Raw genomic sequence first — 72,089 nt, 5'->3', positions numbered from 1 at the left:
GCATCCCGATTGAATGCAGTGGATTCCATGCAGCGTGTTTGCATGGAGCGGATTCCATGCAGCATGGCCCAATGGTTCCCGATTGAATGCAGTGGTTGCAATGAAGCATGATTGAATGCAGTGGATTCCATGAAGCGTGGCCCTATGGTACCCGATTGAATGCACTGGTTGCAAGGAAGCATGATTGATTGCAGTGGATTCCATGCAGCATGGAGAAATTGAACCCTATTAAATGCAGGGGATTTTATGCAGCATGATTGAATGCAGTGGATTCCATGCAGCATGATTGAATGCAGTAGATTCCATGCAGTGAGACCCAATGCATCCCGATTGAATGCAGTGGATTCCATGCAGCGTCACTGAATGCAGTGGATTCGATGCAGCATGGTAAAATGCATCCTGATTGAACCCAGTGTATTCCATGCAGCGTGGCTTAATGGATCCCGATTGAATGCAGTGGATTCCATGCAGCGTGGCCCAATGGATCTCGAGAGAATGCAGTGGATTCAATGCAGTGTGGTGCAATGGATTTTGATTGAACGCAGTGGACTCCATGCATCGTGGCCCAATGGATCTTGATTGAACGCATTTTATTCCATGCAGTGAGGCCCAATGAATCCCAATTGAATGCAGTGGATTCCATGCAGCATGGTGCAATGGATGTCTATTGAATGCAGTGGTTTCCCTGCAATGTGGCACAATGGATCCCGATTGATGCAGTGGATTCCATGCAGTGTCATTGAATGCAGTGGATTCCATGCAGCATGGTAAAATGCATCCCGATTGATGCAGTGGATTCAATGCAGTGTCATTGAATGCAGTGGATTCCATGCAGCATGCTAAAATGCATCCCGATTGAACGCAGTGTATTCCATGCAGCGGGGTTAAATGGATCCCGATTGAATGCAGTGGATTCCATGCAGCATGGCCCAATGGATCTCGATTGAATGCAGTGGATTCCATGAAGTGTGGTGCAGTGGATTCTGATTGAATGCAGTGAATTCCATGCATCGTGGCACAATGGATCCCAATTGAATGCAGTGGATTCCATGCAGCGTGGCCCAATGGATCTCGATTGAATGCAGTGGATTCCATGCAGCGTGGCCCAATGGATCTCGATTGAATGCAGTGGATTCCATGCAGCATGATTGAATGCAGTGGATTCCAGGCAGTGAGGCCCAATGAATCCTGATTGAATGCAGTGGATATTATCCAGCATGGCCCAAAGCATCCCGATTGAATGCCGTGGATTCCATGCAGCGTGTGTGAATGCAGTGGATTCCATGCAGCATGGCCCAATGGTTCCCGATTGAATGCAGGGGTTGCAATGAAGCATGATTGAATGCAGTCGATTCCATGAAGCGTGGCCCTATGGTACCCGATTGAATGCACTGGTTGCAATGAAGCATGATTGAATGCAGTGGATTCCATGCAGCATGGAGAAGTTGAACCCTATTAAATGCAGGGGATTTTATGCAGCATGATTGAATGCAGTGGATTCCATGCAGCATGATTGAAGGCAGTAGATTCCATGCAGTGAGGCCCAATGCATTCCGATTAAATGCAGTGGATTTTATGCAGCGAGGCCCAGAGCATCCCGATTGAATGCAGTGGATTCCATGCAGCGTCACTGAATGCAGTGGATTCGATGCAGCATGTTTAAATGGATCCCGATTGAATGCAGTGGATTCGATGCAGCGTGGCCCAATGGATCTCGAGAGAATGCAGTGTATTCCATGCAGTGTGGTGCAATGGATTTTGATTGAACGCAGTGGATTCCATGCATCGTGGCGCAATGGATCCCAATTGAATGCAGTGAATTCTGTGCAGCGTGATTGAATGCAGTACATTCCATGCAGCGTGGTAAAATGCATCCCGATTAAATGCAGTGGATTCCATCCAGCTTGGCTAAATCGATCCCGATTGAATGCAGTGGATTCCATGCAGCGTGGCCCAATGGATCTTGATTGAACGCAGTGTATTCCATGCAGTGAGGCCCAATGAATCCCAATTGAATGCAGCGGATTCCATGCAGCATGGCGCAATGGATGTCGATTGAATGCAGTGGTTTCACTGCAATGTGGCACAATGGATCCCAATTGAATGCAGTGGATTCCATGCAGCATGGTGCAATGGATGTCGATTGAATGCAGTGGCATCCCTGCAATGTGGCACAATGGATCCCGATTGACTGCAGTGGATTCCATGCAGCGTCACTGAATGCAGTGGATTCCATGCAGCATGGTAAAATGCGTCCCGAGTGATGCAGTGGATTCCATGCAGTGTCATTGAATGCAGTGGATTCCATGCAGCATGGTAAAATGCATCCCGATTGATGCAGTGGATTCCATGCAGTGTCATTGAATGCAGTGGATTCCATGCAGCATGGTAAAATGCATCCCGATTAAACGCAGTGTATTCCATACAGCGGGGTTAAATGGATCCCGATTGAATGCAGTGGATTCCATGCAGCGTGGCCCAATGGATCTCGATTGAATGCAGTGGATTCCATGCAGTGTGGTGCAGTGTATTCTGATTGATTGCAGTGAATTCCATGCATCGTGGCACAATGGATCCCAATTGAATGCAGTGGATTCCATGCAGCGTGTTTGAATGCAGTGTATGCCATGCAGCGTGAAGAAATGGAACCCTATTGAATGCAGTGGATTTTATGCAGCATGATTGAATGCAGTGGATTCCATGCAGCATGATTGAATGCAGTGGATTCCAGGCAGCGAGGCCCAATGAATCCCGATTGAATGCAGTGGATATTATCCAGCATGGCCCAAAGCATCCCGATTGAATGCAGTGGATTCCATGCAGCGTGTTTGAATGGAGCGGATTCCATGCAGCATGGCCCAATGGTTCCCGATTGAATGCAGTGGTTGCAATGAAGCATGATTGAATGCAGTGGATTCCATGAAGCGTGGCCCTATGGTACCCGATTGAATGCACTGGTTGCAATGAAGCATGATTGAATGCAGTGGATTCCATGCAGCATGGAGAAGTTGAACCCTATTAAATGCAGGGGATTTTATGCAGCATGATTGAATGCAGTGGATTCCATGCAGCATGATTGAATGCAGTAGATTCCATGCAGTGAGGCCCAATGCATCCCGATTAAATGCAGTGGATTTTATGCAGTAAGGCCCAAAGTATCCCAATTGAATGCAGTGGTTCCATGCGGCATCACTGAATGCAGTGGATTCGATGCAGCATGGTAAAATGCATCCCGATTGAACGCAGTGCATTCCATGCAGCGGGGTTAAATGGATCCCGATTGAATGCAGTGGATTCCATGCAGCGTGGCCCAATGGATCCCAATTGAATGCAGTGGATTCCATGCAGCGTGGCCCAATGGATCTCGATTGAATGCAGTGGATTCCATGCAGTGTGGTGCAGTGGATTCTGATAGAATGCAGTGAATTCCATGCATCGTGGCACAATGGATCCCAATTGAATGCAGTGGATTCCATGCAGCGTGGCCCAATGGATCTCGATTGAATGCAGTGGATTCCATGCAGCGTGGCCCAATGGATCTCGATTGAATGCAGTGGATTCCATGCAGCGTGTGTGAATGCAGTATATGCCATGCAGCGTGACGAAATGGAACCCTATTGAATGCAGTGGATTTTATGCAGCATGATTGAATGCAGTGGATTCCATGCAGCATGATTGAATGCAGTGGATTCCAGGCAGTGAGGCCCAATGAATCCCGATTGAATGCAGTGGATATTATCCAGCATGGCCCAAAGCATCCCGATTGAATGCAGTGGATTCCATGCAGCGTGTTTGAATGCAGTGGATTCCATGCAGCATGGCCCAATGGTTCCCGATTGAATGCAGGGGTTGCAATGAAGCATGATTGAATGCAGTGGATTCCATGAAGCGTGGCCCTATGGTACCCGATTGAATGCACTGGTTGCAATGAAGCATGATTGAATGCAGTGGATTCCATGCAGCATGGAGAAGTTGAACCCTATTAAATGCAGGGGATTTTATGCAGCATGATTGAATGCAGTGGATTCCATGCAGCATGATTGAAGGCAGTAGATTCCATGCAGTGAGGCCCAATGCATCCCGATTAAATGCAGTGGATTTTATGCAGCGAGGCCCAAAGCATCCCGATTGAATGCAGTGGATTCCATGCAGCGTCACTGAATGCAGTGGATTTGATGCAGCATGGTTAAATGCATCCCGATTGAACGCAGTGTATTCCATGCAGCGTGGCTAAATGGATCCCGATTGAATGCAGTGGATTCGATGCAGCGTGGCCCAATGGATCTCGAGAGAATGCAGTGGATTCCATGAAGTGTGGTGCAATGGATTTTGATTGAACGCAGTGGATTCCATGCATCGTGGCGCAATGGATCCCAAATGAATGCAGTGAATTCCTTGCAGCGTGATTGAATGCAGTACATTCCATGCAGCGTGGTAAAATGCATCCCGATTAAATGCAGTGGATTCCATCCAACTTGGCTAAATGGATCCCGATTGAATGAAGTGGATTCCATGCAGCGTGGCCCAATGGATCTTGATTGAACGCAGTGTATTCCATGCAGTGAGGCCCAATGAATCCCAATTGAATGCAGCGGATTCCATGCAGCATGGCGCAATGGATGTCGATTGAATGGAGTGGTTTCACTGCAATGTGGCACAATGGATCCCAATTGAATGCAGTGGATTCCATGCAGCATGGTGCAATGGATGTCGATTGAATGCAGTGGCATCCCTGCAATGTGGCACAATGGATCCCGATTGACTGCAGTGGATTCCATGCAGCGTCACTGAATGCAGTGGATTCCATGCAGCATGGTAAAATGCGTCCCGAGTGATGCAGTGGATTCCATGCAGTGTCATTGAATGCAGTGGATTCCATGCAGCATGGTAAAATGCATCCCGATTGAACGCAGTGTATTCCATACAGCGGGGTTAAATGGATCCCGATTGAATGCAGTGGATTCCATGCAGCGTGGCCCAATGGATCTCGATTGAATGCAGTGGATTCCATGCAGTGTGGTGCAGTGTATTCTGATTGATTGCATTGAATTCCATGCATCGTAGCACAATGGATCCCAATTGAATGCAGTGGATTCCATGCAGCGTGTTTGAATGCAGTGTATGCCATGCATCGTGAAGAAATGGAACCCTATTGAATGCAGTGGATTTTATGCAGCATGATTGAATGCAGTGGATTCCATGCAGCATGATTGAATGCAGTGGATTCCAGGCAGCGAGGCCCAATGAATCCCGATTGAATGCAGTGGATATTATCCAGCATGGCCCAAAGCATCCCGATTGAATGCAGTGGATTTCATGCAGCGTGTTTGAATGCAGTGGATTCCATGCAGCATGGCCCAATGGTTCCCGATTGAATGCAGGGGTTGCAATGAAGCATGATTGAATGCAGTGGATTCCATGAAGCGTGGCCCTATGGTACCCGATTGAATGCACTGGTTGCAATGAAGCATGATTGAATGCAGTGGATTCCATGCAACATGGAGAAGTTGAACCCTATTAAATGCAGGGGATTTTATGCAGCATGATTGAATGCAGTGGATTCCATGCAGCATGATTGAATGCAGTAGATTCCATGCAGTGAGGCCCAATGCATCCCGATTAAATGCAGTGGATTTTATGCAGTAAGGCCCAAAGTATCTCAATTGAATGCAGTGGTTCCATGTGGCATCACTGAATGCAGTGGATTCGATGCAGCATGGTAAAATGCATCCCGATTGAACCCAGTGTATTCCATGCAGCGTGGCTTAATGGATCCCGATTGAATGCAGTGGATTCCATGCAGCGTGGTGCAATGGATTTTGATTGAACGCAGTGGATTCCATGCATTTTGGCGCATTGGATCCCAATTGAATGCAGTGAATTCCATGCAGCGTCATTGAATGCAGTACATTCCATGCAGCATGGTAAAATGCATCCCGGTTGAATGCAGTGGATTCCATCCAGCATGATTGAATGCAGTTGATTCCATGGAGCGTGGCCCAATGCATCCCGATTAAATGCAGTGGATTTTATGCAGCATGGCCCAAAGCATCCCGATTGAAGGTAGTGCATTCCATGCAGCATCACTTAATGCAGTGGATTCCATGCAGCATGGTAAAATGCATCCCGATTGATGCAGTGGTTTCCATGCATTATGATTGAATGCAGTGAAAACCACGGAGCATGGTAAAATGCATCCCGATTGAACGCAGTGCATTCCATGCAGCGGGGTTAAATGGATCCCGATTGAATGCAGTGGATTCCATGCAGCGTGGCCCAATGGATCCCAATTGAATGCAGTGGATTCCATGCAGCGTGTTTGAATGCAGTGTATGCCATACAGCGTGAAGAAATGGAACCCTATTGAATGCAGTGGATTTTATGCAGCATGATTGAATGCAGTGGATTCCATGCAGCATGATTGAATGCAGTGGATTCCAGGCAGCGAGGCCCAATGAATCCCGATTGAATGCAGTGGATATTATCCAGCATGGCCCAAAGCATCCCGATTGAATGCAGTGGATTCCATGCAGCGTGTTTGAATGCAGTGGATTCCATGCAGCATGGCCCTAAGGTTCCCGATTGAATGCAGTGGTTGCAATGAAGCATGATTGAATGCAGTGGATTCCATGAAGCGTGGCCCTATGGTACCCGATTGAATGCACTGGTTGCAATGAAGCATGATTGAATGCAGTGGATTCCATGCACTATGGAGAAATTGAACCCTATTAAATGCAGGGGATTTTATGCAGCATGATTGAATGCAGTGGATTCCATGCAGCATGATTGAATGCAGTAGATTCCATGCAGTGAGGCCCAATGCATCCCGATTAAATGAAGTGGATTTTATGCAGCGAGGCCAAAAGCATCCCGATTGAATGCAGTGGATTCCATGCAGCGTCACTGAATGCAGTGGATTCGATGCAGCATGGTTAAATGCATCCCGATTGAACGCAGTGTATTCCATGCAGCGTGGCTAAATGGATCCCGATTGAATGCAGTGGATTCCATGCAGTGTGGTGCAATGGATTTTGATTGAACGCAGTGGATTCCATGCATTGTTGCACAATGGATCCCAATTGAATGCAGTGAATTCCATGCAGCGTGATTGAATGCAGTACATTCCATGCAGCATGGTAAAATGCATCCCGATTAAATGCAGTGGATTCCATCCAGCTTGATTGAATGCAGTTGATTCCATGGAGCGTGGCCCAATGCATCCCGATTAAATGCAGTGGATTTTATGCAGCGAGGCCCAAAGCATCCCGATTGAATGCAGTGGATTCCATGCAGCGTCACTGAATGCAGTGGATTCGATGCAGCATGGTTAAATGCATCCCGATTGAACGAAGACTATTCCATGCAGCGTGGCTAAATGGATCCCGATTGAATGCAGTGGATTCGATGCAGCGTGGCCCAATGGATCTCGAGAGATTGCAGTGGATTCCATGCAGTGTGGTGCAATGGATTTTAATTGAACGCAGTCGATTCCATGCATCGTGGTGCAATGGATCCCAATTGAATGAAGTGAATTCCATGCAGCGTGATTGAATGCAGTATATTCCATGCAGCGTGGTAAAATGCATCCCGATTAAATGCAGTGGATTCCATCCAGCTTGATTGAATGCAGTTGATTCCATGGAGCGTGGCCCAATGCATCCCGATTAAATGCAGTGGATTTTATGCAGTATGGCCCAAAGCATCCCGATTGAAGGTAGTGCATTCCATGCAGCATCACTGAATGCAGTGGATTCCATGCAGCATGGTAAAATGCATCCCGATTGATGCAGTGGATTCCATGCAGCATGGCTAAATGGATCCCGAGTGAATGCAGTGGATTCCATGCAGTGTCATTGAATGCAGTGGATTCCATGCAGCATGGTAAAATGCATCCCGATTGATGCAGTGTATTCCATGCAGCGGGGTTAAATGGATCCCGATGGAATGCAGTGGAATCCATGCAGCGTGGCCCAATGGATCTCGATTGAATGCAGTGGAATCCATGCAGCGTGTTTGAATGCCGTGTATTCCATGCAGCGTGAAGAAATGGAACCCTATTGAATGCAGTGGATTCCATGCAGCATGATTGAATGCAGTGGATTCCAGGCAGCGAGGCCCAATGAATCCCGATTGAATGCAGTGGATATTATCCAGCATGGCCCAAAGCATCCCGATTGAATGCAGTGGATTCCATGCAGCGTGTTTGAATGCAGTGGATTCCATGCAGCATGGCCCAATGGTTCCCGATTGAATGCAGTGGTTGCAATGAAGCATGATTGAATGCAGTGGATTCCATGAAGCGTGGCCCTATGGTACCCGATTGAATGCACTGGTTGCAATGAAGCATGATTGAATGCAGTGGATTCCATGCAGCATGGAGAAATTGAACCCTATTAAATGCAGGGGATTTTATGCAGCATGATTGAATGCAGTGGATTCCATGCAGCATGATTGAAGGCAGTAGATTCCATGCAGTGAGGCCCAATGCATCCCGATTAAATGCAGTGGATTATATGCAGCGAGGCCCAAAGCATCCCGATTGAATGCAGTGGATTCCATGCAGCGTCACTGAATGCAGTGGATTCGATGCAGCATGGTTAAATGCATCCCGATTGAACGCAGTGTATTCCATGCAGCGTGGCTAAATGGATCCCAATTGAATGCAGTGGATTCGATGCAGTGTGGTGCAATGGATCTCGAGAGAATGCAGTGGATTCCATGCAGTGTGGTGCAATGGATTTTGATTGAACGCAGTGGATTCCATGCATCGTGGCGCAATGGATCCCAAATGAATGCAGTGAATTCCGTGCAGCGTGATTGAATGCAGTACATTCCATGCAGCGTGGTAAAATGCATCCCGATTAAATGCAGTGGATTCCATCCAGCTTGGCTAAATGGATCCTGATTGAATGCAGTGGATTCCATGCAGCGTGGCCCAATGGATCTTGATTGAACGCAGTGTATTCCATGCAGTGAGGCCCAATGAATCCCAATTGAATGCAGCGGATTCCATGCAGCATGGCGCAATGGATGTCGATTGAATGGAGTGGTTTCACTGCAATGTGGCACAATGGATCCCAATTGAATGCAGTGGATTCCATGCAGCATGGTGCAATGGATGTCGATTGAATGCAGTGGCATCCCTGCAATGTGGCACAATGGATCCCGATTGACTGCAGTGGATTCCATGCAGTGTCACTGAATGCAGTGGATTACATGCAGCATGGTAAAATGCATCCCGAGTGATGCCGTGGATTCCATGCAGTGTCATTGAATGCAGTGGATTCCATGCAGCATGGTAAAATGCATCCCGATTGATGCAGTGGATTCCATGCAGTGTCATTGAATGCAGTGGATTCCATGCAGCATGGTAAAATGCATCCCGATTGAACGCAGTGTATTCCATACAGCGGGGTTAAATGGATCCCGATTGAATGCAGTGGATTCCATGCAGCGTGGCCCAATGGATCTCGATTGAATGCAGTGGATTCCATGCAGTGTGGTGCAGTGTATTCTGATTGATTGCAGTGAATTCCATGCATCGTAGCACAATGGATCCCAATTGAATGCAGTGGATTCCATGCAGCGTGTTTGAATGCAGTGTATGCCATGCAGCGTGAAGAAATGGAACCCTATTGAATGCAGTGGATTTTATGCAGCATGATTGAATGCAGTGGATTCCATGCAGCATGATTGAATGCAGTGGATTCCAGGCAGCGAGGCCCAATGAATCCCGATTGAATGCAGTGGATATTATCCAGCATGGCCCAAAGCATCCCGATTGAATGCAGTGGATTCCATGCAGCGTGTTTGAATGCAGTGGATTCCATGCAGCATGGCCCTATGGTTCCCGATTGAATGCAGGGGTTGCAATGAAGCATGATTGAATGCAGTGGATTCCATGAAGCGTGGCCCTATGGTACCCGATTGAATGCACTGGTTGCAAGGAAGCATGATTGAATGCAGTGGATTCCATGCAGCATGGAGAAGTTGAACCCTATTAAATGCAGGGGATTTTATGCAGCATGATTGAATGCAGTGGATTCCATGCAGCATGATTGAATGCAGTAGATTCCATGCAGTGAGGCCCAATGCATCCCGATTAAATGCAGTGGATTTTATGCAGTAAGGCCCAAAGTATCCCAATTGAATGCAGTGGTTCCATGCGGCATCACTGAATGCAGTGGATTCGATGCAGCATGGTTAAATGCATCCCGATTGAACGCAGTGCATTCCATGCAGCGGGGTTAAATGGATCCCGATTGAATGCAGTGGATTCCATGCAGCGTGGCCCAATGGATCCCAATTGAATGCAGTGGATTCCATGCAGCGTGTTTGAATGCAGTGTATGCCATGCAGCGTGAAGAAATGGAACCCTATTGAATGCAGTGGATTTTATGCAGCATGATTGAATGCAGTGGATTCCATGAAGCGTGGCCCTATGGTACCCGATTGAATGCAGTGGTTGCAATGAAGCATGATTGAATGCAGTGGATTCCATGCAGCATGGAGAAATTGAACCCTATTAAATGCAGGGGATTTTATGCAGCATGATTGAATGCAGTGGATTCCATGCAGCATGATTGAATGCAGTAGATTCCATGCAGTGAGGCCCAATGCATCCCGATTAAATCAGTGGATTTTATGCAGTAAGGCCCAAAGTATCCCAATTGAATGCAGTGGTTCCATGCGGCATCACTGAATGCAGTGGATTCGATGCAGCATGGTAAAATGCATCCCGATTGAACGCATTGTATTCCATGCAGCGTGGCTTAATGGATCCCGATTGAATGCAGTGGATTCCATGCAGTGTGGTGCAATGGATTTTGATTGAACGCAGTGGATTCCATGCATTTTGGCGCATTGGATCCCAATTGAATGCAGTGAATTCCATGCAGCGTGATTGAATGCAGTACATTCAATGCAGCATGGTAAAATGCATCCCGGTTGAATGCAGTGGATTCCATCCAGCATGATTGAATGCAGTTGATTCCATGGAGCGTGGCCCAATGCATCCCGATTAAATGCAGTGGATTTTATGCAGCATGGCCCAAAGCATCCCGATTGAAGGTAGTGCATTCCATGCAGCATCACTGAATGCAGTGGATTCCATGCAGCATGGTAAAATGCATCCCTATTGATGCAGTGGTTTCCATGCATTATGATTGAATGCAGTGAAAACCACGGAGCATGGTAAAATGCATCCCGATTGAACGCAGTGCATTCCATGCAGCGGGGTTAAATGGATCCCGATTGAATGCAGTGGATTCCATGCAGCGTGGCCCAATGGATCCCAATTGAATGCAGTGGATTCCATGCAGCGTGTTTGAATGCAGTGTATGCCATGCAGCGTGAAGAAATGGAACCCTATTGAATGCAGTGGATTTTATGCAGCATGATTGAATGCAGTGGATTCCATGCAGCATGATTGAATGCAGTGGATTCCAGGCAGCGAGGCCCAATGAATCCCGATTGAATGCAGTGGATATTATCCAGCATGGCCCAAAGCATCCCGATTGAATGCAGTGGATTCCATGCAGCGTGTTTGAATGCAGTGGATTCCATGCAGCATGGCCCAATGGTTCCCGATTGAATGCAGTGGTTGCAATGAAGCATGATTGAATGCAGTGGATTCCATGAAGCGTGGCCCTATGGTACCCGATTGAATGCACTGGTTGCAATGAAGCATGATTGAATGCAGTGGATTCCATGCAGCATGGAGAAATTGAACCCTATTAAATGCAGGGGATTTTATGCAGCATGATTGAATGCAGTGGATTCCATGCAGCATGATTGAATGCAGTAGATTCCATGCAGTGAGGCCCAATGCATCCCGATTAAATGCAGTGGATTTTATGCAGCGAGGCCCAAAGCATCCCGATTGAATGCAGTGGATTCCATGCAGCGTCACTGAATGCAGTGGATTCGATGCAGCATGGTTAAATGCATCCCGATTGAACGCAGTGTATTCCATGCAGCGTGGCTAAATGGATCCCGATTGAATGCAGTGGATTCGATGCAGCGTGGCCCAATGGATCTCGATTGAATGCAGTGGATTCCATGCAGTGTGGTGCAGTGGATTCTGATTGAATGCAGTGAATTCCATGCATCGTGGCACAATGGATCTCAATTGAATGCAGCGGATTCCATGCAGCGTGGCCCAATGGATCTCGATTGAATGCAGTGGATTCCATGCAGCGTGGCCCAATGGATCTCGATTGAATGCAGTGGATTCCATGCAGCGTGTGTGAATGCAGTATATGCCATGCAGCGTGACGAAATGGAACCCTATTGAATGCAGTGGATTTTATGCAGCATGATTGAATGCAGTGGATTCCATGCAGCATGATTGAATGCAGTGGATTCCAGGCAGCGAGGCCCAATGAATCCCGATTGAATGCAGTGGATATTATCCAGCATGGCCCAAAGCATCCCGATTGAATGCAGTGGATTCCATGCAGCGTGTTTGAATGCAGTGGATTCCATGCAGCATGGCCCAATGGTTCCCGATTGAATGCAGGGGTTGCAATGAAGCATGATTGAATGCAGTGGATTCCATGAAGCGTGGCCCTATGGTACCCGATTGAATGCACTGGTTGCAATGAAGCATGATTGAATGCAGTGGATTCCATGCAGCATGGAGAAGTTGAACCCTATTAAATGCAGGGGATTTTATGCAGCATGATTGAATGCAGTGGATTCCATGCAGCATGATTGAAGGCAGTAGATTCCATGCAGTGAGGCCCAATGCATCCCGATTAAATGCAGTGGATTTTATGCAGCGAGGCCCAAAGCATCCCGATTGAATGCAGTGGATTCCATGCAGCGTCACTGAATGCAGTGGATTCGATGCAGCATGGTTAAATGCATCCCGATTGAACGCAGTGTATTCCATGCAGCGTGGCTAAATGGATCCCGATTGAATGCAGTGGATTCCATGCAGCGTGGCCCAATGGATCTCGAGAGAATGCAGTGGATTCCATGCAGTGTGGTGCAATGGATTTTGATTGAACGCAGTGGATTCCATGCATTGTGGCGCAATGGATCCCAAATGAATGCAGTGAATTCCGTGCAGCGTGATTGAATGCAGTACATTCCATGCAGCGTGGTAAAATGCATCCCGATTAAATGCAGTGGATTCCATCCAGCTTGGCTAAATGGATCCTGATTGAATGCAGTGGATTCCATGCAGCGTGGCCCAATGGATCTTGATTGAACGCAGTGTATTCCATGCAGTGAGGCCCAATGAATCCCAATTGAATGCAGCGGATTCCATGCAGCATGGCGCAATGGATGTCGATTGAATGCAGTGGTTTCACTGCAATGTGGCAAAATGGATCCCAATTGAATGCAGTGGATTCCATGCAGCATGGTGCAATGGATGTCGATTGAATGCAGTGGCATCCCTGCAATGTGGCACAATGGATCCCGATTGACTGCAGTGGATTCCATGCAGCGTCACTGAATGCAGTGGATTCCATGCAGCATGGTAAAATGCGTCCCGAGTGATGCAGTGGATTACATGCAGTGTCATTGAATGCAGTGGATTCCATGCAGCATGGTAAAATGCATCCCGATTGAACGCAGTGTATTCCATACAGGGGGGTTAAATGGATCCCGATTGAATGCAGTGGATTCCATGCAGCGTGGCCCAATGGATCTCGATTGAATGCAGTGGATTCCATGCAGTGTGGTGCAGTGTATTCTGATTGATTGCAGTGAATTCCATGCATCGTAGCACAATGGATCCCAATTGAATGCAGTGGATTCCATGCAGCGTGTTTGAATGCAGTGTATGCCATGCAGCGTGAAGAAATGGAACCCTATTGAATGCAGTGGATTTTATGCAGCATGATTGAATGCAGTGGATTCCATGCAGCATGATTGAATGCAGTGGATTCCAGGCAGCGAGGCCCAATGAATCCCGATTGAATGCAGTGGATATTATCCAGCATGGCCCAAAGCATCCCGATTGAATGCAGTGGATTTCATGCAGCGTGTTTGAATGCAGTGGATTCCATGCAGCATGGCCCAATGGTTCCCGATTGAATGCAGTGGTTGCAATGAAGCATGATTGAATGCAGTGGATTCCATGCATTATGATTGAATGCAGTGAAGACCACGGAGCATGGTAAAATGCACCCCGATTGAACGCAGTGCATTCCATGCAGCGGGGATAAATGAATCCCGGTTGAATGCAGTGGATTCCATGCAGCGTGGCCCAATGGATCTCGATTGAATGCAGTGGATTCCATGCAGCGTGTTTGAATGCAGTGTATGCCATGCAGCGTGAAGAAATGGAACCCTATTGAATGCAGTGGATTTTATGCAGCATGATTGAATGCAGTGGATTCCATGCAGCATGATTGAATGCAGTGGATTCCAGGCAGCGAGGCCCAATGAATCCCGATTGAATGCAGTGGATATTATCCAGCATGGCCCAAAGCATCCCGATTGAATGCAGTGGATTCCATGCAGCGTGTTTGAATGCAGTGGATTCCATGCAGCATGGCCCTATGGTTCCCGATTGAATGCAGGGGTTGCAATGAAGCATGATTGAATGCAGTGGATTCCATGAAGCGTGGCCCTATGGTACCCGATTGAATGCACTGGTTGCAAGGAAGCATGATTGAATGCAGTGGATTCCATGCAGCATGGAGAAATTGAACCCTATTAAATGCAGGGGATTTTATGCAGCATGATTGAATGCAGTGGATTCCATGCAGCATGATTGAATGCAGTAGATTCCATGCAGTGAGGCCCAATGCATCCCGATTAAATGAGGTGGATTTTATGCAGCGACGCCCAAAGTATCCTGATTGAATGCAGTGGTTCAATGCGGCATCACTGAATGAAGTGGATTCGATGCAGCATGGTAAAATGCATCCCGATTGAACCCAGTGTATTCCATGCAGCGTGGCTTAATGGATACCGATTGAATGCAGTGGATTCCATGCAGTGTGGTGCAATGGATTTTGATTGAACGCAGTGGATTCCATGCATTTTGGCGCAATGGATCCCAATTGAATGCAGTGAATTCCATGCAGCGTGATTGAATGCAGTACATTCCATGCAGCATGGTAAAATGCATCCTGGTTAAATGCAGTGGATTCCATCCAGCTTGATTGAATGCAGTTGATTCCATGGAGCGTGGCCCAATGCATCCCGATTAAATGCAGTGGATTTTATGCAGCATGGCCCAAAGCATCCCGATTGAAGGTAGTGCATTCCATGCAGCATCACTGAATGCAGTGGATTCCATGCAGCATGGTAAAATGCATCCCGATTGAACGCAGTGTATTCCATGAAGCATGGCTAAATGGATCCCGATTGAACGCAGTGGATTCCATGCAGCGTGGCCCAATGGATCTCGATTGAACGCAGTGTATTCCATGCAGTGAGGCCCAATGAATCCCAATTGAATGCAGTGGATTCCATGCAGCATGGCGCAATGGATGTCGATTGAATGAAGTGGTTTCCCTGCAATGTGGCACAATGGATCCCGATTGACTGCAGTGGATTCCATGCAGCGTCACTGAATGCAGTGCATTCCATGCAGCATGGTAAAATCCATCCCGATTGATGCAGTGGATTCCATGCATTATGATTGAATGCAGTGAAGACCACGGAGCATGGTAAAATGCACCCCGATTGAACGCAGTGCATTCCATGCAGCGGGGATAAATGAATCCCGGTTGAATGCAGTGGATTCCATGCAGCGTGGCCCAATGGATCTCGATTGAATGCAGTGGATTCCATGCAGCGTGTTTGAATGCAGTGTATGCCATGCAGCGTGAAGAAATGGAACCCTATTGAATGCAGTGGATTTTATGCAGCATGATTGAATGCAGTGGATTCCATGCAGCATGATTGAATGCAGTGGATTCCAGGCAGCGAGGCCCAATGAATCCCGATTGAATGCAGTGGATATTATCCAGCATGGCCCAAAGCATCCCGATTGAATGCAGTGGATTCCATGCAGCGTGTTTGAATGCAGTGGATTCCATGCAGCATGGCCCTATGGTTCCCGATTGAATGCAGGGGTTGCAATGAAGCATGATTGAATGCAGTGGATTCCATGAAGCGTGGCCCTATGGTACCCGATTGAATGCACTGGTTGCAAGGAAGCATGATTGATTGCAGTGGATTCCATGCAGCATGGAGAAATTGAACCCTATTAAATGCAGGGGATTTTATGCAGCATGATTGAATGCAGTGGATTCCATGCAGCATGATTGAATGCAGTAGATTCCATGCAGTGAGGCCCAATGCATCCCGATTAAATGCAGTGAATTTTATGCAGCGAGGCCCAGAGCATCCCGATTGAATGCAGTGGATTCCATGCAGCGTCACTGAATGCAGTGGATTCGATGCAGCATGGTTAAATGCATCCCGATTGAACGCAGTGTATTCCATGCAGCGTGGCTAAATGGATCCCGATTGAATGCAGTGGATTCGATGCAGCGTGGCCCAATGGATCTCGAGAGAATGCAGTGGATTCCATGCAGTGTGGTGCAATGGATTTTAATTGAACGCAGTGGATTCCATGCATCGTGGTGCAATGGATCCCAATTGAATGAAGTGAATACCATGCAGCGTGATTGAATGCAGTATATTCCATGCAGCGTGGTAAAATGCATCCCGATTAAATGCAGTGGATTCCATCCAGCTTGATTGAATGCAGTTGATTCCATGGAGCGTGGCCCAATGCATCCCGATTAAATGCAGTGGATTTTATGCAGCATGGCCCAAAGCATCCCGATTGAAGGTAGTGAATTCCATGCAGCATCACTGAATGCAGTGGATTCCATGCAGCATGGTAAAATGCATCCCGATTGAACGCAGTGCACTATATGCAGCATGGCGAAATGGATCCCGAGTGAATGCAGTGGATTCCATGCAGTGTCATTGAATGCAGTGGATTCCATGCAGCATGATAAAATGCATCCCGATTGATGCAGTGGATTCCATGCAGCGGGGTTAAATGGATCCCGATTGAATGCAGTGGATTCCATGAAGCGTGGCCCAATGGATCTCGATTGAATGCAGTGGATTCCATGCAGTGTGGTGCAGTGTATTCTGATTGATGGCAGTGAATTCCATGCATCGTGGCACATGGATCCCAATTGAATGCAGTGGATTCCATGCAGCATGGCCCAATGCCTCCCGATTAAATGCAGTGGATTTTATGCAGCATGGCCCAAAGCATCCCGATTGAAGGTAGTGCATTCCATGCAGTGTCATTGAATGCAGTGGATTCCATGCAGCATGGTAAAATGCATCCCGATTGAACGCAGTGTATTCCATGAATCATGGCTAAATGGATCCCGATTGAATGCAGTGGATTCCATGCAGCGTGGCCCAATGGATCTTGATTGAACGCAGTGTATTCCATGCAGTGAGGCCCAATGAATCCCAATTGAATGCAGCGGATTCCATGCAGCATGGCGCAATGGATGTCGATTGAATGCAGTGGTTTCACTGCAATGTGGCAGAATGGATCCCAATTGAATGCAGTGGATTCCATGCAGCATGGTGCAATGGATGTCGATTGAATGCAGTGGATTCCATGCAGCGTGGCCCAATGGATCTCGAGAGAATGCAGTGGATTCCATGCAGTGTGGTGCAATGGATTTTGATTGAACGCAGTGGATTCCATGCATTGTGGCGCAATGGATCCCAAATGAATGCAGTGAATTCCGTGCAGCGTGATTGAATGCAGTACATTCCATGCAGCGTGGTAAAATGCATCCCGATTAAATGCAGTGGATTCCATCCAGCTTGGCTAAATGGATCCTGATTGAATGCAGTGGATTCCATGCAGCGTGGCCCAATGGATCTTGATTGAACGCAGTGTATTCCATGCAGTGAGGCCCAATGAATCCCAATTGAATGCAGCGGATTCCATGCAGCATGGCGCAATGGATGTCGATTGAATGCAGTGGTTTCACTGCAATGTGGCAAAATGGATCCCAATTGAATGCAGTGGATTCCATGCAGCATGGTGCAATGGATGTCGATTGAATGCAGTGGCATCCCTGCAATGTGGCACAATGGATCCCGATTGACTGCAGTGGATTCCATGCAGCGTCACTGAATGCAGTGGATTCCATGCAGCATGGTAAAATGCGTCCCGAGTGATGCAGTGGATTCCATGCAGTGTCATTGAATGCAGTGGATTCCATGCAGCATGGTAAAATGCATCCCGATTGAACGCAGTGTATTCCATACAGGGGGGTTAAATGGATCCCGATTGAATGCAGTGGATTCCATGCAGCGTGGCCCAATGGATCTCGATTGAATGCAGTGGATTCCATGCAGTGTGGTGCAGTGTATTCTGATTGATTGCAGTGAATTCCATGCATCGTAGCACAATGGATCCCAATTGAATGCAGTGGATTCCATGCAGCGTGTTTGAATGCAGTGTATGCCATGCAGCGTGAAGAAATGGAACCCTATTGAATGCAGTGGATTTTATGCAGCATGATTGAATGCAGTGGATTCCATGCAGCATGATTGAATGCAGTGGATTCCAGGCAGCGAGGCCCAATGAATCCCGATTGAATGCAGTGGATATTATCCAGCATGGCCCAAAGCATCCCGATTGAATGCAGTGGATTTCATGCAGCGTGTTTGAATGCAGTGGATTCCATGCAGCATGGCCCAATGGTTCCCGATTGAATGCAGTGGTTGCAATGAAGCATGATTGAATGCAGTGGATTCCATGCATTATGATTGAATGCAGTGAAGACCACGGAGCATGGTAAAATGCACCCCGATTGAACGCAGTGCATTCCATGCAGCGGGGATAAATGAATCCCGGTTGAATGCAGTGGATTCCATGCAGCGTGGCCCAATGGATCTCGATTGAATGCAGTGGATTCCATGCAGCGTGTTTGAATGCAGTGTATGCCATGCAGCGTGAAGAAATGGAACCCTATTGAATGCAGTGGATTTTATGCAGCATGATTGAATGCAGTGGATTCCATGCAGCATGATTGAATGCAGTGGATTCCAGGCAGCGAGGCCCAATGAATCCCGATTGAATGCAGTGGATATTATCCAGCATGGCCCAAAGCATCCCGATTGAATGCAGTGGATTCCATGCAGCGTGTTTGAATGCAGTGGATTCCATGCAGCATGGCCCTATGGTTCCCGATTGAATGCAGGGGTTGCAATGAAGCATGATTGAATGCAGTGGATTCCATGAAGCGTGGCCCTATGGTACCCGATTGAATGCACTGGTTGCAAGGAAGCATGATTGATTGCAGTGGATTCCATGCAGCATGGAGAAATTGAACCCTATTAAATGCAGGGGATTTTATGCAGCATGATTGAATGCAGTGGATTCCATGCAGCATGATTGAATGCAGTAGATTCCATGCAGTGAGGCCCAATGCATCCCGATTAAATGCAGTGAATTTTATGCAGCGAGGCCCAGAGCATCCCGATTGAATGCAGTGGATTCCATGCAGCGTCACTGAATGCAGTGGATTCGATGCAGCATGGTTAAATGCATCCCGATTGAACGCAGTGTATTCCATGCAGCGTGGCTAAATGGATCCCGATTGAATGCAGTGGATTCGATGCAGCGTGGCCCAATGGATCTCGAGAGAATGCAGTGGATTCCATGCAGTGTGGTGCAATGGATTTTAATTGAACGCAGTGGATTCCATGCATCGTGGTGCAATGGATCCCAATTGAATGAAGTGAATACCATGCAGCGTGATTGAATGCAGTATATTCCATGCAGCGTGGTAAAATGCATCCCGATTAAATGCAGTGGATTCCATCCAGCTTGATTGAATGCAGTTGATTCCATGGAGCGTGGCCCAATGCATCCCGATTAAATGCAGTGGATTTTATGCAGCATGGCCCAAAGCATCCCGATTGAAGGTAGTGAATTCCATGCAGCATCACTGAATGCAGTGGATTCCATGCAGCATGGTAAAATGCATCCCGATTGAACGCAGTGCACTATATGCAGCATGGCGAAATGGATCCCGAGTGAATGCAGTGGATTCCATGCAGTGTCATTGAATGCAGTGGATTCCATGCAGCATGATAAAATGCATCCCGATTGATGCAGTGGATTCCATGCAGCGGGGTTAAATGGATCCCGATTGAATGCAGTGGATTCCATGAAGCGTGGCCCAATGGATCTCGATTGAATGCAGTGGATTCCATGCAGTGTGGTGCAGTGTATTCTGATTGATGGCAGTGAATTCCATGCATCGTGGCACATGGATCCCAATTGAATGCAGTGGATTCCATGCAGCATGGCCCAATGCCTCCCGATTAAATGCAGTGGATTTTATGCAGCATGGCCCAAAGCATCCCGATTGAAGGTAGTGCATTCCATGCAGTGTCATTGAATGCAGTGGATTCCATGCAGCATGGTAAAATGCATCCCGATTGAACGCAGTGTATTCCATGAATCATGGCTAAATGGATCCCGATTGAATGCAGTGGATTCCATGCAGCGTGGCCCAATGGATCTTGATTGAACGCAGTGTATTCCATGCAGTGAGGCCCAATGAATCCCAATTGAATGCAGCGGATTCCATGCAGCATGGCGCAATGGATGTCGATTGAATGCAGTGGTTTCACTGCAATGTGGCAGAATGGATCCCAATTGAATGCAGTGGATTCCATGCAGCATGGTGCAATGGATGTCGATTGAATGCAGTGGATTCCATGCAGCGTGTTTGAATGCAGTGTATGCCATGCAGCGTGAAGAAATGGAACCCTATTGAATGCAGTGGATTTTATGCAGCATGATTGAATGCAGTGGATTCCATGCAGCATGATTGAATGCAGTGGATTCCAGGCAGCGAGGCCCAATGAATCCCGATTGAATGCAGTGGATATTATCCAGCATGGCCCAAAGCATCCCGATTGAATGCAGTGGATTCCATGCAGCGTGTTTGAATGGAGCGGATTCCATGCAGCATGGCCCAATGGTTCCCGATTGAATGCAGTGGTTGCAATGAAGCATGATTGAATGCAGTGGATTCCATGAAGCGTGGCCCTATGGTACCCGATTGAATGCACTGGTTGCAAGGAAGCATGATTGATTGCAGTGGATTCCATGCAGCATGGAGAAATTGAACCCTATTAAATGCAGGGGATTTTATGCAGCATGATTGAATGCAGTGGATTCCATGCAGCATGATTGAATGCAGTAGATTCCATGCAGTGAGACCCAATGCATCCCGATTGAATGCAGTGGATTCCATGCAGCGTCACTGAATGCAGTGGATTCGATGCAGCATGGTAAAATGCATCCTGATTGAACCCAGTGTATTCCATGCAGCGTGGCTTAATGGATCCCGATTGAATGCAGTGGATTCCATGCAGCGTGGCCCAATGGATCTCGAGAGAATGCAGTGGATTCAATGCAGTGTGGTGCAATGGATTTTGATTGAACGCAGTGGACTCCATGCATCGTGGCCCAATGGATCTTGATTGAACGCATTTTATTCCATGCAGTGAGGCCCAATGAATCCCAATTGAATGCAGTGGATTCCATGCAGCATGGTGCAATGGATGTCTATTGAATGCAGTGGTTTCCCTGCAATGTGGCACAATGGATCCCGATTGATGCAGTGGATTCCATGCAGTGTCATTGAATGCAGTGGATTCCATGCAGCATGGTAAAATGCATCCCGATTGATGCAGTGGATTCAATGCAGTGTCATTGAATGCAGTGGATTCCATGCAGCATGCTAAAATGCATCCCGATTGAACGCAGTGTATTCCATGCAGCGGGGTTAAATGGATCCCGATTGAATGCAGTGGATTCCATGCAGCATGGCCCAATGGATCTCGATTGAATGCAGTGGATTCCATGAAGTGTGGTGCAGTGGATTCTGATTGAATGCAGTGAATTCCATGCATCGTGGCACAATGGATCCCAATTGAATGCAGTGGATTCCATGCAGCGTGGCCCAATGGATCTCGATTGAATGCAGTGGATTCCATGCAGCGTGGCCCAAAGGATCTCGATTGAATGCAGTGGATTCCATGCAGCATGATTGAATGCAGTGGATTCCAGGCAGTGAGGCCCAATGAATCCTGATTGAATGCAGTGGATATTATCCAGCATGGCCCAAAGCATCCCGATTGAATGCCGTGGATTCCATGCAGCGTGTGTGAATGCAGTGGATTCCATGCAGCATGGCCCAATGGTTCCCGATTGAATGCAGGGGTTGCAATGAAGCATGATTGAATGCAGTCGATTCCATGAAGCGTGGCCCTATGGTACCCGATTGAATGCACTGGTTGCAATGAAGCATGATTGAATGCAGTGGATTCCATGCAGCATGGAGAAGTTGAACCCTATTAAATGCAGGGGATTTTATGCAGCATGATTGAATGCAGTGGATTCCATGCAGCATGATTGAAGGCAGTAGATTCCATGCAGTGAGGCCCAATGCATTCCGATTAAATGCAGTGGATTTTATGCAGCGAGGCCCAGAGCATCCCGATTGAATGCAGTGGATTCCATGCAGCGTCACTGAATGCAGTGGATTCGATGCAGCATGTTTAAATGGATCCCGATTGAATGCAGTGGATTCGATGCAGCGTGGCCCAATGGATCTCGAGAGAATGCAGTGTATTCCATGCAGTGTGGTGCAATGGATTTTGATTGAACGCAGTGGATTCCATGCATCGTGGCGCAATGGATCCCAATTGAATGCAGTGAATTCTGTGCAGCGTGATTGAATGCAGTACATTCCATGCAGCGTGGTAAAATGCATCCCGATTAAATGCAGTGGATTCCATCCAGCTTGGCTAAATCGATCCCGATTGAATGCAGTGGATTCCATGCAGCGTGGCCCAATGGATCTTGATTGAACGCAGTGTATTCCATGCAGTGAGGCCCAATGAATCCCAATTGAATGCAGCGGATTCCATGCAGCATGGCGCAATGGATGTCGATTGAATGCAGTGGTTTCACTGCAATGTGGCACAATGGATCCCAATTGAATGCAGTGGATTCCATGCAGCATGGTGCAATGGATGTCGATTGAATGCAGTGGCATCCCTGCAATGTGGCACAATGGATCCCGATTGACTGCAGTGGATTCCATGCAGCGTCACTGAATGCAGTGGATTCCATGCAGCATGGTAAAATGCGTCCCGAGTGATGCAGTGGATTCCATGCAGTGTCATTGAATGCAGTGGATTCCATGCAGCATGGTAAAATGCATCCCGATTGATGCAGTGGATTCCATGCAGTGTCATTGAATGCAGTGGATTCCATGCAGCATGGTAAAATGCATCCCGATTAAACGCAGTGTATTCCATACAGCGGGGTTAAATGGATCCCGATTGAATGCAGTGGATTCCATGCAGCGTGGCCCAATGGATCTCGATTGAATGCAGTGGATTCCATGCAGTGTGGTGCAGTGTATTCTGATTGATTGCAGTGAATTCCATGCATCGTAGCACAATGGATCCCAATTGAATGCAGTGGATTCCATGCAGCGTGTTTGAATGCAGTGTATGCCATGCAGCGTGAAGAAATGGAACCCTATTGAATGCAGTGGATTTTATGCAGCATGATTGAATGCAGTGGATTCCATGCAGCATGATTGAATGCAGTGGATTCCAGGCAGCGAGGCCCAATGAATCCCGATTGAATGCAGTGGATATTATCCAGCATGGCCCAAAGCATCCCGATTGAATGCAGTGGATTCCATGCAGCGTGTTTGAATGGAGCGGATTCAATGCAGCATGGCCCAATGGTTCCCGATTGAATGCAGTGGTTGCAATGAAGCATGATTGAATGCAGTGGATTCCATGAAGCGTGGCCCTATGGTACCCGATTGAATGCACTGGTTGCAATGAAGCATGATTGAATGCAGTGGATTCCATGCAGCATGGAGAAGTTGAACCCTATTAAATGCAGGGGATTTTATGCAGCATGATTGAATGCAGTGGATTCCATGCAGCATGATTGAATGCAGTAGATTCCATGCAGTGAGGCCCAATGCATCCCGATTAAATGCAGTGGATTTTATGCAGTAAGGCCCAAAGTATCCCAATTGAATGCAGTGGTTCCATGCGGCATCACTGAATGCAGTGGATTCGATGCAGCATGGTAAAATGCATCCCGATTGAACGCAGTGCATTCCATGCAGCGGGGTTAAATGGATCCCGATTGAATGCAGTGGATTCCATGCAGCGTGGCCCAATGGATCCCAATTGAATGCAGTGGATTCCATGCAGCGTGGCCCAATGGATCTCGATTGAATGCAGTGGATTCCATGCAGTGTGGTGCAGTGGATTCTGATAGAATGCAGTGAATTCCATGCATCGTGGCACAATGGATCCCAATTGAATGCAGTGGATTCCATGCAGCGTGGCCCAATGGATCTCGATTGAATGCAGTGGATTCCATGCAGCGTGGCCCAATGGATCTCGATTGAATGCAGTGGATTCCATGCAGCGTGTGTGAATGCAGTATATGCCATGCAGCGTGACGAAATGGAACCCTATTGAATGCAGTGGATTTTATGCAGCATGATTGAATGCAGTGGATTCCATGCAGCATGATTGAATGCAGTGGATTCCAGGCAGTGAGGCCCAATGAATCCCGATTGAATGCAGTGGATATTATCCAGCATGGCCCAAAGCATCCCGATTGAATGCAGTGGATTCCATGCAGCGTGTTTGAATGCAGTGGATTCCATGCAGCATGGCCCAATGGTTCCCGATTGAATGCAGGGGTTGCAATGAAGCATGATTGAATGCAGTGGATTCCATGAAGCGTGGCCCTATGGTACCCGATTGAATGCACTGGTTGCAATGAAGCATGATTGAATGCAGTGGATTCCATGCAGCATGGAGAAGTTGAACCCTATTAAATGCAGGGGATTTTATGCAGCATGATTGAATGCAGTGGATTCCATGCAGCATGATTGAAGGCAGTAGATTCCATGCAGTGAGGCCCAATGCATCCCGATTAAATGCAGTGGATTTTATGCAGCGAGGCCCAAAGCATCCCGATTGAATGCAGTGGATTCCATGCAGCGTCACTGAATGCAGTGGATTTGATGCAGCATGGTTAAATGCATCCCGATTGAACGCAGTGTATTCCATGCAGCGTGGCTAAATGGATCCCGATTGAATGCAGTGGATTCGATGCAGCGTGGCCCAATGGATCTCGAGAGAATGCAGTGGATTCCATGCAGTGTGGTGCAATGGATTTTGATTGAACGCAGTGGATTCCATTCATCGTGGCGCAATGGATCCCAAATGAATGCAGTGAATTCCTTGCAGCGTGATTGAATGCAGTACATTCCATGCAGCGTGGTAAAATGCATCCCGATTAAATGCAGTGGATTCCATCCAACTTGGCTAAATGGATCCTGATTGAATGCAGTGGATTCCATGCAGCGTGGCCCAATGGATCTTGATTGAACGCAGTGTATTCCATGCAGTGAGGCCCAATGAATCCCAATTGAATGCAGCGGATTCCATGCAGCATGGCGCAATGGATGTCGATTGAATGGAGTGGTTTCACTGCAATGTGGCACAATGGATCCCAATTGAATGCAGTGGATTCCATGCAGCATGGTGCAATGGATGTCGATTGAATGCAGTGGCATCCCTGCAATGTGGCACAATGGATCCCGATTGACTGCAGTGGATTCCATGCAGCGTCACTGAATGCAGTGGATTCCATGCAGCATGGTAAAATGCGTCCCGAGTGATGCAGTGGATTCCATGCAGTGTCATTGAATGCAGTGGATTCCATGCAGCATGGTAAAATGCATCCCGATTAAACGCAGTGTATTCCATACAGCGGGGTTAAATGGATCCCGATTGAATGCAGTGGATTCCATGCAGCGTGGCCCAATGGATCTCGATTGAATGCAGTGGATTCCATGCAGTGTGGTGCAGTGTATTCTGATTGATTGCATTGAATTCCATGCATCGTAGCACAATGGATCCCAATTGAATGCAGTGGATTCCATGCAGCGTGTTTGAATGCAGTGTATGCCATGCATCGTGAAGAAATGGAACCCTATTGAATGCAGTGGATTTTATGCAGCATGATTGAATGCAGTGGATTCCATGCAGCATGATTGAATGCAGTGGATTCCAGGCAGCGAGGCCCAATGAATCCCGATTGAATGCAGTGGATATTATCCAGCATGGCCCAAAGCATCCCGATTGAATGCAGTGGATTTCATGCAGCGTGTTTGAATGCAGTGGATTCCATGCAGCATGGCCCAATGGTTCCCGATTGAATGCAGGGGTTGCAATGAAGCATGATTGAATGCAGTGGATTCCATGAAGCGTGGCCCTATGGTACCCGATTGAATGCACTGGTTGCAATGAAGCATGATTGAATGCAGTGGATTCCATGCAGCATGGAGAAGTTGAACCCTATTAAATGCAGGGGATTTTATGCAGCAAGATTGAATGCAGTGGATTCCATGCAGCATGATTGAATGCAGTAGATTCCATGCAGTGAGGCCCAATGCATCCCGATTAAATGCAGTGGATTTTATGCAGTAAGGCCCAAAGTATCTCAATTGAATGCAGTGGTTCCATGTGGCATCACTGAATGCAGTGGATTCGATGCAGCATGGTAAAATGCATCCCGATTGAACCCAGTGTATTCCATGCAGCGTGGCTTAATGGATCCCGATTGAATGCAGTGGATTCCATGCAGCGTGGTGCAATGGATTTTGATTGAACGCAGTGGATTCCATGCATTTTGGCGCATTGGATCCCAATTGAATGCAGTGAATTCCATGCAGCGTCATTGAATGCAGTACATTCCATGCAGCATGGTAAAATGCATCCCGGTTGAATGCAGTGGATTCCATCCAGCATGATTGAATGCAGTTGATTCCATGGAGCGTGGCCCAATGCATCCCGATTAAATGCAGTGGATTTTATGCAGCATGGCCCAAAGCATCCCGATTGAAGGTAGTGCATTCCATGCAGCATCACTTAATGCAGTGGATTCCATGCAGCATGGTAAAATGCATCCCGATTGATGCAGTGGTTTCCATGCATTATGATTGAATGCAGTGAAAACCACGGAGCATGGTAAAATGCATCCCGATTGAACGCAGTGCATTCCATGCAGCGGGGTTAAATGGATCCCGATTGAATGCAGTGGATTCCATGCAGCGTGGCCCAATGGATCCCAATTGAATGCAGTGGATTCCATGCAGCGTGTTTGAATGCAGTGTATGCCATGCAGCGTGAAGAAATGGAACCCTATTGAATGCAGTGGATTTTATGCAGCATGATTGAATGCAGTGGATTCCATGCAGCATGATTGAATGCAGTGGATTCCAGGCAGCGAGGCCCAATGAATCCCGATTGAATGCAGTGGATATTATCCAGCATGGCCCAAAGCATCCCGATTGAATGCAGTGGATTCCATGCAGCGTGTTTGAATGCAGTGGATTCCATGCAGCATGGCCCTAAGGTTCCCGATTGAATGCAGTGGTTGCAATGAAGCATGATTGAATGCAGTGGATTCCATGAAGCGTGGCCCTATGGTACCCGATTGAATGCACTGGTTGCAATGAAGCATGATTGAATGCAGTGGATTCCATGCAGCATGGAGAAATTGAACCCTATTAAATGCAGGGGATTTTATGCAGCATGATTGAATGCAGTGGATTCCATGCAGCATGATTGAATGCAGTAGATTCCATGCAGTGAGGCCCAATGCATCCCGATTAAATGAAGTGGATTTTATGCAGCGAGGCCCAAAGCATCCCGATTGAATGCAGTGGATTCCATGCAGCGTCACTGAATGCAGTGGATTCGATGCAGCATGGTTAAATGCATCCCGATTGAACGCAGTGTATTCCATGCAGCGTGGCTAAATGGATCCCGATTGAATGCAGTGGATTCCATGCAGTGTGGTGCAATGGATTTTGATTGAACGCAGTGGATTCCATGCATTGTTGCACAATGGATCCCAATTGAATGCAGTGAATTCCATGCAGCGTGATTGAATTCAGTACATTCCATGCAGCATGGTAAAATGCAGCCCGATTAAATGCAGTGGATTCCATCCAGATTGATTGAATGCAGTTGATTCCATGGAGCGTGGCCCAATGCATCCCGATTAAATGCAGTGGATTTTATGCAGCGAGGCCCAAAGCATCCCGATTGAATGCAGTGGATTCCATGCAGCGTCACTGAATGCAGTGGATTCGATGCAGCATGGTTAAATGCATCCCGATTGAACGAAGACTATTCCATGCAGCGTGGCTAAATGGATCCCGATTGAATGCAGTGGATTCGATGCAGCGTGGCCCAATGGATCTCGAGAGATTGCAGTGGATTCCATGCAGTGTGGTGCAATGGATTTTAATTGAACGCAGTCGATTCCATGCATCGTGGTGCAATGGATCCCAATTGAATGAAGTGAATTCCATGCAGCGTGATTGAATGCAGTATATTCCATGCAGCGTGGTAAAATGCATCCCGATTAAATGCAGTGGATTCCATCCAGCTTGATTGAATGCAGTTGATTCCATGGAGCGTGGCCCAATGCATCCCGATTAAATGCAGTGGATTTTATGCAGTATGGCCCAAAGCATCCCGATTGAAGGTAGTGCATTCCATGCAGCATCACTGAATGCAGTGGATTCCATGCAGCATGGTAAAATGCATCCCGATTGATGCAGTGGATTCCATGCAGCATGGCTAAATGGATCCCGAGTGAATGCAGTGGATTCCATGCAGTGTCATTGAATGCAGTGGATTCCATGCAGCATGGTAAAATGCATCCCGATTGATGCAGTGTATTCCATGCAGCGGGGTTAAATGGATCCCGATGGAATGCAGTGGAATCCATGCAGCGTGGCCCAATGGATCTCGATTGAATGCAGTGGAATCCATGCAGCGTGTTTGAATGCAGTGTATTCCATGCAGCGTGAAGAAATGGAACCCTATTGAATGCAGTGGATTCCATGCAGCATGATTGAATGCAGTGGATTCCAGGCAGCGAGGCCCAATGAATCCCGATTGAATGCAGTGGATATTATCCAGCATGGCCCAAAGCATCCCGATTGAATGCAGTGGATTCCATGCAGCGTGTTTGAATGCAGTGGATTCCATGCAGCATGGCCCAATGGTTCCCGATTGAATGCAGTGGTTGCAATGAAGCATGATTGAATGCAGTGGATTCCATGAAGCGTGGCCCTATGGTACCCGATTGAATGCACTGGTTGCAATGAAGCATGATTGAATGCAGTGGATTCCATGCAGCATGGAGAAATTGAACCCTATTAAATGCAGGGGATTTTATGCAGCATGATTGAATGCAGTGGATTCCATGCAGCATGATTGAATGCAGTAGATTCCATGCAGTGAGGCCCAATGTATCCCGATTAAATGCAGTGGATTTTATGCAGCGAGGCCCAAAGCATCCCGATTGAATGCAGTGGATTCCATGAAGCGTCACTGAATGCAGTGGATTCCATGCAGCATGGTAAAATGAATCCCGAGTGATGCAGTGGATTCCATGCAGTGTCATTGAATGCAGTGGATTCCATGCAGCATGGTAAAATGCATCCCGATTGATGCAGTGGATTCCATGCAGTGTCATTGAATGCAGTGGATTCCATGCAGCATGGTAAAATGCATCCCGATTGAATGCAGTGTATTCCACACAGCGGGGTTAAATGGATCCCGATTGAATGCCGTGGATTCCATGAAGTGTGGCCCAATGGATCTCGATTGAATGCAGTGGATTCCATGCAGTGTGATGCAGTGTATTCTGATTGATGGCAGTGAATTCCATGCATCGTGGCACAATGGATCCCAATTGAATTCAGTGGATTCCATGCAGCGTGTTTGAATGCAGTGTATGCCATGCAGCGTGAAGAAATGGAACCCTATTGAATGCAGTGGATTCCATGCAGCATGATTGAATGCAGTGGATTCCAGGCAGCGAGGCCCAATGAATCCCGATTGAATGCAGTGGATATTATCCAGCATGGCCCAAAGCATCCCGATTGAATGCAGTGGATTCCATGCAGCGTGTTTGAATGCAGTGGATTCCATGCAGCATGGCCCAGTGGTTCCCGATTGAATGCAGTGGTTGCAATGAAGCATGATTGAATGCAGTGGATTCCATGAAGTGTGGCCCAATGCATCCCGATTAAATGCAGTGGATTTTATGCAGCGAGGCCCAAAGCATCCCGATTGAATGCAGTGGATTCCATGCAGCATGATTGAATGCAGTAGATTCCATGCAGTGCGGCCCAATGCATCCCGATTAAATGCAGTGGATTTTATGCAGCGAGGCCCAAAGCATCCCGATTGAATGCAGTGGATTCCATGCAGCGTCACTGAATGCAGTGGATTCCATGCAGCATGGTAAAATGCATCCCGAGTGATGCAGTGGATTCCATGCAGTGTCATTGAATGCAGTGGATTCCATGCAGCATGGTAAAATGCATCCCGATTGATGCAGTGGATTCCATGCAGTGTCATTGAATGCAGTGGATTCCATGCAGCATGGTAAAATGCATCCCGATTGAATGCAGTGTATTCCATACAGCGGGGTTAAATGGATCCCGATTGAATGAAGTGGATTCCATGCAGTGTGGCCCAATGGATCTCGATTGAATGCAGTGCATTCCATGCAGTGTGATGCAGTGTATTCTGATTGATGGAAGTGAATTCCATGCATCGTGGCACAATGGATCCCAATTGAATGCAGTGGATTCCATGCAGCGTGTTTGAATGCAGTGTATGCCATGCAGCGTGAAGAAATGGAACCCTATTGAATGCAGTGGATTCCATGCAGCATGATTGAATGCAGTGGATTCCATGCAGCATGATTGAATGCAGTGGATTCCAGGCAGCGAGGCCCAATGAATCCCGATTGAATGCAGTGGATATTATCCAGCATGGCCCATAGCATCCCGATTGAATGCAGTGGATTCCATGCAGCGTCACTGAATGCAGTGGATTCGATGCAGCATGGTTAAATGCATCCCGATTGAACGCAGTGTATTCCATGCAGCGTGGCTAAATGGATCCCGATTGAATGCAGTGGATTCCATGCAGCGTGGCCCAATGGATCTCGAGAGAATGCAGTGGATTCCATGCAGTGTGGTGCAATGGATTTTGATTGAACGCAGTGGATTCCATGCATCGTTGCACAATGGATCCCAATTGAATGCAGTGAATTCCATGCAGCGTGATTGAATGCAGTACATTCCATGCAGCATGGTAAAATGCATCCCGATTAAATGCAGTGGATTCCATCCAGCTTGATTGAATGCAGTTGATTCCATGGAGCGTGGCCCAATGCATCCCGATTAAATGCAGTGGATTTTATGCAGCGAGGCCCAAAGCATCCCGATTGAATGCAGTGGATTCCATGCAGCGTCACTGAATGCAGTGGATTCGATGCAGCATGGTTAAATGCATCCCGATTGAACGAAGACTATTCCATGCAGCGTGGCTAAATGGATCCCGATTGAATGCAGTGGATTCGATGCAGCGTGGCCCAATGGATCTCGAGAGATTGCAGTGGATTCCATGCAGTGTGGTGCAATGGATTTTAATTGAACGCAGTAGATTCCATGCATCGTGGTGCAATGGATCCCAATTGAATGAAGTGAATTCCATGCAGCGTGATTGAATGCAGTATATTCCATGCAGCGTGGTAAAATGCATCCCGATTAAATGCAGTGGATTCCATCCAGCTTGATTGAATGCAGTTGATTCCATGGAGCGTGGCCCAATGCATCCCGATTAAATGCAGTGGATTTTATGCAGTATGGCCCAAAGCATCCCGATTGAAGGTAGTGCATTCCATGCAGCATCACTGAATGCAGTGGATTCCATGCAGCATGGTAAAATGCATCCCGATTGATGCAGTGGATTCCATGCAGCATGGCTAAATGGATCCCGAGTGAATGCAGTGGATTCCATGCAGTGTCATTGAATGCAGTGGATTCCATGCAGCATGGTAAAATGCATCCCGATTGATGCAGTGTATTCCATGCAGCGGGGTTAAATGGATCCCGATTGAATGCAGTGGATTCCATGCAGCGTGGCCCAATGGATCTCGATTGAATGCAGTGGATTCCATGCAGCGTGTTTGAATGCAGTGTATTCCATGCAGCGTGAAGAAATGGAACCCTATTGAATGCAGTGGATTCCATGCAGCGTGTTTGAATGCAGTGGATTCCATGCAGCATGGCCCAATGGTTCCCGATTGAATGCAGTGGTTGCAATGAAGCATGATTGAATGCAGTGGATTCCATGAAGCGTGGCCCTATGGTACCCGATTGAATGCACTGGTTGCAATGAAGCATGATTGAATGCAGTGGATTCCATGCAGCATGGAGAAATTGAACCCTATTAAATGCAGGGGATTTTATGCAGCATGATTGAATGCAGTGGATTCCATGCAGCATGATTGAATGCAGTAGATTCCATGCAGTGAGGCCCAATGCATCCCGATTAAATGCAGTGGATTTTATGCAGCGAGGCCCAAAGCATCCCGATTGAATGCAGTGGATTCCATGCAGCGTCACTGAATGCAGTGGATTCCATGCAGCATGGTAAAATGCATCCCGAGTGATGCAGTGGATTCCATGCAGTGTCATTGAATGCAGTGGATTCCATGCAGCATGGTAAAATGCATCCCGATTGATGCAGTGGATTCCATGCAGTGTCATTGAATGCAGTGGATTCCATGCAGCATGGTAAAATGCATCCCGATTGAATGCAGTGTATTCCATACAGCGGGGTTAAATGGATCCCGATTGAATGCAGTGGATTCCATGCAGTGTGGCCCATTGGATCTCGATTGAATGCAGTGGATTCCATGCAGTGTGATGCAGTGTATTCTGATTGATGGCAGTGAATTCCATGCATCGTGGCACAATGGATCCCAATTGAATGCATTGGATTCCATGCAGCGTGTTTGAATGCAGTGTATGCCATGCAGCGTGAAGAAATGGAACCCTATTGAATGCAGTGGATTCCATGCAGCATGATTGAATGCAGTGGATTCCAGGCAGCGAGGCCCAATGAATCCCGATTGAATGCAGTGGATATTATCCAGCATGGCCCAAAGCATCCCGATTGAATGCAGTGGATTCCATGCAGCGTGTTTGAATGCAGTGGATTCCATGCAGCATGGCCCAATGGTTCCCTATTGAATGCAGTGGTTGCAATGAAGCATGATTGAATGCAGTGGATTCCATGAGGCGTGGCCCTATGGTACCCGATTGAATGCACTGGTTGCAATGAAGCATGATTGAATGCAGTGGATTCCATGCAGCGTCACTGAATGCAGTGGATTCGATGCAGCATGGTAAAATGCATCCTGATTGAACCCAGTGTATTCCATGCAGCGTGGCTTAATGGATCCCGATTGAATGCAGTGGATTCCATGCAGCGTGGCCCAATGGACCTAGAGAGATTGCAGTGGATTCCATGCAGTGTGGTGCAATGGATTTTGATTGAACGCAGTGCACTCCATGCATCGTGGCCCAATGGATCTTGATTGAACGCATTTTATTCCATGCAGTGAGGCCCAATGAATCCCAATTGAATGCAGTGGATTCCATGCAGCATGGTGCAATGGATGTCTATTGAATGCAGTGGTTTCCCTGCAATGTGGCACAATGGATCCCGATTGACTGCAGTGGATTCCATGCAGTGTCATTGAATGCAGTGGATTCCATGCAGCATGGTAAAATGCATCCCGATTGATGCAGTGTATTCCATGCAGCGGGGTTAAATGGATCCCGATTGAATGCAGTGGATTCCATTCAGCGTGGCCCAGTGGATCTCGATTGAATGCAGTGGATTCCATGCAGTGTGGTGCAGTGGATTCTGATTGATTGCAGTGAATTCCATGCATCGTGGCACAATGTATCCCAATTGAATGCAGTGGATTCCATGCAGCATGGCCCAATGGATCTCGATTGAATGCAGTGGATTCCATGCAGCGTGTTTGAATGCAGTGTATTCCATGCAGCGTGAAGAAATGGAACCCTATTGAATGCAGTGGATTCCATGCAGCATGATTGAATGCAGTGGATTCCAGGCAGCGAGGCCCAATGAATCCCGATTGAATGCAGTGGATATTATCCAGCATGGCCCAAAGCATCCCGATTGAATGCAGTGGATTCCATGCAGCGTGTTTGAATGCAGTGGATTCCATGCAGCATGGCCCAGTGGTTCCCGATTGAATGCAGTGGTTGCAATGAAGCATGATTGAATGCAGTGGATTCCATGAAGTGTGGCCCAATGCATCCCGATTAAATGCAGTGGATTTTATGCAGCGAGGCCCAAAGCATCCCGATTGAATGCAGTGAATTCCATGCAGCATGATTGAATGCAGTAGATTCCATGCAGTGAGGCCCAATGCATCCCGATTAAATGCAGTGGATTTTATGCAGCGAGGCCCAAAGCATCCCGATTGAATGCAGTGGATTCCATGCAGCGTCACTGAATGCAGTGGATTCCATGCAGCATGGTAAAATGCATCCCGAGTGATGCAGTGGATTCCATGCAGTGTCATTGAATGCAGTGGATTCCATGCAGCATGGTAAAATGCATCCCGATTGATGCAGTGGATTCCATGCAGTGTCATTGAATGCAGTGGATTCCATGCAGCATGGTGCAATGCATCCCGATTGATGCAGTGGATTCCATGCAGTGTCATTGAATGCAGTGGATTCCATGCAGCATGGTAAAATGCATCCCGATTGAACGCAGTGTATTCCATGCAGCGGGGTTAAATGGATCCCGATTGAATGCAGTGGATTTCATGCAGCGTGGCCCAATGGATCTCGATTGAATGCAGTGGATTCCATGCAGTGTGGTGCAGTGGATTCTGATTGATTGCAGTGAATTCCATGCATCGTGGCACAATATATCCCAATTGAATGCAGTGGATTCCATGCAGCATGGCCCAATGGATCTCGATTGAATGCAGTGGATTCCATGCAGCGTGTTTGAATGCAGTGTATTCCATGCAGCGTGAAGAAATGGAACCCTATTGAATGCAGTGGATTCCATGCAGCATGATTCAATGCAGTGGATTCCAGGCAGCGAGGCCCAATGAATCCCGATTGAATGCAGTGGATATTATCCAGCATGGCCCAAAGCATCCCGATTGAATGCAGTGGATTCCATGCAGCGTGTTTGAATGCAGTGGATTCCATGCAGCATGGCCCAGTGGTTCCCGATTGAATGCAGTGGTTGCAATGAAGCATGATTGAATGCAGTGGATTCCATTGAGGGGGGCCCAATGCATCCCGATTAAATGCAGTGGATTTTATGCAGCGAGGCCCAAAGCATCCCGATTGAATGCAGTGGATTCCATGCAGCATGATTGAATGCAGTAGATTCCATGCAGTGCGGCCCAATGCATCCCGATTAAATGCAGTGGATTTTATGCAGCGAGGCCCAAAGCATCCCGATTGAATGCAGTGGATTCCATGCAGCGTCACTGAATGCAGTGGATTCCATGCAGCATGGTAAAATGCATCCCGAGTGATGCAGTGGATTCCATGCAGTGTCATTGAATGCAGTGGATTCCATGCAGCATGGTAAAATGCATCCCGATTGATGCAGTGGATTCCATGCAGTGTCATTGAATGCAGTGGATTCCATGCAGCATGGTAAAATGCATCCCGATTGAATGCAGTGTATTCCATACAGCGGGGTTAAATGGATCCCGATTGAATGCAGTGGATTCCATGCAGTGTGGCCCAATGGATCTCGATTGAATGCAGTGGATTCCATGCAGTGTGATGCAGTGTATTCTGATTGATGGCAGTGAATTCCATGCATCGTGGCACAATGGATCCCAATTGAATGCAGTGGATTCCATGCAGCGTGTTTGAATGCAGTGTATGCCATGCAGCGTGAAGAAATGGAACCCTATTGAATGCAGTGGATTCCATGCAGCATGATTGAATGCAGTGGATTCCAGGCAGCGAGGCCCAATGAATCCCGATTGAATGCAGTGGATATTATCCAGCATGGCCCAAAGCATCCCGATTGAATGCAGTGGATTCCATGCAGCGTGTTTGAATGCAGTGGATTCCATGCAGCATGGCCCAATGGTTCCCTATTGAATGCAGTGGTTGCAATGAAGCATGATTGAATGCAGTGGATTCCATGAAGCGTGGCCCTATGGTACCCGATTGAATGCACTGGTTGCAATGAAGCATGATTGAATGCAGTGGATTCCATGCAGCATGGAGAAATTGAACCCTATTAAATGCAGGGGATTTTATGCAGCATGATTGAATGCAGTGGATTCCATGCAGCGTCACTGAATGCAGGGGATTCGATGCAGCACGGTAAAATGCATCCTGATTGAACCCAGTGTATTCCATGCAGCGTGGCTTAATGGATCCCGATTGAATGCAGTGGATTCCATGCAGCGTGGCCCAATGGACCTCGAGAGAATGCAGTGGATTCCATGCAGTGTGGTGCAATGGATTTTGATTGAACGCAGTGCACTCCATGCATCTTGGCCCAATGGATCTTGATTGAACGCATTTTATTCCATGGAGTGAGGCCCAATGAATCCCAATTGAATGCAGTGGATTCCATGCAGCATGGTGCAATGGATGTCTATTGAATGCAGTGGTTTCCCTGCAATGTGGCACAATGGATCCCGATTGACTGCAGTGGATTCCATGCAGTGTCATTGAATGAAGTGGATTCCATGCAGCATGGTGCAATGCCTCCCGATTGATGCAGTGGATTCCATGCAGTGTCATTGAATGCAGTGGATTCCATGCAGCATGGTAAAATGCATCCCGATTGAACGCAGTGTATTCCATGCAGCGGAGTTAAATGGATCCCGATTGAATGCAGTGGATTCCATTCAGCGTGGCCCAGTGGATCTCGATTGAATGCAGTGGATTCCATGCAGTGTGGTGCAGTGGATTCTGATTGATTGCAGTGAATTCCATGCATCATGGCACAATGTATCCCAATTGAATGCAGTGGATTCCATGCAGCATGGCCCAATGGATCTCGATTGAATGCAGTGGATTCCATGCAGCGTGTTTGAATGCAGTGTATTCCATGCAGCGTGAAGAAATGGAACCCTATTGAATGCAGTGGATTCCATGCAGCATGATTCAATGCAGTGGATTCCAGGCAGCGAGGCCCAATGAATCCCGATTGAATGCAGTGGATATTATCCAGCATGGCCCAAAGCATCCCGATTGAATGCAGTGGATTCCATGCAGCGTGTTTGAATGCAGTGGATTCCATGCAGCATGGCCCAGTGGTTCCCGATTGAAAGCAGTGGTTGCAATGAAGCATGATTGAATGCAGTGGATTCCATGAAGTGTGGCCCTATGGTACCCGATTGAATGCACTGGTTGCAATGAAGCATGATTGAATGCAGTGGATTCCATGCAGCATGGAGAAATTGAACCCTATTAAATGCAGGGGATTTTATGCAGCATGATTGAATGCAGTGGATTCAATGCAGCATGATTGAATGCAGTAGATTCTATGCAGTGAGGCCCAATGCATCCCGATTAAATGCAGTGGATTTTATGCAGTAAGGCCCAAAGTATCCCAATTGAATGCAGTGGTTCCATGCGGCATCAATGAATGCAGTGGATTCGATGCAGCATGGTAAAATGCATCCCGATTGAATCCAGTGTATTCCATGCAGCGTGGCTTAATGGATCCCAATTGAATGCAGTGGATTCCATGCAGTGTGGTGCAATGGATTTTGATTGAACGCAGTGGATTCCATGCATCGTTGCACAATGGATCCCAATTGAATGCAGTGAATTCCATGCAGCGTGATTGAATGCAGTACATTCCATGCAGCATGGTAAAATGCATCCCGGTTGAATGCAGTGGATTCCATCCAGCTTGATTGAATGCAGTTGATTCCATGGAGCGTGGCCCAATGCTCCCGATTAAATGCAGTGGATTTTATGGAGGATGGCCCAAAGCATCCCGATTGAAGGTAGTGCAGTCCATGCAGCATCACTGAATGCAGTGGATTCCATGCAGCATGGTAAAATGCATCCCGATTGATGCAGTGGATTCCATGCATTATGATTGAATGCAGTGAAAACCACGGAGCATGGTAAAATGCATCCCGATTGAACGCAGTGCATTCCATGCAGCGGGGTTAAATGGATCCCGATTGAATGCAGTGGATTCCATGCAGCGTGGCCCAATGGATCCCAATTGAATGCAGTGGATTCCATGCAGCGTGTTTGAATGCAGTGTATGCCATGCAGCGTGAAGAAATGGAACCCTATTGAATGCAGTGGATTTTATGCAGCATGATTGAATGCAGTGGATTCCATGCAGCATGATTGAATGCAGTGGATTCCAGGCAGCGAGGCCCAATGAATCCCGATTGAATGCAGTGGATATTATCCAGCATGGCCCAAAGCATCCCGATTGAATGCAGTGGATTCCATGCAGCGTGTTTGAATGCAGTGGATTCCATGCAGCATGGCCCTATGGTTCCCGATTGAATGCAGTGGTTGCAATGAAGCATGATTGAATGCAGTGGATTCCATGAAGCGTGGCCCTATGGTACCCGATTGAATGCACTGGTTGCAAGGAAGCATGATTGAATGCAGTGGATTCCATGCAGCATGGAGAAATTGAACCCTATTAAATGCAGGGGATTTTATGCAGCATGATTGAATGCAGTGGATTCCATGCAGCATGATTGAATGCAGTAGATTCCATGCAGTGAGGCCCAATGCATCCCGATTAAATGCAGTGGATTTTATGCAGCGAGGCCCAAAGCATCCCGATTGAATGCAGTGGATTCCATGCAGCGTCACTGAATGCAGTGGATTCGATGCAGCATGGTTAAATGCATCCCGATTGAACGCAGTGTGTTCCATGCAGCGTGGCTAAATGGATCCCGATTGAATGCAGTGGATTCCATGCAGCGTGGCCCAATGGATCTCGAGAGAATGCAGTGGATTCCATGCAGTGTGGTGCAATGGATTTTGATTGAACGCAGTGGATTCCATGCATCGTTGCACAATGGATCCCATTTGAATGCAGTGAATTCCATGCAGCGTGATTGAATGCAGTACATTCCATGCAGCATGGTAAAATGCATCCCGATTAAATGCAGTGGATTCCATCCAGCTTGATTGAATGCAGTTGATTCCATGGAGCGTGGCCCAATGCATCCCGATTGAATGCAGTGGATTCCATGCAGCGTCACTGAATGCAGTTGATTCGATGCAGCATGGTTAAATGCATCCCGATTGAACGAAGACTATTCCATGCAGCGTGGCTAAATGGATCCCGATTGAATGCAGTGGATTCGATGCAGCATGGCTAAATGGATCCCGAGTGAATGCAGTGGATTCCATGCAGTGTCATTGAATGCAGTGGATTCCATGCAGCATGGTAAAATGCATCCCGATTGATGCAGTGTATTCCATGCAGCGGGGTTAAATGGATCCCGATTGAATGCAGTGGATTCCATGCAGCGTGGCCCAATGGATCTCGATTGAATGCAGTGGATTCCATGCAGCGTGTTTGAATGCAGTGTATGCCATGCAGTGTGAAGAAATGGAACCCTATTGAATGCAGTTGATTCCATGCAGCATGATTGAATGCAGTGGATTCCAGGCAGCGAGGCCCAATGAATCCCGATTGAATGCAGTGGATATTATCCAGCATGGCCCAAAGCATCCCGATTGAATGCAGTGGATTCCATGCAGCGTGTTTGAATGCAGTGGATTCCATGCAGCATGGCCCAATGGTTCCCGATTGAATGCAGTGGTTGCAATGAAGCATGATTGAATGCAGTGGATTCCATGAAGCATGGCCCTATGGTACCCGATTGAATGCACTGGTTGCAATGAAGCATGATTGAATGCAGTGGATTCCATGCAGCATGGAGAAATTGAACCATATTAAATGCAGGGGATTTTATGCAGCATGATAGAATGCAGTGGATTCCATGCAGCATGATTGAATGCAGTAGATTCCATGCAGTGAGGCCCAATGCATCCCGATTAAATGAGGTGGATTTTATGCAGCGACGCCCAAAGTATCCCGATTGAATGCAGTGGTTCCATGCGGCATCACTGAATGCAGTGGATTCCAGCAGCATGGTAAAATGCATCCCCATTGAACCCAGTGTATTCCATGCAGCGTGGCTTAATGGATCCCGATTGAATGCAGTGGATTCCATGCAGTGTGGTGCAGTGGATTTTGATTGAACGCAGTGGATTCCATGCATTTTGGCGCAATGGATCCCAATTGAATGCAGTGAATTCCATGCAGCGTGATTGAATGCAGTACATTCCATGCAGCATGGTAAAATGCATCCCGGTTAAATGCAGTGGATTCCATGCAGCATGATTGAATGCAGTTGATTCCATGGAGCGTGGCCCAATGCATCCCGATTAAATGCAGTGGATTATATGCAGTGAGGCCCAAAGCATCCCGATTGAATGCAGTGGATTCAATGCAGCGTCACTGAATGCAGTGAATTCCATGCAGCATGGTAAAATGCATCCAGATTAATGCAGTGGATTCCATGCAGTGTCATTGAATGCAGTGGATTCCATGCAGCATGATAAAATGCATCCCGATTGATGCAGTGGATTCCATGCAGCGGGGTTAAATGGATCCCGATTGAATGCAGTGGATTCCATGCAGCGTGGCCCAATGGATCTCGATTGAATGCAGTGGATTCCATGTAGTGTGGTGCAGTGGATTCTGATTGATTGCAGTGAATTCCATGCATCGTGGCACAATGGATCCCAATTGAATGCAGTGGATTCCATGCAGCTTGGCCCAATGGATCTCGATTGAATGCAGTGGATTCCATGCAGCGTGTTTGAATGCAGTGTATGCCATGCAGCGTGAAGAAATGGAACCCTATTGAATGCAGTGGATTTTATGCAGCATGATTGAATGCAGTGGATTCCATGCAGCATGATTGAATGCAGTGGATTCCAGGCAGCGAGGCCCAATGAATCCCGATTGAATGCAGTGGATATTATCCAGCATGGCCCAAAGCATCCCGATTGAATGCAGTGGATTCCATGCAGCGTGTTTGAATGCAGTGGATTCCATGCAGCATGGCCCAATGGTTCCCGATTGAATGCAGTGGTTGCAATGAAGCATGATTGAATGCAGTAGATTCCATGAAGCGTGGCCCTATGGTACCCGATTGAATGCACTGGTTGCAATGAAGCATGATTGAATGCAGTGGATTCCATGCAGCATGGAGAAATTGAACCCTATTAAATGCAGGGGATTTTATGCAGCTTGATTGAATGCAGTGGATTCCATGCAGCATGATTGAAGGCAGTAGATTCCATGCAGTGAGGCCCAATGCATCCCGATTAAATGCAGTGGATTTTATGCAGCGAGGCCCAAAGCATCCCGATTGAATGCAGTGGATTCCATGCAGCGTCACTGAATGCAGTGGATTCGATGCAGCATGGTTAAATGCATCCCAATTGAACGCAGTGTATTCCATGCAGCGTGGCTAAATGGATCCCGATTGAATGCAGTGGATTCGATGCAGCGTGGCCCAATGGATCTCGAGAGAATGCAGTGGATTCCATGCAGTGTGGTGCAATGGATTTTGATTGAACGCAGTGGATTCCATGCATCGTGGCGCAATGGATCCCAAATGAATGCAGTGAATTCCGTGCAGCGTGATTGAATGCAGTACATTCCATGCAGCGTGGTAAAATGCATCCCGATTAAATGCAGTGGATTCCATCCAGCTTGATTGAATGCAGTTGATTCCATGGAGCGTGGCCCAATGCATCCCGATTAAATGCAGTGGATTTTATGCAGCATGGCCCAAAGCATCCCGATTGAAGGTAGTGCATTCCATGCAGCATCACTGAATGCAGTGGATTCCATGCAGCATGGTAAAATGCATCCCGATTGAACGCAGTGTATTCCATGAAGCATGGCTAAATGGATCCCGATTGAATGCTGTGGATTCCATGCAGCGTGGCCCAATGGATCTTGATTGAACGCAGTGTATTCCATGCAGTGAGGCCCAATGAATCCCAATTGAATGCAGCGGATTCCATGCAGCATGGCGCAATGGATGTCGATTGAATGCAGTGGTTTCACTGCAATGTGGCACAATGGATCCCAATTGAATGCAGTGGATTCCATGCAGCATGGTGCAATGGATGTCGATTGAATGCAGTGGCATCCCTGCAATGTGGCACAATGGATCCCGATTGACTGCAGTGGGTTCCATGCAGCGTCACTGAATGCAGTGGATTCCATGCAGCATGGTAAAATGCATCCCGATTGATGCAGTGAATTCCATGCAGTGTCATTGAATGCAGTGGATTCCAGGCAGCATGGTAAAATGCATCCCGATTGAACGCAGTGTATTCCTTACAGCGGGGTTAAATGGATCCCGATTGAATGCAGTGGATTCCATGCAGCGTGGCCCAATGGATCTCGATTGAATGCAGTGGATTCCATGCAGTGTGGTGCAGTGTATTCTGATTGATTGCAGTGAATTCCATGCATCGTGGCACAATGGATCCCAATTGAATGCAGTGGATTCCATGCAGCGTGTTTGAATGCAGTGTATGCCATGCAGCGTGAAGAAATGGAACCCTATTGAATGCAGTGGATTTTATGCAGCATGATTGAATGCAGTGGATTCCATGCAGCATGATTGAATGCAGTGGATTCCAGGCAGCGAGGCCCAATGAATCCCGATTGAATGCAGTGGATATTATCCAGCATGGCCCAAAGCATCCCGATTGAATGCAGTGGATTCCATGCAGCGTGTTTGAATGCAGTGGATTCCATGCAGCATGGCCCTATGGTTCCCGATTGAATGCAGTGTTTGCAATGAAGCATGATTGAATGCAGTGGATTCCATGAAGCGTGGCCCTATGGTACCCGATTGAATGCACTGGTTGCAATGAAGCATGATTGAATGCAGTGGATTCCATGCAGCATGGAGAAATTGAACCCTATTAAATGCAGGGGATTTTATGCAGCATGATTGAATGCAGTGGATTCCATGCAGCATGATTGAATGCAGTAGATTCCATGCAGTGAGACCCAATGCATCCCGATTGAATGCAGTGGATTCCATGCAGCGTCACTGAATGCAGTGGATTCGATGCAGCATGGTAAAATGCATCCTGATTGAACGCAGTGTATTCCATGCAGCGTGGCTAAATGGATCCCGATTGAATGCAGTGGATTCCATGCAGCGTGGCCCAATGGATCTCGAGAGAATGCAGTGGATTCCATGCAGTGTGGTGCAATGGATATTGATTGAACGCAGTGGACTCCATGCATCGTGGCCCAAAGGATCTTGATTGAACGCATTTTATTCCATGCAGTGAGGCCCAATGAATCCCAATTGAATGCAGCGGATTCCATGCAGCATGGCGCAATGGATGTCGATTGAATGCAGTGGTTTCACTGCAATGTGGCACAATGGATCCCAATTGAATGCAGTGGATTCCATGCAGCATGGTGCAATGGATGTCGATTGAATGCAGTGGCATCCCTGCAATGTGGCACAAAGGATCCCGATTGACTGCAGTGGATTCCATGCAGCGTCACTGAATGCAGTGGATTCCATGCAGCATGGTAAAATGCGTCCCGAGTGATGCAGTGGATTCCATGCAGTGTCATTGAATGCAGTGGATTCCATGCAGCATGGTAAAATGCATCCCGATTGATGCAGTGGATTCAATGCAGTGTCATTGAATGCAGTGGATTCCATGCAGCATGCTAAAATGCATCCCGATTGAACGCAGTGTATTCCATACAGCGGGGTTAAATGGATCCCGATTGAATGCAGTGGATTCCATGCAGCGTGGCCGAATGGATCTCGATTGAATGCAGTGGATTCCATGCAGTGTGGTGCAGTGGATTCTGATTGAATGCAGTGAATTCCATGCATCGAGGCACAATGGATCCCAATTGAATGCAGTGGATTCCATGCAGCGTGTTTGAATGCAGTGTATGCCATGCAGCGTGAAGAAATGGAACCCTATTGAATGCAGTGGATTTTATGCAGCATGATTGAATGCAGTGGATTCCATGCAGCATGATTGAATGCAGTGGATTCCAGGCAGCGAGGCCCAATGAATCCCGATTGAATGCAGTGGATATTATCCAGCATGGCCCAAAGCATCCCGATTGAATGCAGTGGATTCCATGCAGCGTGTTTGAATGGAGCGGATTCCATGCAGCATGGCCCAATGGTTCCCGATTGAATGCAGTGGTTGCAATGAAGCATGATTGAATGCAGTGGATTCCATGAAGCGTGGCCCTATGGTACCCGATTGAATGCACTGGTTGCAATGAAGCATGATTGAATGCAGTGGATTCCATGCAGCATGGAGAAATTGAACCCTATTAAATGCAGGGGATTTTATGCAGCATGATTGAATGCAGTGGATTCCATGCAGCATGATTGAATGCAGTAGATTCCATGCAGTGAGGCCCAATGCATCCCGATTAAATGAGGTGGATTTTATGCAGCGACGCCCAAAGTATCCCGATTGAATGCAGTGGTTCCATGCGGCATCACTGAATGCAGTGGATTCGATGCAGCATGGTAAAATGCATCCCGATTGAACCCAGTGTATTCCATGCAGCGTGGCTTAATGGATCCCGATTGAATGCAGTGGATTCCATGCAGCGTGGTGCAATGGATTTTGATTGAACGCAGTGGATTCCATGCATTTTGGCGCAATGGATCCCAATTGAATGCAGTGAATTCCATGCAGCGTGATTGAATGCAGTACATTCCATGCAGCATGGTAAAATGCATCCCGGTTAAATGCAGTGGATTCCATCCAGCTTGATTGAATGCAGTTGATTCCATGGAGCGTGGCCCAATGCATCCCGATTAAATGCAGTGGATTTTATGCAGCATGGCCCAAAGCATCCCGATTGAAGGTAGTGCATTCCATGCAGCATCACTGAATGCAGTGGATTCCATGCAGCATGGTAAAATGCATCCCGATTGAACGCAGTGTATTCCATGAAGCATGGCTAAATGGATCCCGATTGAACGCAGTGGATTCCATGCAGCGTGGCCCAATGGATCTCGATTGAACGCAGTGTATTCCATGCAGTGAGGCCCAATGAATCCCAATTGAATGCAGTGGATTCCATGCAGCATGGCGCAATGGATGTCGATTGAATGCAGTGGTTTCCCTGCAATGTGGCACAATGGATCCCGATTGACTGCAGTGGATTCCATGCAGCGTCACTGAATGCAGTGGATTCCATGCAGCATGGTAAAATCCATCCCGATTGATGCAGTGGATTCCATGCATTATGATTGAATGCAGTGAAGACCACGGAGCATGGTAAAATGCACCCCGATTGAACGCAGTGCATTCCATGCAGCGGGGATAAATGAATCCCGGTTGAATGCAGTGGATTCCATGCAGCGTGGCCCAATGGATCTCGATTGAATGCAGTGGATTCCATGCAGCGTGTTTGAATGCAGTGTATGCCATGCAGCGTGAAGAAATGGAACCCTATTGAATGCAGTGGATTTTATGCAGCATGATTGAATGCAGTGGATTCCATGCAGCATGATTGAATGCAGTGGATTCCAGGCAGCGAGGCCCAATGAATCCCGATTGAATGCAGTGGATATTATCCAGCATGGCCCAAAGCATCCCGATTGAATGCAGTGGATTCCATGCAGCGTGTTTGAATGCAGTGGATTCCATGCAGCATGGCCCTATGGTTCCCGATTGAATGCAGGGGTTGCAATGAAGCATGATTGAATGCAGTGGATTCCATGAAGCGTGGCCCTATGGTACCCGATTGAATGCACTGGTTGCAAGGAAGCATGATTGAATGCAGTGGATTCCATGCAGCATGGAGAAATTGAACCCTATTAAATGCAGGGGATTTTATGCAGCATGATTGAATGCAGTGGATTCCATGCAGCATGATTGAATGCAGTAGATTCCATGCAGTGAGCCCCAATGCATCCCAATTAAATGAGGTGGATTTTATGCAGCGACGCCCAAAGTATCCCGATTGAATGCAGTGGTTCAATGCGGCATCACTGAATGAAGTGGATTCGATGCAGCATGGTAAAATGCATCCCGATTGAACCCAGTGTATTCCATGCAGCGTGGCTTAATGGATACCGATTGAATGCAGTGGATTCCATGCAGTGTGGTGCAATGGATTTTGATTGAACGCAGTGGATTCCATGCATTTTGGCGCAATGGATCCCAATTGAATGCAGTGAATTCCATGCAGCGTGATTGAATGCAGTACATTCCATGCAGCATGGTAAAATGCATCCCGGTTAAATGCAGTGGATTCCATCCAGCTTGATTGAATGCAGTTGATTCCATGGAGCGTGGCCCAATGCATCCCGATTAAATGCAGTGGATTTTATGCAGCATGGCCCAAAGCATCCCGATTGAAGGTAGTGCATTCCATGCAGCATCACTGAATGCAGTGGATTCCATGCAGCATGGTAAAATGCATCCCGATTGAACGCAGTGTATTCCATGAAGCATGGCTAAATGGATCCCGATTGAACGCAGTGGATTCCATGCAGCGTGGCCCAATGGATCTCGATTGAACGCAGTGTATTCCATGCAGTGAGGCCCAATGAATCCCAATTGAATGCAGTGGATTCCATGCAGCATGGCGCAATGGATGTCGATTGAATGAAGTGGTTTCCCTGCAATGTGGCACAATGGATCCCGATTGACTGCAGTGGATTCCATGCAGCGTCACTGAATGCAGTGCATTCCATGCAGCATGGTAAAATCCATCCCGATTGATGCAGTGGATTCCATGCATTATGATTGAATGCAGTGAAGACCACGGAGCATGGTAAAATGCACCCCGATTGAACGCAGTGCATTCCATGCAGCGGGGATAAATGAATCCCGATTGAATGCAGTGGATTCCATGCAGCGTGGCCCAATGGATCTCGATTGAATGCAGTGGATTCCATGCAGCGTGTTTGAATGCAGTGTATGCCATGCAGCGTGAAGAAATGGAACCCTATTGAATGCAGTGGATTTTATGCAGCATGATTGAATGCAGTGGATTCCATGCAGCATGATTGAATGCAGTGGATTCCAGGCAGCGAGGCCCAATGAATCCCGATTGAATGCAGTGGATATTATCCAGCATGGCCCAAAGCATCCCGATTGAATGCAGTGGATTCCATGCAGCATGATTGAATGCAGTAGATTCCATGCAGTGAGGCCCAATGCATCCCGATTAAATGAGGTGGATTTTATGCAGCGACGCCCAAAGTATCCCGATTGAATGCAGTGGTTCCATGCGGCATCACTGAATGCAGTGGATTCGATGCAGCATGGTAAAATGCATCCCGATTGAACCCAGTGTATTCCATGCAGCGTGGCTTAATGGATCCCGATTGAATGCAGTGGATTCCATGCAGCGTGGTGCAATGGATTTTGATTGAACGCAGTGGATTCCATGCATTTTGGCGCAATGGATCCCAATTGAATGCAGTGAATTCCATGCAGCGTGATTGAATGCAGTACATTCCATGCAGCATGGTAAAATGCATCCCGGTTAAATGCAGTGGATTCCATCCAGCTTGATTGAATGCAGTTGATTCCATGGAGCGTGGCCCAATGCATCCCGATTAAATGCAGTGGATTTTATGCAGCATGGCCCAAAGCATCCCGATTGAAGGTAGTGCATTCCATGCAGCATCACTGAATGCAGTGGATTCCATGCAGCATGGTAAAATGCATCCCGATTGAACGCAGTGTATTCCATGAAGCATGGCTAAATGGATCCCGATTGAACGCAGTGGATTCCATGCAGCGTGGCCCAATGGATCTCGATTGAACGCAGTGTATTCCATGCAGTGAGGCCCAATGAATCCCAATTGAATGCAGTGGATTCCATGCAGCATGGCGCAATGGATGTCGATTGAATGCAGTGGTTTCCCTGCAATGTGGCACAATGGATCCCGATTGACTGCAGTGGATTCCATGCAGCGTCACTGAATGCAGTGGATTCCATGCAGCATGGTAAAATCCATCCCGATTGATGCAGTGGATTCCATGCATTATGATTGAATGCAGTGAAGACCACGGAGCATGGTAAAATGCACCCCGATTGAACGCAGTGCATTCCATGCAGCGGGGATAAATGAATCCCGGTTGAATGCAGTGGATTCCATGCAGCGTGGCCCAATGGATCTCGATTGAATGCAGTGGATTCCATGCAGCGTGTTTGAATGCAGTGTATGCCATGCAGCGTGAAGAAATGGAACCCTATTGAATGCAGTGGATTTTATGCAGCATGATTGAATGCAGTGGATTCCATGCAGCATGATTGAATGCAGTGGATTCCAGGCAGCGAGGCCCAATGAATCCCGATTGAATGCAGTGGATATTATCCAGCATGGCCCAAAGCATCCCGATTGAATGCAGTGGATTCCATGCAGCGTGTTTGAATGCAGTGGATTCCATGCAGCATGGCCCTATGGTTCCCGATTGAATGCAGGGGTTGCAATGAAGCATGATTGAATGCAGTGGATTCCATGAAGCGTGGCCCTATGGTACCCGATTGAATGCACTGGTTGCAAGGAAGCATGATTGAATGCAGTGGATTCCATGCAGCATGGAGAAATTGAACCCTATTAAATGCAGGGGATTTTATGCAGCATGATTGAATGCAGTGGATTCCATGCAGCATGATTGAATGCAGTAGATTCCATGCAGTGAGCCCCAATGCATCCCGATTAAATGAGGTGGATTTTATGCAGCGACGCCCAAAGTATCCCGATTGAATGCAGTGGTTCAATGCGGCATCACTGAATGAAGTGGATTCGATGCAGCATGGTAAAATGCATCCCGATTGAACCCAGTGTATTCCATGCAGCGTGGCTTAATGGATACCGATTGAATGCAGTGGATTCCATGCAGTGTGGTGCAATGGATTTTGATTGAACGCAGTGGATTCCATGCATTTTGGCGCAATGGATCCCAATTGAATGCAGTGAATTCCATGCAGCGTGATTGAATGCAGTACATTCCATGCAGCATGGTAAAATGCATCCCGGTTAAATGCAGTGGATTCCATCCAGCTTGATTGAATGCAGTTGATTCCATGGAGCGTGGCCCAATGCATCCCGATTAAATGCAGTGGATTTTATGCAGCATGGCCCAAAGCATCCCGATTGAAGGTAGTGCATTCCATGCAGCATCACTGAATGCAGTGGATTCCATGCAGCATGGTAAAATGCATCCCGATTGAACGCAGTGTATTCCATGAAGCATGGCTAAATGGATCCCGATTGAACGCAGTGGATTCCATGCAGCGTGGCCCAATGGATCTCGATTGAACGCAGTGTATTCCATGCAGTGAGGCCCAATGAATCCCAATTGAATGCAGTGGATTCCATGCAGCATGGCGCAATGGATGTCGATTGAATGAAGTGGTTTCCCTGCAATGTGGCACAATGGATCCCGATTGACTGCAGTGGATTCCATGCAGCGTCACTGAATGCAGTGCATTCCATGCAGCATGGTAAAATCCATCCCGATTGATGCAGTGGATTCCATGCATTATGATTGAATGCAGTGAAGACCACGGAGCATGGTAAAATGCACCCCGATTGAACGCAGTGCATTCCATGCAGCGGGGATAAATGAATCCCGATTGAATGCAGTGGATTCCATGCAGCGTGGCCCAATGGATCTCGATTGAATGCAGTGGATTCCATGCAGCGTGTTTGAATGCAGTGTATGCCATGCAGCGTGAAGAAATGGAACCCTATTGAATGCAGTGGATTTTATGCAGCATGATTGAATGCAGTGGATTCCATGCAGCATGATTGAATGCAGTGGATTCCAGGCAGCGAGGCCCAATGAATCCCGATTGAATGCAGTGGATATTATCCAGCATGGCCCAAAGCATCCCGATTGAATGCAGTGGATTCCATGCAGCGTGTTTGAATGCAGTGGATTCCATGCAGCATGGCCCTATGGTTCCCGATTGAATGCAGGGGTTGCAATGAAGCATGATTGAATGCAGTGGATTCCATGAAGCGTGGCCCTATGGTACCCGATTGAATGCACTGGTTGCAAGGAAGCATGATTGATTGCAGTGGATTCCATGCAGCATGGAGAAATTGAACCCTATTAAATGCAGGGGATTTTATGCAGCATGATTGAATGCAGTGGATTCCATGCAGCATGATTGAATGCAGTAGATTCCATGCAGTGAGGCCCAATGCATCCCGATTAAATGAAGTGGATTATATGCAGTGAGGCCCAAAGCATCCCGATTGAATGCAGTGGATTCAATGCAGCGTTACTGAATGCAGTGGATTCGATGCAGCATGGTTAAATGCATCCCGATTGAACGCAGTGTATTCCATGCAGCGTGGCTAAATGGATCCCGATTGAATGCAGTGGATTCCATGCAGTGTGGTGCAATGGATTTTGATTGAACGCAGTGGATTCCATGCATTTTGGCGCAATGGATCCCAATTGAATGCAGTGAATTCCATGCATCGTGGTGCAATGGATCCCAATTGAATGAAGTGAATACCATGCAGCGTGATTGAATGCAGTATATTCCATGCAGCGTGGTAAAATGCATCCCGATTAAATGCAGTGGATTCCATCCAGCTTGATTGAATGCAGTTGATTCCATGGAGCGTGGCCCAATGCATCCCGATTAAATGCAGTGGATTTTATGCAGCATGGACCAAAGCATCCCGATTGAAGGTAGTGAATTCCATGCAGCATCACTGAATGCAGTGGATTCCATGCAGCATGGTAAAATGCATCCCGATTGAACGCAGTGCACTATATGCAGCATGGCTAAATGGATCCCGAGTGAATGCAGTGGATTCCATGCAGTGTCATTGAATGCAGTGGATTCCATGCAGCATGATAAAATGCATCCAGATTGATGCAGTGGATTCCATGCAGCGGGGTTAAATGGATCCCGATTGAATGCAGTGGATTCCATGCAGCGTGGCCCAATGGATCTCGATTGAATGCAGTGGATTCCATGCAGTGTGGTGCAGTGTATTCTGATTGATGGCAGTGAATTCCATGCATCGTTGCACATGGATCCCAATTGAATGCAGTGGATTCCATGCAGCATGGCCCAATGCCTCCCGATTAAATGCAGTGGATTTTATGCAGCATGGCCCAAAGCATCCCGATTGAAGGTAGTGCATTCCATGCAGTGTCATTGAATGCAGTGGATTCCATGCAGCATGGTAAAATGCATCCCGATTGAACGCAGTGTATTCCATGAATCATGGCTAAATGGATCCCGATTGAATACAGTGGATTCCATGCAGCGTGGCCCAATGGATCTTGATTGAACGCAGTGTATTCCATGCAGTGAGGCCCAATGAATCCCAATTGAATGCAGCGGATTCCATGCAGCATGGCGCAATGGATGTCGATTGAATGCAGTGGTTTCACTGCAATGTGGCAGAATGGATCCCAATTGAATGCAGTGGATTCCATGCAGCATGGTGCAATGGATGTCGATTGAATGCAGTGGATTCCATGCAGCGTGTTTGAATGCAGTGTATGCCATGCAGCGTGAAGAAATGGAACCCTATTGAATGCAGTGGATTTTATGCAGCATGATTGAATGCAGTGGATTCCATGCAGCATGATTGAATGCAGTGGATTCCAGGCAGCGAGGCCCAATGAATCCCGATTGAATGCAGTGGATATTATCCAGCAGGGCCCAAAGCATCCCGATTGAATGCAGTGGATTCCATGCAGCGTGTTTGAATGGAGCGGATTCCATGCAGCATGGCCCAATGGTTCCCGATTGAATGCAGTGGTTGCAATGAAGCATGATTGAATGCAGTGGATTCCATGAAGCGTGGCCCTATGGTACCCGATTGAATGCACTGGTTGCAATGAAGCATGATTGAATGCAGTGGATTCCATGCAGCATGGAGAAATTGAACCCTATTAAATGCAGGGGATTTTATGCAGCATGATTGAATGCAGTGGATTCCATGCAGCATGATTGAATGCAGTAGATTCCATGCAGTGAGACCCAATGCATCCCGATTGAATGCAGTGGATTCCATGCAGCGTCACTGAATGCAGTGGATTCGATGCAGCATGGTAAAATGCATCCTGATTGAACCCAGTGTATTCCATGCAGCGTGGCTTAATGGATCCCGATTGAATGCAGTGGATTCCATGCAGCGTGGCCCAATGGATCTCGAGAGAATGCAGTGGATTCCATGCAGTGTGGTGCAATGGATTTTGATTGAACGCAGTGGACTCCATGCATCGTGGCCCAATGGATCTCGATTGAACGCATTTTATTCCATGCAGTGAGGCCCAATGAATCCCAATTGAATGCAGTGGATTCCATGCAGCATGGTCCAATGGATGTCTATTGAATGCAGTGGTTTCCCTGCAATGTGGCACAATGGATCCCGATTGATGCAGTGGATTCCATGCAGTGTCATTGAATGCAGTGGATTCCATGAAGCATGGTAAAATGCATCCCGATTGATGCAGTGGATTCAATGCAGTGTCATTGAATGCAGTGTATTCCATGCAGCATGCTAAAATGCATCCCGATTGAACGCAGTGTATTCCATGCAGCGGGGTTAAATGGATCCCGATTGAATGCAGTGGATTCCATGCAGCATGGCCCAATGGATCTCGATTGAATGCAGTGGATTCCATGCAGTGTGGTGCAGTGGATTCTGATTGAATGCAGTGAATTCCATGCATCGTGGCACAATGGATCCCAATTGAATGCAGTGGATTCCATGCAGCGTGGCCCAATGGATCTCGATTGAATGCAGTGGATTCCATGCAGCGTGGCCCAATGGATCTCGATTGAATGCAGTGGATTCCATGCAGCGTGTGAATGCAGTATATGCCATGCAGCGTGACGAAATGGAACCCTATTGAATGCAGTGGATTTTATGCAGCATGATTGAATGCAGTGGATTCCATGCAGCATGATTGAATGCAGTGGATTCCAGGCAGCGAGGCCCAATGAATCCCGATTGAATGCAGTGGATATTATCCAGCATGGCCCAAAGCATCCCGATTGAATGCCGTGGATTCCATGCAGCGTGTGTGAATGCAGTGGATTCCATGCAGCATGGCCCAATGGTTCCCGATTGAATGCAGTGGTTGCAATGAAGCATGATTGAATGCAGTGGATTCCATGAAGCGTGGCCCTATGGTACCAGATTGAATGCACTGGTTGCAAGGAAGCATGATTGAATGCAGTGGATTCCATGCAGCATGGAGAAATTGAACCCTATTAAATGCAGGGGATTTTATGCAGCATGATTGAATGCAGTGGATTCCATGCAGCATGATTGAATGCAGTAGATTCCATGCAGTGAGGCCCAATGCATCCCGATTAAATGAGGTGGATTTTATGCAGCGACGCCCAAAGTATCCCGATTGAATGCAGTGGTTCCATGCGGCATCACTGAATGCAGTTGATTCGATGCAGCATGGTAAAATGCATCCCGATTGAACCCAGTGTATTCCATGCAGCGTGGCTTAATGGATACCGATTGAATGCAGTGGATTCCATGCAGTGTGGTGCAATGGATTTTGATTGAACGCAGTGGATTCCATGCATTTTGGCGCAATGGATCCCAATTGAATGCAGTGAATTCCATGCAGCGTGATTGAATGCAGTACATTCCATGCAGCATGGTAAAATGCATCCTGGTTAAATGCAGTGGATTCCATCCAGCTTGATTGAATGCAGTTGATTCCATGGAGCGTGGCCCAATGCATCCCGATTAAATGCAGTGGATTTTATGCAGCATGGCCCAAAGCATCCCGATTGAAGGTAGTGCATTCCATGCAGCATCACTGAATGCAGTGGATTCCATGCAGCATGGTAAAATGCATCCCGATTGAACGCAGTGTATTCCATGAAGCATGGCTAAATGGATCCCGATTGAACGCAGTGGATTCCATGCAGCGTGGCCCAATGGATCTCGATTGAACGCAGTGTATTCCATGCAGTGAGGCCCAATGAATCCCAATTGAATGCAGTGGATTCCATGCAGCATGGCGCAATGGATGTCGATTGAATGAAGTGGTTTCCCTGCAATGTGGCACAATGGATCCCGATTGACTGCAGTGGATTCCATGCAGCGTCACTGAATGCAGTGCATTCCATGCAGCATGGTAAAATCCATCCCGATTGATGCAGTGGATTCCATGCATTATGATTGAATGCAGTGAAGACCACGGAGCATGGTAAAATGCACCCCGATTGAACGCAGTGCATTCCATGCAGCGGGGATAAATGAATCCCGGTTGAATGCAGTGGATTCCATGCAGCGTGGCCCAATGGATCTCGATTGAATGCAGTGGATTCCATGCAGCGTGTTTGAATGCAGTGTATGCCATGCAGCGTGAAGAAATGGAACCCTATTGAATGCAGTGGATTTTATGCAGCATGATTGAATGCAGTGGATTCCATGCAGCATGATTGAATGCAGTGGATTCCAGGCAGCGAGGCCCAATGAATCCCGATTGAATGCAGTGGATATTATCCAGCATGGCCCAAAGCATCCCGATTGAATGCAGTGGATTCCATGCAGCGTGTTTGAATGCAGTGGATTCCATGCAGCATGGCCCTATGGTTCCCGATTGAATGCAGGGGTTGCAATGAAGCATGATTGAATGCAGTGGATTCCATGAAGCGTGGCCCTATGGTACCCGATTGAATGCACTGGTTGCAAGGAAGCATGATTGAATGCAGTGGATTCCATGCAGCATGGAGAAATTGAACCCTATTAAATGCAGGGGATTTTATGCAGCATGATTGAATGCAGTGGATTCCATGCAGCATGATTGAATGCAGTAGATTCCATGCAGTGAGGCCCAATGCATCCCGATTAAATGAGGTGGATTTTATGCAGCGACGCCCAAAGTATCCTGATTGAATGCAGTGGTTCAATGCGGCATCACTGAATGAAGTGGATTCGATGCAGCATGGTAAAATGCATCCCGATTGAACCCAGTGTATTCCATGCAGCGTGGCTTAATGGATACCGATTGAATGCAGTGGATTCCATGCAGTGTGGTGCAATGGATTTTGATTGAACGCAGTGGATTCCATGCATTTTGGCGCAATGGATCCCAATTGAATGCAGTGAATTCCATGCAGCGTGATTGAATGCAGTACATTCCATGCAGCATGGTAAAATGCATCCTGGTTAAATGCAGTGGATTCCATCCAGCTTGATTGAATGCAGTTGATTCCATGGAGCGTGGCCCAATGCATCCCGATTAAATGCAGTGGATTTTATGCAGCATGGCCCAAAGCATCCCGATTGAAGGTAGTGCATTCCATGCAGCATCACTGAATGCAGTGGATTCCATGCAGCATGGTAAAATGCATCCCGATTGAACGCAGTGTATTCCATGAAGCATGGCTAAATGGATCCCGATTGAACGCAGTGGATTCCATGCAGCGTGGCCCAATGGATCTCGATTGAACGCAGTGTATTCCATGCAGTGAGGCCCAATGAATCCCAATTGAATGCAGTGGATTCCATGCAGCATGGCGCAATGGATGTCGATTGAATGAAGTGGTTTCCCTGCAATGTGGCACAATGGATCCCGATTGACTGCAGTGGATTCCATGCAGCGTCACTGAATGCAGTGCATTCCATGCAGCATGGTAAAATCCATCCCGATTGATGCAGTGGATTCCATGCATTATGATTGAATGCAGTGAAGACCACGGAGCATGGTAAAATGCACCCCGATTGAACGCAGTGCATTCCATGCAGCGGGGATAAATGAATCCCGGTTGAATGCAGTGGATTCCATGCAGCGTGGCCCAATGGATCTCGATTGAATGCAGTGGATTCCATGCAGCGTGTTTGAATGCAGTGTATGCCATGCAGCGTGAAGAAATGGAACCCTATTGAATGCAGTGGATTTTATGCAGCATGATTGAATGCAGTGGATTCCATGCAGCATGATTGAATGCAGTGGATTCCAGGCAGCGAGGCCCAATGAATCCCGATTGAATGCAGTGGATATTATCCAGCATGGCCCAAAGCATCCCGATTGAATGCAGTGGATTCCATGCAGCGTGTTTGAATGCAGTGGATTCCATGCAGCATGGCCCTATGGTTCCCGATTGAATGCAGGGGTTGCAATGAAGCATGATTGAATGCAGTGGATTCCATGAAGCGTGGCCCTATGGTACCCGATTGAATGCACTGGTTGCAAGGAAGCATGATTGATTGCAGTGGATTCCATGCAGCATGGAGAAATTGAACCCTATTAAATGCAGGGGATTTTATGCAGCATGATTGAATGCAGTGGATTCCATGCAGCATGATTGAATGCAGTAGATTCCATGCAGTGAGGCCCAATGCATCCCGATTAAATGCAGTGAATTTTATGCAGCGAGGCCCAAAGCATCCCGATTGAATGCAGTGGATTCCATGCAGCGTCACTGAATGCAGTGGATTCGATGCAGCATGGTTAAATGCATCCCGATTGAACGCAGTGTATTCCATGCAGCGTGGCTAAATGGATCCCGATTGAATGCAGTGGATTCGATGCAGCGTGGCCCAATGGATCTCGAGAGAATGCAGTGGATTCCATGCAGTGTGGTGCAATGGATTTTAATTGAACGCAGTGGATTCCATGCATCGTGGTGCAATGGATCCCAATTGAATGAAGTGAATACCATGCAGCGTGATTGAATGCAGTATATTCCATGCAGCGTGGTAAAATGCATCCCGATTAAATGCAGTGGATTCCATCCAGCTTGATTGAATGCAGTTGATTCCATGGAGCGTGGCCCAATGCATCCCGATTAAATGCAGTGGATTTTATGCAGCATGGCCCAAAGCATCCCGATTGAAGGTAGTGAATTCCATGCAGCATCACTGAATGCAGTGGATTCCATGCAGCATGGTAAAATGCATCCCGATTGAACGCAGTGCACTATATGCAGCATGGCGAAATGGATCCCGAGTGAATGCAGTGGATTCCATGCAGTGTCATTGAATGCAGTGGATTCCATGCAGCATGATAAAATGCATCCCGATTGATGCAGTGGATTCCATGCAGCGGGGTTAAATGGATCCCGATTGAATGCAGTGGATTCCATGCAGCGTGGCCCAATGGATCTCGATTGAATGCAGTGGATTCCATGCAGTGTGGTGCAGTGTATTCTGATTGATGGCAGTGAATTCCATGCATCGTGGCACATGGATCCCAATTGAATGCAGTGGATTCCATGCAGCATGGCCCAATGCCTCCCGATTAAATGCAGTGGATTTTATGCAGCATGGCCCAAAGCATCCCGATTGAAGGTAGTGCATTCCATGCAGTGTCATTGAATGCAGTGGATTCCATGCAGCATGGTAAAATGCATCCCGATTGAACGCAGTGTATTCCATGAATCATGGCTAAATGGATCCCGATTGAATGCAGTGGATTCCATGCAGCGTGGCCCAATGGATCTTGATTGAACGCAGTGTATTCCATGCAGTGAGGCCCAATGAATCCCAATTGAATGCAGCGGATTCCATGCAGCATGGCGCAATGGATGTCGATTGAATGCAGTGGTTTCACTGCAATGTGGCAGAATGGATCCCAATTGAATGCAGTGGATTCCATGCAGCATGGTGCAATGGATGTCGATTGAATGCAGTGGATTCCATGCAGCGTGTTTGAATGCAGTGTATGCCATGCAGCGTGAAGAAATGGAACCCTATTGAATGCAGTGGATTTTATGCAGCATGATTGAATGCAGTGGATTCCATGCAGCATGATTGAATGCAGTGGATTCCAGGCAGCGAGGCCCAATGAATCCCGATTGAATGCAGTGGATATTATCCAGCATGGCCCAAAGCATCCCGATTGAATGCAGTGGATTCCATGCAGCGTGTTTGAATGGAGCGGATTCCATGCAGCATGGCCCAATGGTTCCCGATTGAATGCAGTGGTTGCAATGAAGCATGATTGAATGCAGTGGATTCCATGAAGCGTGGCCCTATGGTACCCGATTGAATGCACTGGTTGCAAGGAAGCATGATTGATTGCAGTGGATTCCATGCAGCATGGAGAAATTGAACCCTATTAAATGCAGGGGATTTTATGCAGCATGATTGAATGCAGTGGATTCCATGCAGCATGATTGAATGCAGTAGATTCCATGCAGTGAGACCCAATGCATCCCGATTGAATGCAGTGGATTCCATGCAGCGTCACTGAATGCAGTGGATTCGATGCAGCATGGTAAAATGCATCCTGATTGAACCCAGTGTATTCCATGCAGCGTGGCTTAATGGATCCCGATTGAATGCAGTGGATTCCATGCAGCGTGGCCCAATGGATCTCGAGAGAATGCAGTGGATTCAATGCAGTGTGGTGCAATGGATTTTGATTGAACGCAGTGGACTCCATGCATCGTGGCCCAATGGATCTTGATTGAACGCATTTTATTCCATGCAGTGAGGCCCAATGAATCCCAATTGAATGCAGTGGATTCCATGCAGCATGGTGCAATGGATGTCTATTGAATGCAGTGGTTTCCCTGCAATGTGGCACAATGGATCCCGATTGATGCAGTGGATTCCATGCAGTGTCATTGAATGCAGTGGATTCCATGCAGCATGGTAAAATGCATCCCGATTGATGCAGTGGATTCAATGCAGTTTCATTGAATGCAGTGGATTCCATGCAGCATGCTAAAATGCATCCCGATTGAACGCAGTGTATTCCATGCAGCGGGGTTAAATGGATCCCGATTGAATGCAGTGGATTCCATGCATCATGGCCCAATGGATCTCGATTGAATGCAGTGGATTCCATGAAGTGTGGTGCAGTGGATTCTGATTGAATGCAGTGAATTCCATGCATCGTGGCACAATGGATCCCAATTGAATGCAGTGGATTCCATGCAGCGTGGCCCAATGGATCTCGATTGAATGCAGTGGATTCCATGCAGCGTGGCCCAATGGATCTCGATTGAATGCAGTGGATTCCATGCAGCATGATTGAATGCAGTGGATTCCAGGCAGTGAGGCCCAATGAATCCTGATTGAATGCAGTGGATATTATCCAGCATGGCCCAAAGCATCCCGATTGAATGCCGTGGATTCCATGCAGCGTGTGTGAATGCAGTGGATTCCATGCAGCATGGCCCAATGGTTCCCGATTGAATGCAGGGGTTGCAATGAAGCATGATTGAATGCAGTCGATTCCATGAAGCGTGGCCCTATGGTACCCGATTGAATGCACTGGTTGCAATGAAGCATGATTGAATGCAGTGGATTCCATGCAGCATGGAGAAGTTGAACCCTATTAAATGCAGGGGATTTTATGCAGCATGATTGAATGCAGTGGATTCCATGCAGCATGATTGAAGGCAGTAGATTCCATGCAGTGAGGCCCAATGCATTCCGATTAAATGCAGTGGATTTTATGCAGCGAGGCCCAGAGCATCCCGATTGAATGCAGTGGATTCCATGCAGCGTCACTGAATGCAGTGGATTCGATGCAGCATGTTTAAATGGATCCCGATTGAATGCAGTGGATTCGATGCAGCGTGGCCCAATGGATCTCGAGAGAATGCAGTGTATTCCATGCAGTGTGGTGCAATGGATTTTGATTGAACGCAGTGGATTCCATGCATCGTGGCGCAATGGATCCCAATTGAATGCAGTGAATTCTGTGCAGCGTGATTGAATGCAGTACATTCCATGCAGCGTGGTAAAATGCATCCCGATTAAATGCAGTGGATTCCATCCAGCTTGGCTAAATCGATCCCGATTGAATGCAGTGGATTCCATGCAGCGTGGCCCAATGGATCTTGATTGAACGCAGTGTATTCCATGCAGTGAGGCCCAATGAATCCCAATTGAATGCAGCGGATTCCATGCAGCATGGCGCAATGGATGTCGATTGAATGCAGTGGTTTCACTGCAATGTGGCACAATGGATCCCAATTGAATGCAGTGGATTCCATGCAGCATGGTGCAATGGATGTCGATTGAATGCAGTGGCATCCCTGCAATGTGGCACAATGGATCCCGATTGACTGCAGTGGATTCCATGCAGCGTCACTGAATGCAGTGGATTCCATGCAGCATGGTAAAATGCGTCCCGAGTGATGCAGTGGATTCCATGCAGTGTCATTGAATGCAGTGGATTCCATGCAGCATGGTAAAATGCATCCCGATTGATGCAGTGGATTCCATGCAGTGTCATTGAATGCAGTGGATTCCATGCAGCATGGTAAAATGCATCCCGATTAAACGCAGTGTATTCCATACAGCGGGGTTAAATGGATCCCGATTGAATGCAGTGGATTCCATGCAGCGTGGCCCAATGGATCTCGATTGAATGCAGTGGATTCCATGCAGTGTGGTGCAGTGTATTCTGATTGATTGCAGTGAATTCCATGCATCGTAGCACAATGGATCCCAATTGAATGCAGTGGATTCCATGCAGCGTGTTTGAATGCAGTGTATGCCATGCAGCGTGAAGAAATGGAACCCTATTGAATGCAGTGGATTTTATGCAGCATGATTGAATGCAGTGGATTCCATGCAGCATGATTGAATGCAGTGGATTCCAGGCAGCGAGGCCCAATGAATCCCGATTGAATGCAGTGGATATTATCCAGCATGGCCCAAAGCATCCCGATTGAATGCAGTGGATTCCATGCAGCGTGTTTGAATGGAGCGGATTCAATGCAGCATGGCCCAATGGTTCCCGATTGAATGCAGTGGTTGCAATGAAGCATGATTGAATGCAGTGGATTCCATGAAGCGTGGCCCTATGGTACCCGATTGAATGCACTGGTTGCAATGAAGCATGATTGAATGCAGTGGATTCCATGCAGCATGGAGAAGTTGAACCCTATTAAATGCAGGGGATTTTATGCAGCATGATTGAATGCAGTGGATTCCATGCAGCATGATTGAATGCAGTAGATTCCATGCAGTGAGGCCCAATGCATCCCGATTAAATGCAGTGGATTTTATGCAGTAAGGCCCAAAGTATCCCAATTGAATGCAGTGGTTCCATGCGGCATCACTGAATGCAGTGGATTCGATGCAGCATGGTAAAATGCATCCCGATTGAACGCAGTGCATTCCATGCAGCGGGGTTAAATGGATCCCGATTGAATGCAGTGGATTCCATGCAGCGTGGCCCAATGGATCCCAATTGAATGCAGTGGATTCCATGCAGCGTGGCCCAATGGATCTCGATTGAATGCAGTGGATTCCATGCAGTGTGGTGCAGTGGATTCTGATAGAATGCAGTGAATTCCATGCATCGTGGCACAATGGATCCCAATTGAATGCAGTGGATTCCATGCAGCGTGGCCCAATGGATCTCGATTGAATGCAGTGGATTCCATGCAGCGTGGCCCAATGGATCTCGATTGAATGCAGTGGATTCCATGCAGCGTGTGTGAATGCAGTATATGCCATGCAGCGTGACGAAATGGAACCCTATTGAATGCAGTGGATTTTATGCAGCATGATTGAATGCAGTGGATTCCATGCAGCATGATTGAATGCAGTGGATTCCAGGCAGTGAGGCCCAATGAATCCCGATTGAATGCAGTGGATATTATCCAGCATGGCCCAAAGCATCCCGATTGAATGCAGTGGATTCCATGCAGCGTGTTTGAATGCAGTGGATTCCATGCAGCATGGCCCAATGGTTCCCGATTGAATGCAGGGGTTGCAATGAAGCATGATTGAATGCAGTGGATTCCATGAAGCGTGGCCCTATGGTACCCGATTGAATGCACTGGTTGCAATGAAGCATGATTGAATGCAGTGGATTCCATGCAGCATGGAGAAGTTGAACCCTATTAAATGCAGGGGATTTTATGCAGCATGATTGAATGCAGTGGATTCCATGCAGCATGAATGAAGGCAGTAGATTCCATGCAGTGAGGCCCAATGCATCCCGATTAAATGCAGTGGATTTTATGCAGCGAGGCCCAAAGCATCCCGATTGAATGCAGTGGATTCCATGCAGCGTCACTGAATGCAGTGGATTTGATGCAGCATGGTTAAATGCATCCCGATTGAACGCAGTGTATTCCATGCAGCGTGGCTAAATGGATCCCGATTGAATGCAGTGGATTCGATGCAGCGTGGCCCAATGGATCTCGAGAGAATGCAGTGGATTCCATGCAGTGTGGTGCAATGGATTTTGATTGAACGCAGTGGATTCCATGCATCGTGGCGCAATGGATCCCAAATGAATGCAGTGAATTCCTTGCAGCGTGATTGAATGCAGTACATTCCATGCAGCGTGGTAAAATGCATCCCGATTAAATGCAGTGGATTCCATCCAACTTGGCTAAATGGATCCCGATTGAATGCAGTGGATTCCATGCAGCGTGGCCCAATGGATCTTGATTGAACGCAGTGTATTCCATGCAGTGAGGCCCAATGAATCCCAATTGAATGCAGCGGATTCCATGCAGCATGGCGCAATGGATGTCGATTGAATGGAGTGGTTTCACTGCAATGTGGCACAATGGATCCCAATTGAATGCAGTGGATTCCATGCAGCATGGTGCAATGGATGTCGATTGAATGCAGTGGCATCCCTGCAATGTGGCACAATGGATCCCGATTGACTGCAGTGGATTCCATGCAGCGTCACTGAATGCAGTGGATTCCATGCAGCATGGTAAAATGCGTCCCGAGTGATGCAGTGGATTCCATGCAGTGTCATTGAATGCAGTGGATTCCATGCAGCATGGTAAAATGCATCCCGATTAAACGCAGTGTATTCCATACAGCGGGGTTAAATGGATCCCGATTGAATGCAGTGGATTCCATGCAGCGTGGCCCAATGGATCTCGATTGAATGCAGTGGATTCCATGCAGTGTGGTGCAGTGTATTCTGATTGATTGCATTGAATTCCATGCATCGTAGCACAATGGATCCCAATTGAATGCAGTGGATTCCATGCAGCGTGTTTGAATGCAGTGTATGCCATGCAGCGTGAAGAAATGGAACCCTATTGAATGCAGTGGATTTTATGCAGCATGATTGAATGCAGTGGATTCCATGCAGCATGATTGAATGCAGTGGATTCCAGGCAGCGAGGCCCAATGAATCCCGATTGAATGCAGTGGATATTATCCAGCATGGCCCAAAGCATCCCGATTGAATGCAGTGGATTTCATGCAGCGTGTTTGAATGCAGTGGATTCCATGCAGCATGGCCCAATGGTTCCCGATTGAATGCAGGGGTTGCAATGAAGCATGATTGAATGCAGTGGATTCCATGAAGCGTGGCCCTATGGTACCCGATTGAATGCACTGGTTGCAATGAAGCATGATTGAATGCAGTGGATTCCATGCAGCATGGAGAAGTTGAACCCTATTAAATGCAGGGGATTTTATGCAGCAAGATTGAATGCAGTGGATTCCATGCAGCATGATTGAATGCAGTAGATTCCATGCAGTGAGGCCCAATGCATCCCGATTAAATGCAGTGGATTTTATGCAGTAAGGCCCAAAGTATCTCAATTGAATGCAGTGGTTCCATGTGGCATCACTGAATGCAGTGGATTCGATGCAGCATGGTAAAATGCATCCCGATTGAACCCAGTGTATTCCATGCAGCGTGGCTTAATGGATCCCGATTGAATGCAGTGGATTCCATGCAGCGTGGTGCAATGGATTTTGATTGAATGCAGTGGATTCCATGCATTTTGGCGCATTGGATCCCAATTGAATGCAGTGAATTCCATGCAGCGTCATTGAATGCAGTACATTCCATGCAGCATGGTAAAATGCATCCCGGTTGAATGCAGTGGATTCCATCCAGCATGATTGAATGCAGTTGATTCCATGGAGCGTGGCCCAATGCATCCCGATTAAATGCAGTGGATTTTATGCAGCATGGCCCAAAGCATCCCGATTGAAGGTAGTGCATTCCATGCAGCATCACTTAATGCAGTGGATTCCATGCAGCATGGTAAAATGCATCCCGATTGATGCAGTGGTTTCCATGCATTATGATTGAATGCAGTGAAAACCACGGAGCATGGTAAAATGCATCCCGATTGAACGCAGTGCATTCCATGCAGCGGGGTTAAATGGATCCCGATTGAATGCAGTGGATTCCATGCAGCGTGGCCCAATGGATCCCAATTGAATGCAGTGGATTCCATGCAGCGTGTTTGAATGCAGTGTATGCCATGCAGCGTGAAGAAATGGAACCCTATTGAATGCAGTGGATTTTATGCAGCATGATTGAATGCAGTGGATTCCATGCAGCATGATTGAATGCAGTGGATTCCAGGCAGTGAGGCCCAATGAATCCCGATTGAATGCAGTGGATATTATCCAGCATGGCCCAAAGCATCCCGATTGAATGCAGTGGATTCCATGCAGCGTGTTTGAATGCAGTGGATTCCATGCAGCATGGCCCTAAGGTTCCCGATTGAATGCAGTGGTTGCAATGAAGCATGATTGAATGCAGTGGATTCCATGAAGCGTGGCCCTATGGTACCCGATTGAATGCACTGGTTGCAATGAAGCATGATTGAATGCAGTGGATTCCATGCAGCATGGAGAAATTGAACCCTATTAAATGCAGGGGATTTTATGCAGCATGATTGAATGCAGTGGATTCCATGCAGCATGATTGAATGCAGTAGATTCCATGCAGTGAGGCCCAATGCATCCCGATTAAATGAAGTGGATTTTATGCAGCGAGGCCCAAAGCATCCCGATTGAATGCAGTGGATTCCATGCAGCGTCACTGAATGCAGTGGATTCGATGCAGCATGGTTAAATGCATCCCGATTGAACGCAGTGTATTCCATGCAGCGTGGCTAAATGGATCCCGATTGAATGCAGTGGATTCCATGCAGTGTGGTGCAATGGATTTTGATTGAACGCAGTGGATTCCATGCATTGTTGCACAATGGATCCCAATTGAATGCAGTGAATTCCATGCAGCGTGATTGAATTCAGTACATTCCATGCAGCATGGTAAAATGCATCCCGATTAAATGCAGTGGATTCCATCCAGCTTGATTGAATGCAGTTGATTCCATGGAGCGTGGCCCAATGCATCCCGATTAAATGCAGTGGATTTTATGCAGCGAGGCCCAAAGCATCCCGATTGAATGCAGTGGATTCCATGCAGCGTCACTGAATGCAGTGGATTCGATGCAGCATGGTTAAATGCATCCCGATTGAACGAAGACTATTCCATGCAGCGTGGCTAAATGGATCCCGATTGAATGCAGTGGATTCGATGCAGCGTGGCCCAATGGATCTCGAGAGATTGCAGTGGATTCCATGCAGTGTGGTGCAATGGATTTTAATTGAACGCAGTCGATTCCATGCATCGTGGTGCAATGGATCCCAATTGAATGAAGTGAATTCCATGCAGCGTGATTGAATGCAGTATATTCCATGCAGCGTGGTAAAATGCATCCCGATTAAATGCAGTGGATTCCATCCAGCTTGATTGAATGCAGTTGATTCCATGGAGCGTGGCCCAATGCATCCCGATTAAATGCAGTGGATTTTATGCAGTATGGCCCAAAGCATCCCGATTGAAGGTAGTGCATTCCATGCAGCATCACTGAATGCAGTGGATTCCATGCAGCATGGTAAAATGCATCCCGATTGATGCAGTGGATTCCATGCAGCATGGCTAAATGGATCCCGAGTGAATGCAGTGGATTCCATGCAGTGTCATTGAATGCAGTGGATTCCATGCAGCATGGTAAAATGCATCCCGATTGATGCAGTGTATTCCATGCAGCGGGGTTAAATGGATCCCGATGGAATGCAGTGGAATCCATGCAGCGTGGCCCAATGGATCTCGATTGAATGCAGTGGAATCCATGCAGCGTGTTTGAATGCAGTGTATTCCATGCAGCGTGAAGAAATGGAACCCTATTGAATGCAGTGGATTCCATGCAGCATGATTGAATGCAGTGGATTCCAGGCAGCGAGGCCCAATGAATCCCGATTGAATGCAGTGGATATTATCCAGCATGGCCCAAAGCATCCCGATTGAATGCAGTGGATTCCATGCAGCGTGTTTGAATGCAGTGGATTCCATGCAGCATGGCCCAATGGTTCCCGATTGAATGCAGTGGTTGCAATGAAGCATGATTGAATGCAGTGGATTCCATGAAGCGTGGCCCTATGGTACCCGATTGAATGCACTGGTTGCAATGAAGCATGATTGAATGCAGTGGATTCCATGCAGCATGGAGAAATTGAACCCTATTAAATGCAGGGGATTTTATGCAGCATGATTGAATGCAGTGGATTCCATGCAGCATGATTGAATGCAGTAGATTCCATGCAGTGAGGCCCAATGTATCCCGATTAAATGCAGTGGATTTTATGCAGCGAGGCCCAAAGCATCCCGATTGAATGCAGTGGATTCCATGCAGCGTCACTGAATGCAGTGGATTCCATGCAGCATGGTAAAATGAATCCCGAGTGATGCAGTGGATTCCATGCAGTGTCATTGAATGCAGTGGATTCCATGCAGCATGGTAAAATGCATCCCGATTGATGCAGTGGATTCCATGCAGTGTCATTGAATGCAGTGGATTCCATGCAGCATGGTAAAATGCATCCCGATTGAATGCAGTGTATTCCACACAGCGGGGTTAAATGGATCCCGATTGAATGCCGTGGATTCCATGAAGTGTGGCCCAATGGATCTCGATTGAATGCAGTGGATTCCATGCAGTGTGATGCAGTGTATTCTGATTGATGGCAGTGAATTCCATGCATCGTGGCACAATGGATCCCAATTGAATTCAGTGGATTCCATGCAGCGTGTTTGAATGCAGTGTATGCCATGCAGCGTGAAGAAATGGAACCCTATTGAATGCAGTGGATTCCATGCAGCATGATTGAATGCAGTGGATTCCAGGCAGCGAGGCCCAATGAATCCCGATTGAATGCAGTGGATATTATCCAGCATGGCCCAAAGCATCCCGATTGAATGCAGTGGATTCCATGCAGCGTGTTTGAATGCAGTGGATTCCATGCAGCATGGCCCAGTGGTTCCCGATTGAATGCAGTGGTTGCAATGAAGCATGATTGAATGCAGTGGATTCCATGAAGTGTGGCCCAATGCATCCCGATTAAATGCAGTGGATTTTATGCAGCGAGGCCCAAAGCATCCCGATTGAATGCAGTGGATTCCATGCAGCATGATTGAATGCAGTAGATTCCATGCAGTGCGGCCCAATGCATCCCGATTAAATGCAGTGGATTTTATGCAGCGAGGCCCAAAGCATCCCGATTGAATGCAGTGGATTCCATGCAGCGTCACTGAATGCAGTGGATTCCATGCAGCATGGTAAAATGCATCCCGAGTGATGCAGTGGATTCCATGCAGTGTCATTGAATGCAGTGGATTCCATGCAGCATGGTAAAATGCATCCCGATTGATGCAGTGGATTCCATGCAGTGTCATTGAATGCAGTGGATTCCATGCAGCATGGTAAAATGCATCCCGATTGAATGCAGTGTATTCCATACAGCGGGGTTAAATGGATCCCGATTGAATGAAGTGGATTCCATGCAGTGTGGCCCAATGGATCTCGATTGAATGCAGTGCATTCCATGCAGTGTGATGCAGTGTATTCTGATTGATGGCAGTGAATTCCATGCATCGTGGCACAATGGATCCCAATTGAATGCAGTGGATTACATGCAGCGTGTTTGAATGCAGTGTATGCCATGCAGCGTGAAGAAATGGAACCCTATTGAATGCAGTGGATTCCATGCAGCATGATTGAATGCAGTGGATTCCATGCAGCATGATTGAATGCAGTGGATTCCAGGCAGCGAGGCCCAATGAATCCCGATTGAATGCAGTGGATATTATCCAGCATGGCCCATAGCATCCCGATTGAATGCAGTGGATTCCATGCAGCGTGTTTGAATGCAGTGGATTCCATGCAGCATGGCCCAATGGTTCCCGATTGAATGCAGTGGTTGCAATGAAGCATGATTGAATGCAGTGGATTCCATGAAGCGTGGCCCTATGGTACCTGATTGAATGCACTGGTTGCAATGAAGCATGATTGAATGCAGTGGATTCCATGCAGCATGGAGAAATTGAACCCTATTAAATGCAGGGGATTTTATGCAGCATGATTGAATGCAGTGGATTCCATGCAGCATGATTGAATGCAGTAGATTCCATGCAGTGAGGCCCAATGCATTCCGATTAAATGCAGTGGATTTTATGCAGCGAGGCCCAAAGCATCCCGATTGAATGCAGTGGATTCCATGCAGCGTCACTGAATGCAGTGGATTCGATGCAGCATGGTTAAATGCATCCCGATTGAACGCAGTGTATTCCATGCAGCGTGGCTAAATAAATCCCGATTGAATGCAGTGGATTCCATGCAGCGCGGCCCAATGGATCTCGAGAGAATGCAGTGGATTCCATGCAGTGTGGTGCAATGGATTTTGATTGAACGCAGTGGATTCCATGCATCGTTGCACAATGGATCCCAATTGAATGCAGTGAATTCCATGCAGCGTGATTGAATGCAGTACATTCCATGCAGCATGGTAAAATGCATCCCGATTAAATGCAGTGGATTCCATCCAGCTTGATTGAATGCAGTTGATTCCATGGAGCGTGGCCCAATGCATCCCGATTAAATGCAGTGGATTTTATGCAGCGAGGCCCAAAGCATCCCGATTGAATGCAGTGGATTCCATGCAGCGTCACTGAATGCAGTGGATTCGATGCAGCATGGTTAAATGCATCCCGATTGAACGAAGACTATTCCATGCAGCGTGGCTAAATGGATCCCGATTGAATGCAGTGGATTCGATGCAGCGTGGCCCAATGGATCTCGAGAGATTGCAGTGGATTCCATGCAGTGTGGTGCAATGGATTTTAATTGAACGCAGTAGATTCCATGCATCGTGGTGCAATGGATCCCAATTGAATGAAGTGAATTCCATGCAGCGTGATTGAATGCAGTATATTCCATGCAGCGTGGTAAAATGCATCCCGATTAAATGCAGTGGATTCCATCCAGCTTGATTGAATGCAGTTGATTCCATGGAGCGTGGCCCAATGCATCCCGATTAAATGCAGTGGATTTTATGCAGTATGGCCCAAAGCATCCCGATTGAAGGTAGTGCATTCCATGCAGCATCACTGAATGCAGTGGATTCCATGCAGCATGGTAAAATGCATCCCGATTGATGCAGTGGATTCCATGCAGCATGGCTAAATGGATCCCGAGTGAATGCAGTGGATTCCATGCAGTGTCATTGAATGCAGTGGATTCCATGCAGCATGGTAAAATGCATCCCGATTGATGCAGTGTATTCCATGCAGCGGGGTTAAATGGATCCCGATTGAATGCAGTGGATTCCATGCAGCGTGGCCCAATGGATCTCGATTGAATGCAGTGGATTCCATGCAGCGTGTTTGAATGCAGTGTATTCCATGCAGCGTGAAGAAATGGAACCCTATTGAATGCAGTGGATTCCATGCAGCGTGTTTGAATGCAGTGGATTCCATGCAGCATGGCCCAATGGTTCCCGATTGAATGCAGTGGTTGCAATGAAGCATGATTGAATGCAGTGGATTCCATGAAGCGTGGCCCTATGGTACCCGATTGAATGCACTGGTTGCAATGAAGCATGATTGAATGCAGTGGATTCCATGCAGCATGGAGAAATTGAACCCTATTAAATGCAGGGGATTTTATGCAGCATGATTGAATGCAGTGGATTCCATGCAGCATGATTGAATGCAGTAGATTCCATGCAGTGAGGCCCAATGCATCCCGATTAAATGCAGTGGATTTTATGCAGCGAGGCCCAAAGCATCCCGATTGAATGCAGTGGATTCCATGCAGCGTCACTGAATGCAGTGGATTCCATGCAGCATGGTAAAATGCATCCCGAGTGATGCAGTGGATTCCATGCAGTGTCATTGAATGCAGTGGATTCCATGCAGCATGGTAAAATGCATCCCGATTGATGCAGTGGATTCCATGCAGTGTCATTGAATGCAGTGGATTCCATGCAGCATGGTAAAATGCATCCCGATTGAATGCAGTGTATTCCATACAGCGGGGTTAAATGGATCCCGATTGAATGCAGTGGATTCCATGCAGTGTGGCCCATTGGATCTCGATTGAATGCAGTGGATTCCATGCAGTGTGATGCAGTGTATTCTGATTGATGGCAGTGAATTCCATGCATCGTGGCACAATGGATCCCAATTGAATGCAGTGGATTCCATGCAGCGTGTTTGAATGCAGTGTATGCCATGCAGCGTGAAGAAATGGAACCCTATTGAATGCAGTGGATTCCATGCAGCATGATTGAATGCAGTGGATTCCAGGCAGCGAGGCCCAATGAATCCCGATTGAATGCAGTGGATATTATCCAGCATGGCCCAAAGCATCCCGATTGAATGCAGTGGATTCCATGCAGCGTGTTTGAATGCAGTGGATTCCATGCAGCATGGCCCAATGGTTCCCTATTGAATGCAGTGGTTGCAATGAAGCATGATTGAATGCAGTGGATTCCATGAGGCGTGGCCCTATGGTACCCGATTGAATGCACTGGTTGCAATGAAGCATGATTGAATGCAGTGGATTCCATGCAGCGTCACTGAATGCAGTGGATTCGATGCAGCATGGTAAAATGCATCCTGATTGAACCCAGTGTATTCCATGCAGCGTGGCTTAATGGATCCCGATTGAATGCAGTGGATTCCATGCAGCGTGGCCCAATGGACCTAGAGAGATTGCAGTGGATTCCATGCAGTGTGGTGCAATGGATTTTGATTGAACGCAGTGCACTCCATGCATCGTGGCCCAATGGATCTTGATTGAACGCATTTTATTCCATGCAGTGAGGCCCAATGAATCCCAATTGAATGCAGTGGATTCCATGCAGCATGGTGCAATGGATGTCTATTGAATGCAGTGGTTTCCCTGCAATGTGGCACAATGGATCCCGATTGACTGCAGTGGATTCCATGCAGTGTCATTGAATGCAGTGGATTCCATGCAGCATGGTAAAATGCATCCCGATTGAACGCAGTGTATTCCATGCAGCGGGGTTAAATGGATCCCGATTGAATGCAGTGGATTCCATTCAGCGTGGCCCAGTGGATCTCGATTGAATGCAGTGGATTCCATGCAGTGTGGTGCAGTGGATTCTGATTGATTGCAGTGAATTCCATGCATCGTGGCACAATGTATCCCAATTGAATGCAGTGGATTCCATGCAGCATGGCCCAATGGATCTCGATTGAATGCAGTGGATTCCATGCAGCGTGTTTGAATGCAGTGTATTCCATGCAGCGTGAAGAAATGGAACCCTATTGAATGCAGTGGATTCCATGCAGCATGATTCAATGCAGTGGATTCCAGGCAGCGAGGCCCAATGAATCCCGATTGAATGCAGTGGATATTATCCAGCATGGCCCAAAGCATCCCGATTGAATGCAGTGGATTCCATGCAGCGTGTTTGAATGCAGTGGATTCCATGCAGCATGGCCCAGTGGTTCCCGATTGAATGCAGTGGTTGCAATGAAGCATGATTGAATGCAGTGGATTCCATGAAGTGTGGCCCAATGCATCCCGATTAAATGCAGTGGATTTTATGCAGCGAGGCCCAAAGCATCCCGATTGAATGCAGTGAATTCCATGCAGCATGATTGAATGCAGTAGATTCCATGCAGTGAGGCCCAATGCATCCCGATTAAATGCAGTGGATTTTATGCAGCGAGGCCCAAAGCATCCCGATTGAATGCAGTGGATTCCATGCAGCGTCACTGAATGCAGTGGATTCCATGCAGCATGGTAAAATGCATCCCGAGTGATGCAGTGGATTCCATGCAGTGTCATTGAATGCAGTGGATTCCATGCAGCATGGTAAAATGCATCCCGATTGATGCAGTGGATTCCATGCAGTGTCATTGAATGCAGTGGATTCCATGCAGCATGGTGCAATGCATCCCGATTGATGCAGTGGATTCCATGCAGTGTCATTGAATGCAGTGGATTCCATGCAGCAT

The sequence above is a fragment of the Sus scrofa genome, chromosome 18 (genome assembly GCF_054392235.1).
Source record: "Sus scrofa isolate SSC_HxYL_T2T_F1_AM1 chromosome 18, Sscrofa_HxYL_maternal_Yorkshire_Landrace_v2.0, whole genome shotgun sequence".
Taxonomy (NCBI): Eukaryota; Metazoa; Chordata; class Mammalia; order Artiodactyla; family Suidae; genus Sus; species Sus scrofa.
The sequence above is the reverse complement of the archived record's forward strand: the minus strand, read 5'-3'. Positions refer to the sequence as shown.